The 72,089-nt window shown below is 43.2% G+C and overlaps 1 protein-coding gene across 1 annotated transcript; it reads left to right on the plus strand.

Annotated features, from left to right (window-relative positions):
* The first annotated feature begins 28,360 nt into the window (after positions 1-28,360).
* Positions 28,361-55,137, plus strand: TLR5 (toll like receptor 5). Its single transcript, XM_053606813.1, is given in 4 exon segments — positions 28,361-28,677; positions 39,538-39,605; positions 52,410-54,829; positions 54,832-55,137. Coding segments are annotated over 3 exon segments (2,637 nt in total). The 5' UTR covers positions 28,361-28,677; positions 39,538-39,546; the 3' UTR covers positions 54,990-55,137.
* The last annotated feature ends 16,952 nt before the right edge of the window (positions 55,138-72,089 follow it).

Consider the following 72,089-nt stretch of genomic DNA (forward strand, 5'->3'; position numbering starts at 1 on the left):
AGGGGAGAGGGTGGGTTGGAGGGAGGGTAATTGGTGGGGCCACACCTACGGTGCATCTTAGAATGGGTACAGGTGAAACTTACTAAATGCAGAATACAAATGTCTTCATACAATAACTAAGAAAATGCAATGAAGGCTATATTAAACAGTTTGATGAAAATATTTCAGATTGTATATGAAACCAGCACATTGTACCCCTTGATTGCACTAATGTACACAGCTATGATTTAATAAAGAAAAAATCTTTATGACAAATCCACCTGCCCTGCATGAGAACCCACAGCAAATGCAGGTTTCTCATAGTTATGCTGAGTTAGGACTCTGGGGGAATTGCTATGTTGGGGGAGCAGTGAGGATGAGACAGATGGGGCTCTGAAGAACAGACTGATCAGGTAAGCCTTCCTCTCTGAGCCTCAGTTTCTTCGCTCTTTGCCTTCTTGTCTGTAGAAACCCTTTTTACATGTGGCTATTTTGAAAACGAGACAACACCTCCTTTCGGAACTAGGGACCTCGGTTCTGCTGCCAGTATCCTTTGGCCAGCACTCTGCTCTGTTTTGTGTGTCTGATTTCTCTTCTCTTGTGGGGTTTCCTTGAGAGCATTCAGAATGTCCTCAGACTTGAGCATTTTCTCTCTCCCACTTCCTCCTCTCTTATTCCTTAAATCCCCAAAACACAGTGGTTGACAGAACTGGACGCTCAAGGGCCAAGCCAAGCCCAAGTCCCAGCTCTATTTGTTTGCTGTGTGACCTTGGATGAGTTATCTCACCTCTCCCAGATCGTTGGTAGTGGCTATGATGACAGTACCTGCCTCACAGGGTTGAGGGAATGCAGGTGTAAGCCTTGCCAGATGACCTGGGTGCTCCTGAAAGGTTGGCAGTGTCATTTTATAACTTTGGAAAGCAAACTTCCAATGTCAGAGCAAGACCTGCAACTGCAAAAGATCTCGAGTGTGCACCACAGGGACCTCTGTGCTAAAAGTCACCCCTAAATGTTGGGGGCCCGGGCTTTGGAGCTTGGGGGTTGTGCATTAGGGGTCCCAGTGAGCAAAGGAGCAGGGCTTTAGCCTCCTTTAGCTCCACTGTTTAGAGTGGACAGATGGGGCTCTAAAGAACAGACAGACCCATCAGGTAAGCCTCCCTCTCTGAGCTTCTGTTTCTTCACCCATAAGATGAGGATAATAATTTCCAGCTAAGAATATTTTAATGATGTTTAGGAACCATATATCTAAACATTTAGCAGCACTTGGCTCAGGATGGATGCTGAAAACTTTTTTTATTTCCTTTCTCTTTTTTTTCAGATTAATGTGAGTGTACACAATGTTGGCGTTTGTTAGGTAAGGTCCCTGTGGTAGTTGTGTCATCATCCAGGAGGTGTGCCATTACCCTTATATTGTGCCCATTATGTGAGAGCACACCCCTCAATCTGCCCCTCTTCTCCCTCGCTCCTCCCCCTCCCCCAACTTGAATTAAATTGAGTTTTTCTCTGTGTGGATGCTCAGAACTTTTAAAATCGTTTATGCTGTGATATCCACTTGTCCACTCTATGATCAGCATCACTTGTAGAGGGTGCCAGACCTCTGTGGGGAGGGGGCTGGGAGAGGTGCAGAAAAGAATGTGGTCTCTTTCCCCGAAACAGAACACAGCTGTTCTCCAGGTGCATTAGAATACCTGACCCTGGCTCTGGCACCTGTGGCTCAAGCGGCTAAGGCTCCAGCCACGCACACCTGAGCTGGCGGATTTGAATCCAGCCCGGGCTGCAACCAAAAATAGTTGGGCGTTGTGGCAGGTGCCTGTAGTCCCAGCTACTTGGGAGGCAGAGGCAGGAGAATCGCTGATCCCAGGAGTTGGAGGTTGCTGTGAGCTGTGACACCACGGCACTCTACCCAGGGTGACAGCTTGAGGCTCTGTATCAAAAAAAAAAAAAAAAAAGAATACATGATCCTGCTTACAAACAGGCCCAGCTACTGAGTCTGGACAGAGCTGTCACCTCTCTGAGGCATGGGCAAAAGGATGGTGGTAGTCCTTGCAGGCTGCCATAACCAACTACCACAGACTGCACAGAGCCTGAATGTAGTGTGCTTAACCACTGCATACCAGTCTTTCTGCCCTCTTTTCAACCTTTCCCCAAGTTGCAGTTTGGCTTTTCCTATGTGTTCTTCTGGTCTTCCCATCCACACCACAAGTCCCCAATACAGAGATGGTGTCTACATTGAGAAGAGGGGTACACTCCGCAACATACATACATTGCTTTTCAGACTTTTTTTTCACGTGCATATATCTTTATATACAGGTATGTATTTTTTGATTTGGTTTGTTTTTTTTAAATAAAATTGAGATCTTACTATATGAACTGTAACTTTTTTTATTTAATAATGTTTCATGACTTAATATTTATTTCCTCAACTCTTGATGTTTATTGAGTTACTAATTGGTTGATCTTTCAGAGCAAGGAAGGAGATAAAGTTTTAAAGACTTCAAAAGTGTCAGTGCCATGCTGTTTTAAGGTAGATGGTAATGCTGCTGTCATACCTGCGCAGCTCCTCCTATTGCAATTTAGGATGGTTATTCCCTCCACATACTGACACTAAAAAAGATCAACAACTTACATAAAGAAAACTCTTTGCCAAGTACATTTGGCTCTGTTTTTGGAGTAGTTACATTTGTTTAAGGACAGTTGTAAAGGGTGAAATGTGAAATGTTTGTATATATATCATATATAAGTACTATATATATCTTAAGTGTTCTTCAAGAACATGATCTTTAATGGCTACATGTATTCCAAGAAGCAAATGTACTAATTTATTTAGTCAATTCCCTCTTTTGAGGTAACTTGCCTCCCCCAATTCTTTCAGAATTATAAATAATTCTGCAATATTGAAACATTGTCATGGAATATGGATTTTACTTAAAAGTTTCTGGGGTAAAGCATTAAGTACTTTAACCAAAAAGTAATTTAAAACATTGGTATTACAGTATTTTAAAACAAGCTGATACTGAATTGAATGTAAAATTCAAGCTGACTTAAAATTAAAAATCTGAATTTTATAAATCACTTGGGAATGTATTTTAGATCTTCAAGATTAAAACTTCTTTCTCTTTTCTCATAAGGAGGATTTCAGTACATCTGGGTGATCCAATATCAATACTTCCTTTCTTATTTACTAAAAGAACTCAAATTTTGTTGAAGGGGCTCATCTGAAAAAAGAAATGATCTTTCCTAGCTCACCTTGAAAGCAGAGTAGACAAGTGTCTGTTCTGGCCAATGAGACCTGAGCAGAAGTCACTGGATGGGCCTCCACTTAGATCTCCCTACAGGGCTGAGTTAACTGATGAGTCTTCTTTCACCCTGACCTGTCTTCCTGCCTGTGAGTGAGCACAGGGCAACTATGAGGAAACCGCCAAAAACTAATCCACACTAGTCCTGACACATTTATTTATTTATTTATTTTTGTTGTTGTTGTTACCCTTGGTAGAGTCCTGTGGTTTCACAGCTCACAGCAACCTCCAGCTCTTGGGCTTAAGCAATCCTCTTGCCTCAGCCTCCCGAGTAGCTGGGACTACAGGCGCCTGCCATTACGCCCAGCTATTTTTTTGTTGCAGTTTGGCCGGGGCCAGATTCGAACCTGCCACCCTCAGTATATGGGGCCGGCGTGCTACCCACTGAGCCACAGGCGCCGTCCTCCTGCTCTTCTTACTCTGCTCCCTACTCATGCGTTCCCTAATTTCTCATTTGTAATTGCACCTGCTCTACAGTATTATTGGGCTGACCACACATAATGTGCACGCAGTGTCTGACGGAGAGCCTTGTGCACCACTTATGCTCAGAGTATTTAATTTTCACTTGGCTTCAAAGTCCTGAATGTTCATTTTATCCTTCTGTCACCCAGAGGAAAATGTTGGGGGGTGTTAAAGAAGGCTCCCTTATAACATGACTTTTCCTCCCAGTTCTGCGCCCCCTAAGAACAGCTCTGGTAGATGGAAGAAAGACGCCTAAGGGAACTGCAAAGATCGGAAGTGGTGGCTCACAGTGTCGCCATTTCAGGCAGTAAGTGAAGAGTGCGCTTAACTGAAGGTGGGGGAAATTAAGCGAGGTGATTCCAGACAGAAACAAATAGAACGAAGCACCACAGATTCTCTGCCCCGAAATTCGGGGTGTCCACGCTTCCCTGATGTCTCGTGGCTTTGCTATATTCTGAATCTGCCTGGGTTTCCCTTTATGCTGTTTATACGTCAGACTGTTCTGAGAAAATAATCCCTCTTTAACTCATTGATTCATAGAGTCAATTATTTAAGAGAGGATAATTTTTCAATCCCCTCTGTGGAAAGACACAAGTGAAAAAAATAGAGTTCAAATTCCAGCTCTACCACCAACTAACTGAGAGACTAGACTATTCACTCCATCTCTGGGGGCCCCAGGAAGATAGCAGAAACAATGTTCAACACTTCTTATACAGAGTTTTGTAGAGAATAATATGTACTTGTGGACATGCCATCTTGCCATATTTACTTCCTTAAAAATAAAGAGTTCCCTTTTCTCCACATCCACACCAACATCTCTGGTTTTGAGATTTTGTGATATAGGCTAGTCTCACTGGAGTTAGATGGTATCTCAAAGTAGTTTTGATTTGCATTTCTCTGATGATTAAAGATAATGAGCATTTTTTCATATGTCTGAAGGCACGCCTGTCTTCTTCACAGAAGATTCTCTTCAAATCCCTTGCTCAGCCTGCGGTGGGATCCCTTGTTCTTTTCTTGCTAATGCGTTTGAGTTCTCTGTGGATTCTGGTTAATAAACCTTTGTCGGAGACATAACCTGCAAATATCTTCTCCCATTCTGAGGGCTGTTTGCTTGCTTTACTTACTGTGTTCTTGGCTGTGCAGAAGCTTTTTAGTTTGATCAAGTCCCAGTAGTGTATTTTTGAAGCTGCTTCAATTGCCCTGGGGGGGTCCTCCTCATAAAATACTGGCCCAGACCGATTTCACATTGCTGGTGGGAATGCAAATTAATACATTCCTTTTGGAAAGATATATGGAGAACACTTAGAGATCTAAAAATAGAGCTGCCATTGAATCCTGCAATTCCTCTACTGGGCGTATACCCAGAAGACCAAAAATCACATCATAACAAAGGTACTTGTACCAGAATGTTTATTGCAGCCCAATTCATAATTGCTAAGTCATGGAAAAAGCCCAAGTGCCCATTGATCCACGAGTGGATTAACGAATTGTGTATATGTACACCATGGAATATTATGCAGCCTTAAAGAAAGATGGAGACCTTACCTCTTTGATGTTTACATGGATGGAGCTGGAACATATTCTTCTTAGTAAAGTATCTCAAGAATGGAAGAAAAAGTACCCAATGTACTCAGCCCTACTAGGAAACTAATTTAGGGCTTTCACATGAAAGCTATAACCCAGTTACAACCTAAGAATAGGGGGAAGGAGAAAGGGAGGGAAGGGAGGGGGGAAGGGGGTAGAAGGAAGGGGATTGGTGGGATTACACCTGCGGTGCATCTTACAAGGGTATATGTGAAACAGTAAATGTGGAATGTAAATGTCTTAGCACAATAACTAAGATAATGCCAGGAAGGCTATGTTAACCATTGTGATGAAAATATGTCAAACGGTCTGTGAAGCTAGTGAATGATGCCCCATGATCATATCTATGTACACAGCTATGATTTAATAAAAAAAATAAAAAATAAATAAAAAAAATAAAGACATTATAAATACCATATAGTCGAAGCTCCCTACCCAATCCCCACCCTTCTTCCCTTCCTGAAGGCAATCATAACCTGAATTTGCCAGATTTTATTCTCAAGCATACTTTTATACTCAGGTCTATATACTCCCTCATCCACAATTCTGAAATCCGAAAACCCTAACAAATAAGACCTTTGAATTTGAGACAAGCTCATTCACCAGTAAAATCTAAACTGACACCAAGTGATTTATGAACTTTACATGTCTCATTTTAAGTGACACTTCATATAGTTCACCGAAGAAACATTGATGTGTTTGAACTTTGGGTGGCCACCCATACCCTGACAGAAATGTTCTGTATTATACAGCCCCATAGGACTTTTCCAAAATCAACACCTTTGAATATTGAGACATGTCTGGTCCCCAAGGATTTACAGTGAGGGTTGTGGCTATATATTACCATATACATATCACATACACCACCAACACCATATATACTTGTACAGTATGATTCTATATAATTTTCAACTTTTATTTAAATGGTGTCCTACAATGTGATTCCTTTGGCAACTTATTTTTATGCCCTTAATATTTTCTTAAATATATTCATATTGATAAATATAGCTATGTAGCGTTCCACTGGATGAATGGATCGTGGATTATTTATTCCCTTTGCTTCTTGATGGACATCTAGATTGTTTCCAGTTTTTCATTTTTACAAACAGTGCTGAATGAATACTCATGTTTGTATAGATGAGGGGATCTTCTTAAAAGATAAAATGCTGGGCCTAGGGAATCCACATCTTCAAGTTCAATAGTGCTCAGTGACTCTCTAAAACAGTGTGAATCAATTTACTCTTTCACGATCAGCACTCGAGAGGTCTGGTTGCTCCATTTTCTTGAGAACACTTGGAATAATTATTATTTATTTGTTTTTTTGCCATGTTTGCCCATTGACGAGTAGGCTTTGGGGATGCCCAACCAAGAGGAGTATACTTTCTTGCCCAAGTTCTGAGCCAGTTGAGGAATAAAGACTTGACAGATGATAACCAAACGTTGCCCTCTACGAGCAATAAATTTGGATTAGTGTGAGAGCCAGGAAGGGATTGCTTGATCTTCCAATAGCCCACTCATGGGAAGATTGAATCTATAGCATAATCAAATGTTCCTGCCTGGACCTCTGCATTAGTCTGGTCCAAGTGGAGAGGGAAATAAAAAGAGACAAAACTCTTGCATTTAGGATCTTTTTCAATGTTCCAACCAGGAGAGAAATGTGGGCCAAAGGTCTCCCAACTCACTTCATCTCCACGGGGACAAGAAAGGGTAGGACAAGAAGTCATGAATATTTAGGGAAACTCTCCTTTCCTGAAGAAAACATTAGGAGTAGGGAAGAATCATTTTTCTTCTAGCCAGTATGAAATGGCATCTCATTGGTTGTAGTTACATTTCTCTGCTTATTAGTGAGGTTGAGCAAATTTTCATGAGTTATTGGCTATAGAAGTTTTCCCTCCTGGGAATTGCATATTCATATTCTTTGCCCATTTTTCTATTGCATTGTTTGTCTTTATCATACAGGTTTGTAGGGATTATTTATATATTCTGAATGCCAAACTTTTGTCAGCAATATACACTGCTAATATATTCTTCCAGTCTTTGAGTTGGGTGTTTATTAATTTATGGTGAAATAGAAATATAGGAAAATTGAAGTTTTTGTTTAAATGTATTCAAATCCCTTATTAATTCTTTCCTTTAAGTTTCATGGCTCTTGTATCTTGTTTCAGAAATTCTTAGCTACCTTATAAACTGGGGGGAGCAAGTTTTGGGTTGTGTATGTGCTAAGGTGCCTGGGCCATATCCCAAGCAGGAGACATGAAAGTCTGTAATCTTGAAGGCTGACCTAGGAAGGAGGGGGGACATGGAAGGGGAGGAAGAGAAAGCAGAGGACTGCCAGCCTCCACACCCCCACTAGTCCTGAACAGAACAACCTTCTAGAGTTGCACTGGGCTCAGGCCCCACAGCCGTCAAGGCTCCTGAGTGGCGACGCTTTGCCCCTGAGGTAATAGAACTCCTCTAACTACAGCAACCAACAGGCCAAGGACTGTCCTCAGGCAGTGAGGAGCTTCCCAAGACAGAAAGCCCAAGATTCAAGTGGAGCATGGGAAGCACTATCCACAGGAGAAGGTCTGGACATATAGGAGGCAACTCACATGCCAGTGTGGTCCTTTTTTCTTTTGGAGGAAAGAGTTTGTACTATTCTGTCTTAGTCTACTGTGTTTGCTATAACAAAATACTCTTAAACTGAGCAATTTATACACAAAATAAATATATGGCTCATGGTTCTGGAGGCTGGGATGTTCAAGATCAAGGTGCCAGCAGATTCTGTCTGGTGAGGGACCATCCCTCATAGACGATGCCCTCTTGCAGTGTTATGGTGTGGTAGAAGGGCAAAAGGATCCTCAATCTCCTTGAATAAGGACACTAATCCCATTCCGGAGAGCAGAGCCCTCCTGACCTCATCACCCCCTTAAGGTCTCACCTCTTACTGTTGCATTGGTAATTAGGTTTCAACATACGAATTTTGGGGGCCACAAACATTTAGACTATAGCAGTCCCATGACCTGCCTCTGAGGGGCTTGGGGAGAGGGGCAGCTGAAACTTGACAGGCCCTATGTCTATCCAGGTAAGAAGGGGCCCAAAGGAACACAAGTGGTCTTGTAAATCCAGAGCTGATGACCTGGGATGGCTGCAGGGACGAGCCGTCTCCTGGAATAGGATGTAATAACAAATAATGTGCTAAGCTTACATCCAGAGAGTGATTTTCTCCAAATCATCACTTCTGTTCACACATTCCCTGAGGTGCCTCTAATAAGATCATCTTTCTCTCTTACCTGCAGCTTCTGTGTCCTAAAGTCACCTGGCTCCCACAGCTTCTGGGCTGTCACTACCTCCCTCTTCTGCCACCAGCGTGAGCTCAGAAGCCCAGAGGACTTGAGCCCTGGAGCTGTGCTTTCTTTCCCCAGCATAGGTGAGCCACCCTCCAAGGACAGTTCTCTGGTGCTATACGTAGTCTCTGCTAACAGTGTCATCTTCTGCACCTAAATCATCACAGTGTATATGCTTTCTCCTCCCAGCCCTTCTTCCCTGCAAAACTCTTTCTAATTTACATCACGACACAAATGATCATTCCCTGCATTTAGCAGATCATCAGTTTCATTATTCCTAGGGATGCAGCGGTCTCACCTCTCATCTGTGGCCCCCTTCCCTGGCACTATGAACACAGTTTGATATAATAAAAGTGTATTTTGGTGATGTGCAATTGTATCTGTTATTTTCACATAGCAGTGCTCCAGGGAGCACTGCCTTTCCTTCCTCACCTTCTTCCTGTCATCTTCCTCCTGCAGTTTGTTGTGGCAGTGGATGGCTGTATTTACGTGCATGCACACGCATGTATATGCACGCATGCACACACACATAACTTCTACCTATTCATTTTCACATGCAAAATTACCAAAAATAAGTGAATGGCTATTTGGATGGACAGATGCATGAGTGACCAAATGAATGATGGGGTGAGTCTATGAATGAATGAGGACAGAAGAGAGGCCTGCTGACAGGAAGACTCTCAGGCCTGCTGACAGGAAGACTCTAGTGAATACCAAACACTAGAATATTTTATATACCCCAAATGTTCAGAATGTCAAAGAAACAGGCTGTGCGAGCTAGGAAACTGCTGTTTTAGTTCAGTAGCACCAGGTACCTGAAATTAAAAAAAAAGGGGGGGGGCAAGAACGGAAAACAATGGGAGCAGCATAAAGGTTGGAAAATGGAAGACAGAATTTAAAAACAAGGGGGAAAAAAGAGCAGTTTATAGCTAATTCCAAGACAAACAGTGGATTAACAGGTATTTGTGTAGATTTAGATTCATATAGGTAGGGAGTGTCAGGCCCTGAGTGAAACATCCAAGTGCACTTAATTCACTTAATGCTCAAGTAAACCTTGCAGGGAAGGCATGTTTTAATTTTTTATTTTTTTGAGTCAGTGTCTCACTCTGTCACCCTGAGTAGAGTGTTATGGCATCACAGTTCACAGCGACCTCAAACTCTTGGGCTCAAGTGATCTTCCTGTCTCAGCCTCCCAAGTACCTGGCTATAGGGACTATAGGCATGCCCTGCTAGTTTTTATATTTTTAGTAGAGACGGAGTCTTGCTCTTGCTCAGACTAGCCTCAAACTCCTAAGCTCAGGCAATGCACCTGTCTCGGTCTCCCAGAGTGCTAGGATTATAAGTATGAGCCACCACACCTGGATGGAAGGCATTTATTTTTATTTTTTGAGACAAAGTCTCATTCTATTGCCCAGGCTAGAGAACCATGGCATCAGCTAAGCTCACAGCAATCTCGAACTCTTGGGTTTCAGGGGTCCTCCTTTCTCAGCATCCTGAATAGCCGGGTCTACAGGCACCATCATAACACTAGTTAATTTTTTTAGTTTTAGTGGAGATGGGGTCTTGCTTTTGCTCAGGCTGGTCTTGAACTCCTGAGCTCAAGTGATCTTCCCATCTCAGCCTCCCAGAGTGCTAGGATTACAAGTGTGAGCCAGAGAGACTGGCCTCGTTTTTATTTAATGATACAGATAACTAAACCAAAGCTTTAAGAAGTCATGACTTGCCTGACCTCACAGCCACGTGCGTGAGGAGGGTATTTCAGGGCAGCTGGACTGGAACGTATGGAGCATAAGCCAGGTGGCAGCTGTAGTGGATACAGCATGGGGGTCATAACAGCAGCACAGTGGCAGCACAGGAACCCTCCTGTCTGAAGCTCAGTGACTCAGGTGCCACTTTCCCCTCCAGCTGACTCACAGGCACAGATCCCTCCAGAGGCCCCAGGAGCACTTGCAGAGAAGAGCCTAGTCCTTGCCTTCTGGGAGTTTCAGGTCCATTCAGGAGACTAAGCTGACACCAGGAAGCAGAAGGGCAAAGTGGACCTACAACAGCTGAAAGGTGTAGTCCAGATGACGTGTGTTACAGGAATTCGGAAGAGAGATTGGCCCATGAAGGACCAAACACTGGAGGAAACATTCCTGTAAGAGGGATGGGTACCTTAAAGATTGAGATTGGTGGAGGAAAGAGATTCCAGGGGAGAGTAACTAACAGAATGAAAGTGAGGATGAGCCTGTGTTCCTAATACAGTGATCATGTTATCTCAACTGGAGTGGACGGGTCTAGGTGTAGTGGGAATAAAATTGGTAAGAAATAGGGCTGGACTCCTGGAGCCTTTACCATCAGATGGAAGCAATGCAGGGTAATCCAGATGTCAGCTGCTGGCCTAAGAGTCCCAGCTTCCACTCGAATATTAACGGGGGATGGGGCACTCACTAAACACTCAATCCCCAGTTACTAGCTGTGAAGTTCATGGAACTGGACTGAGAAGTCCAGCACAGAAGATGCCTCAACATAGAAGGACCTTCATCTCCTCCCACAATGCTTAATTGAAGTCCAAAACAAAGTCTTTATCAACCAGAAAACTGGGCAGTCAGACTGTAGAGCAGCTCCCACAGGAGGAGGCAAAGAGATCTGTGGGCCTTCCTCCACTGCCACCCGTCATGCCCTTGTCCCACATTAACACCCCTCTCTTTATACATAATGCTTAGAGAGCTCTATTTCTAAAACCAGGTAGATAAGCAGTGACGAAAGCAGGAGAGAGGAACACAGTCAGAAGTACCCTGGTGTCAGTGAACTCTGAAGATTGTTCTGAGAGGGGCTAGAGAAGGGGTCATTCCAGTCAAGTGGAATGGAAGAGGTGGGAGCCACTGGCTGTGGGGATTGAACTGGGCTCTGCTCTGGCTTGAGATGTCTCTGGAAAGTGACTGGGCACATAGCTAAGTGAACAAAGAGAGTTGCCACAGTGAAGCACATGTGCCCTGTGGACATACACCAGGTCTGGGTGAATCCCTAATGCTTCGAGGAGGCGTGAACCAAAACCCAAGACTGGACCTCTGAAAACATCAGCCTAAAGACTTAGAAAACATCCCAATCTCCAGAATTAGCTTTCAACAGAAACCAAAGAGAAAACTGGAAACAGGACTTGGCATTCTCCTAAGCAAGGGTCCTCAAATTTTTTATTTTACTTTATTTTTTTTTAATTTTTTTCAATGCAACAGATACTTTAGTCTGCTTAAACTGAAACATAAGTCAAAATAATAATGACAATAGCTAATATTTGAGTCTTGTGCTTATACTTTACATGTATTACTTTATTTTTTTCATGTATTACTTTAATTCATTCTTTTTTCATTTTTATTTTTATTTTTTTATTTTTTCTTCTTTTTTTTATTGTTAAACCATAACTGTGTACATTAGTGCAATCGCCTGTACCCATTCTAAGATGCATCATAGATGTAGCCCCACCCATTACCTTCCCTCCCCCAAAACCTCCTCCCTCCCTTCCCCTTCCTTGGCCCTTTACCAATAGTCTTGTGCTATAGTTGGGTTATAGTCTTCATGTGAAAGCTATAATTTAGCTTCATAGTAGGGCTGAGTACATTGCATACCTTTTATTCCATTCCTGAGATACTTTGCTAAGAATATGTTCCAGCTCCATCCATGTAAACATGAAAGAGGTAAAGTCTCCATCTTTCTTTAAGGCTGCATAGTATTCCATGGTATACATGTACCACAATTTGCTAATCCATTCGTGGGTCGATGGGCACTTGGGCTTCTTCCATGACTTAGCAATTATGAATTGGGCTGCAATAAACATTCTGGTACAGATGTCTTTGTTATATTGTGACTTTTGGTCTTCTGGGTATAAACCTAGTAAAGGAATTATAGGATCAAATGGCAGGTCTATTTTTAGGTCTCTAAGTATTCTCCAAACATCCTTCCAGAAGGAACGTATTAGTGGGCATTCCCATCAGCAGTGTAGAAGTGTGCCCTTTCCTCCACATCCATGCCAACATCTCTGGATTTGGGATTTTGTTATGTGGGCTACTCTTACTGGGGTTAGGTGATATCTCAGAGTAGTTTTGATTTGCATTTCTCTGATGATTAAGGATTATCAGCTTTTTTTCATGTGTTTGTAGCTTTTGTGTCAGTCTTCTTTAGAGAAATTTCTCTTTAAGTCCCTTGCCCACCCTGAAATGGGGTCACGTGTTCTTTTCTTGCTAATAAATTTGAGTTCTCTGTGGATTCTGGTTATTAGACCTTTATCGGAGGTATAACCTGCAAATATTTTCTCCCATTCTGAAGGCTGTCTGCATGCTTTACTCACTATGTTCTTGGCTGTGCAGAAGCTTTTTAGTTTGATCAGGTCCCAGTAGTGTATTTTTGATACTGCTTCAATTGCCTGGGGAGTCCTCCTCATAAAATATTCACCCAGGCTGGTTCCTTCAAGAGTTTTCCCTGCACTTTCTTCAAGTATTTTTATAGTTTCATGTCTTAAGTTTAAATCTTTTATCCAGTGAGAGTCTATCTTAGTTAATGGTGAAAGGTGTGGGTCCAGTTTCAATCTTCTACAAGTTGCCAGCCAGTTCACCCAGCACCATTTGTTAAATAGGGAATCTTTTCCCCACTGAATGTTTTTAATTGGCTTGTCAAAGATCAAATAATGGTAAGTAGCTGGATCCATCTCTTGGTTCTCTATTCTGTTCCAGACATCTACTTCTCTGCTTTTGTGCCAATACCATGCTGTTTTGATCACTATGGATTTATAGTGCAGTCTCAGGTCTGGTAGCGTGATTCCTCCTGCTTTGTTTTTATTGCTGAGTAATGTTTTGGCTATTCGAGGTTTTTTCTGATTCCATATAAAACGAAGTATTATTTTTTCAAGATCTTTAAAGTATGACAATGGAGCTTTAATCGAATTGCATTAAAATTATATATTGCTTTGGGCAGTATGGACATTTTAACAATGTTGATTCTTCCCAGCCTTGAGCATGGTATGTTTTTCCATCTTTTAACATCTTCAGCTATTTCTTTTCTTAGAGTTTCATAGTTCTGTTTGTATAGATCTTTCACGTCCTTTGTTAGGTATACTCCAAAATATTTCATCTTCTTTGGCACTACTGTGAAAGGAATAGAGTCCTTGACTGTTTGTTCGGCTTGGTTATTGTTGGTATATATAAAGGCTACAGATTTATGGGTGTTGATTTTGTAGCCTGAGACATTGCTATATTCCTTGATCACTTCTAAAAGTTTTGTAGTAGAATCCCTAGTGTTTTCCAGATATACGATCATATCATCTACGAAGAGTGAAAGTTTGATCTTTTCTGACCCTATGTGGATACCTTTGATCACCCTTTATTCCCTAATTGCAATGGCTAAAACTTCCATTACAATGTTAAAGAGCAATGGAGACAATGGGCAACCTTGCCTGGTTGCTGATCTAAGTGGAAATGATTTCAATTTAACTCCATTCAATACGATATTGGCTGTGGGTTTGCTATAGATGGCCTCTATTCGTTTAAGAAATGTCCCTTCTATACCAATTTTCTTAAGTGTTCTGATCATGAAGGGATGCTGGATATTATCAAAAGCTTTTTCTGCATCAATCGAAAGAATCATATGGTCTTTATTTTTAAGTTTGTTTATGTGTTGAATTACATTTATAGATTTACATATATTGAACCAGCCTTGAGACCCTGGAATAAATCCCACTTGGTCATGGTGTATAATTTTTTTGATGTGTTGTTGGATTCTGTTTGTTAGGATCTTATTGAGTATTTTAGCATCAATATTCATTAGTGATATTGGTCTATAATTTTCTTTTCTTGTTGGGTCTTTCCCTGGTTTGGGGATCAAGGTGATGTTTGCTTCATAGAATGTGCTGGGTAATATTCCTTCTTTTTCTATATTTTGGAAGAGGTTTAGTAGTATAGATACTAGTTCTTCTTTAAATGTTTGGTAGAATTCTGACGTAAAGCCATCTGGTCCTGGGCTTTTCTTTTTAGGCAGATTTTGTACAGTTGATGCTATTTCAGAACTTGATATAGGTCTGTTCAACATTTCCACTTTGTTCTGGCTAAGTCTTGGTAGGTGGCGTGCTTCTAGGTATTGGTCGATTTCTTTCAGATTTTCATATTTGTGAGAGTAGAGTTTCTTGTAGTATTTGTTAAGGGTTTTTTGAATTTCTGAGGGGTCTGTTGTTATTTCATCATTACCATTTCTGATTGATGAAATTAGAGATTTTACTCTTTTTTTCCTGGTTAGGTTGGCCAAAGGTTTATCTATTCTATTGATCTTTTCAAAAAACCAGCTTTTGAATTTATTGATCTGCTGTATAATTCTTTTGTTTTCAATTTCATTTAATTCTGCTCTGATTTTGGTTATTTCTTTTCTTCTACTGGGTTTGGGGTTGGAATATTCTTCCTTTTCCAGTTGCTTGAGATGTTCCATTAAGTTATTGACTTTCTTTCCGTTTTCTTGAGGAAGACTTGCAGTGCTATAAATTTCCTTTGCAGTATCCCAGAGGTTCTGGTAATTCGTGTCTTGATTGTTGTTTTATTCCAAAAATATGGTGATTTCCTTCTTAATCTCGTCTATAACCCATGTATCCTTCAGCATAAGGTTGTTTAGCTTCCATGTTTGTGTATGGGTATGCAGGTTCCTGTTGTCATTGAGTTCAACTTTTATTCCATGATGGTCTGCAAAGATGCAAGGAATAATTTCTATTTTTTTAAATTTGCTGAGGTTAGATTTGTGGCCTAGGACATGGTCAATTTTGGAGTATGTTTCGTGGGCTGATGAGAAGAATGTGCATTGTTTTGTTGGGATGAAATGTTTCTGTAGATGTCTGTTAAGTCCAGATGTTGAATGGTTTAGTTTAAATCTGAAATTTCTTTGCTTAGCTTCTTTTTGGTGGATCTATCCAGGACTGCTAAAAGGGTGTTAAAATCTCTAACTACTATGGAAGTGGAGGAAATCAAGTTGCTCATGTCTGTTAGAGTTTCTCTTATAAATTGAGGTGCGTTGTGGTTGGGTGCATAAATATTAATAATTGAGATCTCATCATATTGAGTATTACCTTTAACAAATATGAAGTGTCCATCCTTATCCTTAATTATTTTGTTTGACTTAAAGCCTATTGTGTCTGTGAACAGGATTGCAATGCCTGCTTTTTTCTGCTTTCCATTTGCCTGGAATATAGACAACCATCCCCTCACCTTGAGTCTATATCTGTCTTTTAATGTAAGATGCGATTCTTGGATGCAGTAGATATCTGGCTTGAGTTTTTGTATTCAGTCTGTCAACCTATGCCTCTTTAGAGGACAATTTAAACCATTCACATTAATTGAGAGTATTGATAAGCCTTTCGAGGGACCGGTGGACATTTTTAATCCTTTTGTGACTGTGGAAGTTGGAATTTGATCAAAAAATTTTTGGGTGGGTTTACTTTTGTGGTGGAGAATTATGCTGGTCTTTATGGAGGATAGGTCTAAGAATGCCCTGGAGAGCTGGTTTAGTTGTGGCAAATGTCTTCAACATGTGAATGTCATTGAAGTATTTAATTTCTCTGTCATAAATGAAGCTCAGTTTAGCTGGGTACAGGATCCTAGGTTGAAAGTTATTGTGTTTTAGGAGATTAAAAGTCAATGACTATCCTCTTCTAGCTTGAAAGGTTTCAGCAGAGAGATCTGCAGTTATTCTGATATTCTTACCCTTGTAGGTAATGGTTTTCTTTCTTCTGGCAGCTTTCAGAATTTTCTCCTTCATATTAACTTTAGTGAAATTGATTATGATGTGTCTGGGGGATGTCTTATTTGGGTTGAGTTGTGCTAGAGTTCTGAAACTGTCTGCTATCTGAATTTTGGAATCTCTTGGCATGTCCGGAAAGTTCTCCTTCATAATCTCATGGAGAAGAGACTCTGTTCCTTGTGAAGCCACTTTGTCACTTTTGGGGATCCCTATAAGACGAATATTGGTTTTCTTCAAATTGTCCAAGAGCTCTCTGAGAGAGTGGTCTGTTTTTGCTCTCCATTTCTCTTCTTCTTTGAGGGTTTGGAAGCATTTGAAAGCTTTGTCTTCAATGTCAGAAATCCTTTCTTCTGCTTGCTCCATTCTGTTACGAGGGATTCTACTGTGTTTCTCAGATCTTTGAGGGATACAACATCTTGTCTCAATGTGTCAAAATCTTAGGTCATTTGGTCTTTGAATCCATTGAATTCTTGAGATAACTTTTGGAATTCTAATTCGATCTTATTTGCTATCCAGATCCTGAATTCAATTTATGACATCTCAGCTATTTGTTTGTGCATGGGGTCTTGTGCTGTTTCTGCCCCATTGATCCTTGGGGGAGTTGATCTACTCTGATTATTCATATTGCCAGAGTTTTTCTGTTGATTTCGCCTCATGATTGTTTTTCACCATTGCCTCTGGCCGTTGCCTCAGAGTTGGGGAGGTGTCTCTCCAAGATTAGACCCCAGCAGGATCACTCTATTGTTGCTGGATCTTTGTAGGGAGTGACCCTGTGTAGTTCCTCTGGGGCTGCTCTATCTAGGGAGTTCTGGTTGTGGAAGCAGCTCCAGTTTGTAACACACCTGGATCCAGCAACAGGGCTGGGGGTGGTGCGTACGGTTCTGGGAATGCCAGGCACCCAGTGACTTTGGCACAGAGAGCCCAAGGCTCCAGCAGTCTCTGGCCAGGAGAAGAGCTCTGCGCAGAGGCAGGGAGGGTTCCAGAGGGCACGCAGCTACCAGAGTCCCTGTCCAGATGAACGGGCTAGTGTGGAAGCTGGGAGGACACAGGAGGGAGGACGCAGGGTTGCGTGGCTCCCGCAGTTCCTGGTCAGGGAATGCGGAGGCCCAGTGGGTGTGGGTCACAGGTCGGGGGTTGCTGCACAGCACTTACGGAGGTCTGGGTGGCACCAAGCCCAGGAGTTTGAGGTTGCTATGAGCTGTGACGTCACAGCACTCTACCCAGGGCAACAGCCCAAGGCTCCAGTGTGCCAAAACAGTCTCACTCTGCCCCTAAGGATTAAGGCTGTGAGGCAGCTCAGTCCTTGCCTTTAGGCTGCTCAGTCAGTAGGTTACTTTGACCAGCCCAATCCTTACTCTGAGACCCTGAGGGCGGAGCTTGCCGGGGCAGTTCTTTCACAATGGCTTCCTGCGCTCAGCTCAGTGGCTCAGTCTGGGGCCCCAGACAATACCCAAAGTTCTCCACACTCCTGCTCAAGCTCTCCCCAAGGCAGTTCAACTGAGTGCCAAGTCCAAGAACACCGAAACAGTTCACAGGTAAGGCCTTTCCGGTTTGTAGTCTCACTGCTGCTTGTACTTATGGTTGCCGGCGTGATTAGGTCGATTGAACACATGCAACCTCTTGCCAGTTTTCCACTGTTTTTGTCCTCCTCTTGGGGTCCAGAAGTCCCTTGCTGGCTCCCTGTATCCTCAAAGTGATGATTATAGGCAGATCCCACCAGCCAGAGATGCCTGGAGTCTTGTCTCCCCAGACTCGCTCCTCAAATTTTTTAAACAGGGGGCATTCACTAGTCCTCAGACCATTGGAGGGCCAGACTACAGTTTAAAAAAAAAAAACAAACTATGAACAAATTTCTATGCACACTGCACATATTTTATTTTGAATAAAAAAACAAAACAGAAACAAATACAATCACTTCACCTCATGTGGCCCGCGGGCCACAGTTTGAAGACCCCTATAAGGATACAGAAAGATAGGGCTTTCATACAGCAAAACAAAAGAGAAAATGATCTGTGATGAAAAGACAGCAGAAAAAAAAGAAAAAAAAAAAGAAAAGACAGCAGATACTGTTATACAAAGAGGAAGGAAGATAAAGAAATATTCCAGGAAAATGAAACATGCAATAGCAGATTCAAAATTTACGTTGGTGCCAAGTATCACCCTACTGATCACCCACCTGATAATCTCAAGGGGGGAGAGGGGGAGAGCTTTATAATGCAGAGCCGAAATTTTTACTGCCTTAACCACATGATCAAACTTAGCAGCATTAATAACATGGCATGGGACAATATAAATGGTACATTATTGCCATAAAGCATTCTTGCTAAAAATGTTCAAGCAGAATCTAATCACACCTTCAAACTTAGCTTTCATTTTATAGCAAACACAGGGATGGAGACACAAGCTAAATATACCAAAAGGAAACAGACTAATACAGAATGTGGGAGTGTCTAAAATTACTATGATGAACAATGGGTGACAGTGGCAGGGGCAGAAAACTGTTCTGGATTAAGAGACTAAAGAGGCAAAAACAACAAAAAGCAATATATTAACCCTGAGTGTATACTAACTTGGGGGAAAATTATATTTGGAGGGCAAATGAGGAAGCCTGAATATGATCTGAGTTTAAATATCAAGTAATTATTCACTTTCTTTGGTGTTACATAGTATTGACGTTAAGCAGTAGAGTGTTCTCATTTAAGAGATCATACCGAAGTACTTAAGGGAGACATGTTGTAATATTTGCAACTTATTTCCAAATAATTTGGCATTTTAAATACACATATATACGCAAATAAATAAAATATGGAAAAATAGCTAATAATTATTGGGTCCATGTGATGATCTTTTATATTATTCTCTCAAATTATTTGCTTGATAATTTTCATAGTGAAAAGTTGGGGGAACATCATATTGTGCCAGTAAAGAGCAGAACTAACTATGTTCTGCCAAATCAGTGACATGGAAGATAAACTCGAAAAGTACTTCATAAAGTAGAAGAAAAGAACAACAGCATGAAAATGAAGAGAAAGAAGATAACAGATATGTAGACAGATATCAAGAGAACTTGAGAGAGTATGAATGGGAAAGTAAGACAAAAATGAATCTTATTTTCCAAGTAGCAGAAATGAAAGAGAATGGTGATTCAGCATAGGAATTACAAGTGTTCCTAAACAAAGCATTAGAACAAAGAGAAGAAATAATCAAAGACATAGTTAAAGAACACACTATAGAATTGATAATAGACCTGTGTAAGAAGAATAAAGTCCTGGTCTGGATTTCAGGCAAAGTCACTGTTTCTAGAAACCTTTTGAAAATAGCCATTAATTATAAGGAAATGTAAGAAAGTGTCATAACCATCCATGCAAGGGAAATTTGCATTATAACCAAAGGAACAGTTTTTACGTTGCAGACTTCCCACAGTGCTAAATATGTTTTTTAAAATCACATTCAGAGCATTTCATATGAAGTAAGTAAGGATTCAATAATTTTATTCCCAGCCAAATAGTTTGCAGTATGTGGAGGCAGCATAAGATATTCTTATATATGGGCGTGGAAAACAAAAATTACATATGTTCCATTCAACCAAGAGATAAATTTAAAACACAAGCATGGTGAAATCACATCTAAAGGTAATCATGGATCCTATCTTGCTGAATTTAGATTCGAGTTATAGTAATTCAGTTCAATTATGTGTCTACCTGGGGCAAAGCTTGCCCATGCAGTTGCCTCACTACTTTTTCGGCTGATGTATCTTTTGTAGCACTAAGAGGTTTGGCTTCCAGTCGAGTCATATGCAAAATCCTATAATTGTGATGGTATCTCTCGCTATGCTCCATAGGCAACCCAAAGCAGAACTGCCACTGCTCTGCTCAGGTAGTTACAAATGACAGCAAGCGATTAACATAAACACTAAACACGGAGACTATCTAGAAGAATTAGTAAACTGAGCTTTCTTTCTGCTTCCCATGGAAAAAAATGATTTTACATATGTCTGCATAAGAATAAGGAACTGACTAGTGATTATTTATAGTACATCTTGGGTGGTATTTGTTTTTTATTTAAAAAAAGTAATAAAATACCTAGAAGCAATTATGATGTCATTGGCCTTTAAACATATAATTTTCCATCTAAGAAATGTGTGTATTCTTACATTAACTTTTCTTTAAAAAGAACATATGTGGTATGATCTTGACTATGTAATTTATATATATATGTGTGTGTGTACAAATGCATATATGTTACATAGGAGAGCTTGAGAAAGTGTGGTTGAGAAAATAAGACAAAATCAAACCTTATTTTCCAGCCATCAGATATCTTCTCTAGGGAAATATTTGCCTCTGATATAGAAGCTTACCTTGATGAGCCTTAGGATGTATGGGGACATTAAAGCTGGCAGATGCTATTATTAACATTATCCCCACTTTACAGGTGAGGAAAAGAGAGGTTAAGTAACTCATCCAAAGTCTGAACGGTAGTAAGTAGCGGAACTTAGGGATAAAACCAAGCAATTCTTGCACCAGAATTTGTGTTCATAGCCATCCCTGTGCTATTCACTACACACCACTGCTCAGGAAGGACAGCCAGGGACAGAGAGTGAGGGCAATCTGTATAAGTTCCCAATGGGTACCATGTGATGTGAATTCTCTTTCCCATCTTCCAACAAAACCTGTTTTTTTTAATTGTTTGGGATTCATTGAGGGTACAAAGAATTAGGTTGTACTGATTGCATTTGTTAGGTAAAGTTCCTCTCCTGAGACATGTACCATACACTGTGACCCCCCTCCCCTCTCCCTCTTCCCCTCTACCCAACCCCTCCTTCTCTTCCCGCCCCCTGCCACTTGTATTAGCTCATCTACTGCCTTCATATTAGAATTGAGTACATGGATTCTTGCTTCTCCATCCTTGTGATGCTTTACTCAGAAGAATGTGTTCTACCTCAATCCAGGTTAATACAAAAGATGGAAAATCTAAATCTTTTTTACTAAACAGTATTCCATGGTATAATATCCCATAGCTTGTTGATCCATTCCTAGGTTGGTGCCCAATTTAGGTTGTTACAACAGAATCTTTTATAAAATATTCAGGTGTCCTTAACATGGTATAATGTTTGACTTATTTTGTGGGATATAATGAAATGACAACTCTGTGTGTGTGTATGTGAGAGAAAGAATAAACAGAATGTAAGAATGTAGACAAATCTGTGTGAATCTTTTCTTCTTCATATTTTCTTTCTTTTTTTTTTTTTTTTTTGTTGGGGATTCAATGAGGGTACAATAAGCCAGGTTACACTGATTGCAATTGTTAGGTAAAGTCCCTCTTGCAATTATGTCTTGCCCCCATAAAGTGTGACACACACCAAGGCCCCAACCCCCTTCCTCCATCCCTCTTTCTGCTTCCCCCCCATAACCTTAATTGTCATTAATTGTCCTCATATCAAAATTGAGTACTCTTCTTCATATTTTTGTTTTCTATAATATTGTATAGTTGAATCAATACATTTATAGTCAGAAAATTATTGTTTCTTAGCTAGCCATGGTGGTGCATGCTTTTGGTCTCTGCTACCTGGGAGGCTGAGGCAGGGAGATCACTTCTGCCCAGGAGTTTGAGGCTAGTCTGAAAAAAAGAACAAGAACCCCCCTTAAAAAAAAGGGAGCAAACAATTGTTTCTCAAAAATCAATATATACAGTTTCGTACTTGCCATCTAGTGGTTCTTAGAAAACAGAAAGAAAGAAACTCATAAAAATAGCAGTGGTTATAACTAAATGGATGGACTAAAGCTGATTTCTTTTTCTTTCTTTCTTTGCTAAATTTTTCAATCTTTATACAATGACCAGATGTCAATTAAAATGGTTTTTAGAATCATTATAAATTCAAGAAGAATAATTTTAGAGGAGGTGAGCGATGGGACATTATCAGAGAGAACTGATGTGAAGACAATGGATTTCAGGACAGTTTGATAGTAGAGTTGACCAGAACAAGGCCAGAGATTGATGACTAAGATGCAGAAAGTCCCACCCATTCAGCCTTGTCAGCTTCTCAACCACAGGCCATACATAACAAACAAGGAATTTAGATTGGGTGCACAGGATATTCGGTAAACGAGTGAACCAATGAATACATGGCTGATTTCAGAGAGCAATAAGGAATATGAAGGCAAATAAATAAGAAATAAGACACTGATCAAAAAAAAAGGGTGGTGGTGGTGGTGAAAAGTTCTGCTTTAGGTAAATTGGTCAGGGAAGGACTCTAAGAGGAGTTAAGGTTTGAGCTGAGGTCTGAATAATGAGGAGCTGCCCTGGGGAAGGCATTCCTGGTGGAAGGTGCTGCAGGGGAAAAGGAACAGAAAGGACATGAGCCTGGCCAAAGCACAGCAGGAGCAGGAGGGAAGACCTCTCCTGAAGAAGGTGTGTCCAGCACAGAGCCTTTTTTTTTTGTTAATTTCCGTACATCAGGAAGTTTGGCTTTGCTGAGTATTGAAATCAAGATAGTACTGTTTGTTTGTCTCTGCATGCTTACCTAATTAGACAGCAAGAAAACACTGGAATGTGCAGTTATTGAACCTAGATATGTTTATTTCACCCTTAACTTTATGGAAAGGAATGCAGAAGGCAGATCCAAATCTTCAGTCAGCTCTCTGAAGCTTCCATGATTCCCAGCTCAGGTTTCAGAAAGGACCACAATGACAGAGCTTGATGATGGTAGATTCAGCATTTTTGTCTTTCAAGAATCTGCCCAATAGTTTCTTCCTGTAGGAGGCTTTTCCTGCCCTTCCGCAGGTGGGCTTTGTAACAACATGTATCACCTACTGATGGTTCTTGCTGCAACTAACTTTATTGCACTTGCTTGTGTGCAAGTCCATCTCATTCTTGTAAACAGAGGCCCTACACCTTGGCAATAAGGGCTTCTACTATGCAATTGACTGTGATGGTTAATTTTAGGTGCCAACTTGACTGGCTTAAGGGATAGCCAGATAGCTGGTAAAGTATTATTTCTGTATATGTATGAGAAGATGTTTCCAAATGAGACTGAATTTGAATCAGTAGATTGAGTAAGGAAGATCTGTCCTCACCCAGTGTGGCCAGGCACCATCCAATACGTTGAAGGCTCAGATAGGCAGAGAAAGGATGAATTCTTACTCTCTTTCCTGGAGCTTAGACACAAGCCTCCAAGCCCCTGAAACTGAAGTCTTCTAAGCCCAATGTAGCTCATCTAATAAGAGAGGCTCCCTCCAACATGCTACCAGAACGTGACTGCACTCCCATGACATGGTTTTCCATTCTTTGCTTTTGCCCTGCAGGGAGCCATGTTTTAACCTTACCACTGCTCCTAGAAGCAATCAGCAGCAATAGCATAGTGTTGGTTAAAAAAAATGTGCAAAGTGTGGGTCTCCCCAGGCCCTCCTCATGATTTTCAGAGCCATGTTCCCTGACACTAGTGCAGCAACAAATCTATAGAAGATGGAGATAGAGCAAAAAATAATTCATATGCATGGCATCAACAGAAGAGGAAGAAAAAGGAGTATATCTCACTTTCTTATTATTGCAGTTGCCAGACAGCACAAGGAAACACAACTAGAAGAAAACTGCCTGTCCCCTCTGCCTCTTGCTGGACGGTAGCCTTTGGCCAAGTGGGAAGTCTGAGGATGCACAACCCATCAGTGCTGTGTTGACAGCCCTGCCGCTCTGCCCCAAACTGCAGTTTCAGATATGTGGCTCACAGAGGGGTAGACCTATGTCACCCAGCTGCTGGGCATGCACTAACAAGGTAGAGGACATTCCTCCTTGACAGAGACTTAAGAGAAAGGGAGGAAGGGAAGGTGAAACAAGAGCATCCAAGCAGCAATAGCCAGACTCTACCTAGAGTCAAAGGGATGTCCCTGGCCCCGCAGGGAGAGAGGTATATATCTATCAGTTGCCTAGAAATAAAAAGGTTTGCTTTGGCAAAAAGAAAAAGAAAATGGAAAAAGGGAAAAGAGAAGGTGAAGAAGGAAGCAATTAAGACTCAACAAGGTACACTTTCAAAATGACAGAAAGCTAAAGTTTAATCCCCTCAGAGGAGTATAAGCAAAGCAGCTATTTTCTTTCCTAACCTAGGGTACTGGCCAAGGGGTTCTTCTGAAGTTCAGTCATAAAACTAGGATTACATAGGTTTTATTCTATCCCTGAATTCTCAGGGATTGATTTGATGCTCTCAAATAATTGTCAGTCCTGAAGAGCTATAAATCAACTATGCCAAGAGGCTATTAGAAACATTTAGTCCTCAGATCCTAGAGGCCATGTGTAGACAAGGCCATCCCAGCTGCCCTCTCTTGGGCTCCTTTTTAATGGAATGTAGCCAACTGGCCCTGGGGAAGGGACAACTACAATCCCCCACAGGGTCTCCCAGGGCTTTCAAATTACCTGACACAACAAAGGAGTGAAGTTCTTGCATGGATGTGACAAATTACAGGTGTGTAGGCAGAATTTTGAACCCACCACCTCAAGTATATAGGGCCAGCGCCCTACTCCTTTGAGCCATAGGCACTGCCCTGTAGACAGAATTTTGAGATGGCCCCAAGCTTCCCATCTTTGGAACCACCACCACCCTACTCTATTCCTTCTACACACTGCTGTTAGGATTATACTTCCAGTGTATAAATGTCAAGGTGTGGTGTTTCAGTCTGTTTGTTAATATCACCCAGTGGATCCCCACGCCCTATAGGAAGCCTGAGCAACATCTGAGCTCCTCAGCAGAGGGCACCTGCATGAACCAGTAATCCGGCATCCACCTACCTACTATTCACCCTCCTGGATCTTCACACGACATATGCTCCATTTACCTAACCACTGGCAGTTCCCCAAATGAGCCACATTCCTCCCTCCTCTGCCCAGAATGCCCTCCCGTTGCCTTGTCTAGATGACAACATCATCATTATCTTTTTACTACAGCAACTACATCACTGAGTCCCAGGCAGAGGGGCTTCCATGCAGAGTTAGATTTATTTATATGTTCTTGAAGCATTTATCAAGTTACATTTGATAAATACATAATAATCATTCATTTACATGTCTATTTCTCCCTCACACACACACTGGGCTATGAGTTCCTTAATACTGAAAGCCAGATCTTATTTAGACTTGCATTCCTGGCAAGACATACAAGGTCTATAGCAGAAGTTTAGTATATGGTTGTTGAATAGATGATTATTTTTAAGAAGTACCTAATAAACCTTGGTATTTGTATTTCCCTAAGTCTTGTTTTGGTTATTACTTTTTTAATAGAAATAATCACTAATGCTTATGTTTACAAGTTTATTGAGGTCTAATTTTGTCCTTTAAAATGAAAACCTCTAATATTGTTCATTTATTGGCATTGCAATTTTGGTTCCTCAATATCTGCAGTCATCAACAAATATTTATTGGGAGACACTTGACAGATACTAGATTTGAAGTGAACAACTTAGAAATGATTCTTCCCCTCATAAGGCTTACAGTCTATTAAATCTATTAAGGAAGAAGGAAAGACTGACCTTGAGCCATTAAACACATCCATATAAAAATCACAAACTGAAGTAAGAGCTGTGAGGGAAAAGAACAGAGAGACTGACATGATGGACCTAATTTATTAGCAGGATTAGGGAAATTCTCTTCAAAAGAGTGACATTCAAGGATGAAAGAGACTAAAGGATGGATAGGGGTGAGCCAGGTGAAGTTACAGGGAAAAAGCAAGGGCGAAGACCCTATGGGAGTGAAGACAGCTAGTAAGGCTGGAGCCTGGGGGCAGAGGAGATAAGCCTAGAGAAGCTGTCAGGGAACAGACCACAGGGCTTTGATCTAGAATCTAAATTTTATTCTCAGTGAATAAGGTAATCACTGAAGGCTTAATACCATGTATAAGAGAACAACAGGAACCTCTGGGAGGGCAGAGCACCCTGTGGATGCGTGTGCCACTCTGGATTTCAGGGGGGAAAAAAACAAGTGACAACCCTCTGGCCCAAGTCAGCAAAAGCTTTGGTAATCAGGCCCCTCTCCTGTACACACTGGAGAAAGATGATGGATGCTCACTTCAAGAGCCACACATGAGAAGACTATAACTGTCCTGGCTGTGCACATAGAAGTTGTCATCTCCCTCAATGACTACACTTGTTGAAAGACATGCCAAACAGACAATATCGAAGGATCCTTCCAAGTCTGATTAGACAGATACTGGCATTAAAAGCCAGGTGCCACCCTAGGAAGAGGGGCTTTGGAAGTACCTGGGAGGCCATAACACCACCTGGAATGCTCCTCCCTCCCCTACAGAGTCACAGCACACCTATGACAGGCCACAGCCATGCTGGCCTTGCAGAGCCCACCTATGATGCAGAGAAAACTGCCATTTGTCAAGTTCTCCTTCACCTCGCCCTCGGTCCCACTGACAAAAAAAGTAAACACTGGGCTTGCCCCAGCAAGACGTTATTTAGGTCAGGCACGGGCCTATGTGGCTCCTAGCTGTCACTCTCCCTAGTGTAGTGGGCCCCCACAGACCTACCCCTACCCCCTGCCTAGTGCCAGAGTGTGGGCACCCCCTCACTCTCCATTACCCCCCACAATGGGAGGAGGCTTCATTCCTCTTCTAAATGCAGCCCTTGGAGAACTACTTGAAGCAATTTGTCACTCAGGCTTCAAGCTGCCAGCCAAGGCAGGGAGCTGACAAGACTCTGTAATGAGATCCTTGCGCTGTAATTAAGTGCCAAGCTTTGTTTTACACCTATGCTCCCGCCTTGCCAATAGAACCCTATCGCCAACCTCCTGCAGGCAGTGAGTCGGGAGTGTCAGCGGCTCTTTGATACACCCCCAAGTGGCAGGTTGTGGGGGAGGGGAATCTCCTCTACCTGGAGTCTGTGCCCCCCAAACTGTGCCATTTTTGTTCTTGAACTGAGTTTCACCCTAGAAGGCCCCTCCACTTTTCTGATAAAGTCATCTCTCTATAACCCTTTTGTTGCATGAGCTTGGGGGAGTTTTTTCTTTTGACAAGTTCCTTTTCCTGAAAGGGCTACAAACCCCCAGCAGTGGACGGGGTGGGGAAAAAGGAAAGAGAAGTTGGGGCAGAAGGAACATTGGCTAACAGTACAGGAAGGGTTCATCTTCTCTTGGGTTCTCCAGACAAACTCAGAGCTTCCTTCCTCAATCCACCCCAGCTCCCAAACATTTGCAATAGATTCTGCTGACCAAAATCTGTCATTAAGATCATCAGAATTTAGCTTGAACTGTGGCATAATGAAGGGAGCATGGAAGAGAGCTCTTTTTTTGCTTGGTTGTGGCTTTGGACATTTCGGAGCTTCGTCCTGGGATTCCTCCTCAGTATGATGAGAAGCGGACTGGTGGGAAGGGGCGGTGCTGGCCTGGATGATCTCGACGGACATTTTGGGAGTCAGCACAGGCCGCAGCATGACCTGCCCCGCTCCCTGCCCCTGGCCCTGTCTCCCCTCAACCCTTGGAGAAAGCCCTTCCCTTGGAGTCAGGGCGCCCCTCACCCCTCAAATCTCCGATTCCTCTATATTCTTTCCGGAGAAACGGACACCTCGCCGGTCCCCGCAGCCATAGGGAACAAGAGGTTACCTTACTTACCTGGCAGAGCAAATAGGATTCGTCCACTGGGGCAGGGGTGTGACGGGGCAGGGGCGTGTCCTAGAAGATGGGCAGGCCCGGTGGGCGGGCCCTGGCAGGTGGGCGGGGCGATAAGGACCTTCCGGAGCCCAGGGACAAGGAAGACCAAGTGCCGGCGGCGGGTGACTTCCCGGAGGTGAGCGCGGTGCAGCCTCAGGGGCTCTGCCGGCCGGAGGCCCTGAGTTGCCAGCCCGACAGGAAATGCAGCTGCCTGCAACGGTCGAGCGCCTCTCCGTCCTGGAGGTCCTGAGTTAGTTACAACTCTTAGTCCCCTGTCAGATGTTCTATTCTCGGACCACGCTCTCTGGCGGCGCCGGTGAGAGGTTTGGGGGGGGCAGGTAGTCCGTTGGCCCAGGGGTGGGGATGTGTGTCCTGTGGACACCCTGTGCCCGGCAGGCATGACGCGACAACAAAGTCACTTGATTGGAACAGAGCGGTTCGCTCTTACCAGGCTTTCGTATCTGCCCCTTCCTCTCCACCCGGTGGAAGGGGCAGGTAACTTGTCCAAGTCCGCTGTCTTACAGTCTTTCCTGGAAAAGGGAGATAGATGGCCACCTCCAGCAGGGCAATGAAAATTCCAGAAAGTCACTGAGCTGCTCAACAAAAGGCCTTGAACACCCTGCCCCGAGGTGCAGCCTGGCAAAGACTCCGTGGTAAATAAATACCGCTGGCTTTTGTGTCGGTGGCGGGGGGTTGGGGGGGGGAAGAGGGGGCGTAGATCTGCTTTTGAAGATCATCTCCTAGTGGCTACTCTCCTGTAAAACTACAATTGGAAAGCCATTTCCTAAAGGGTGAGAGTGGATCAGGGACCACATTGTGGTTTGCTTGATTGTGTTGCGGGTGATTCCCAGGAAGACTGCTGAGGCCATGTTGGGTGGGAATCGATGGCGGTGGCTTTCCCCCAGTGTAGGCTGAGTGGTGTAGTTACCTAGTGTTTGGAACACAACCATCCACCCTGTGAACTTCAGACAAGCAGCTTAACCCCAGAGTCCTTCAGATATGGTTGCTGAGCAATGACTTCATGAGGGGATGCCCTGTTTGGCTGGCAGGTGCACCTGCAGTGCTGTCCTCTTGCTGAGCGCTTGGGAGAGGACATTGACCATTACCTACCAATGCATCTGCCATGTAAGAGCAGTCAGGCCTTCACCAGAAGTGTGCAGTCTAATCTCTGCACTTACTCAGTCCATATGAACTCTGAAAAGATTGTCCAAGATCTCTTGTACTCCTTGACTCATATTGTTCTTGAAGGCAGAAAACAATTCCCAGTGTGCCACGCACAGCCAGTAAGAAGGGAAGCCCTGGTGCAGGGGCCTGGGAGAAGTTCTATGGGGCTAGATGCTAAACCTTCATTGCTGGATTGTGGGGTGGTTCCAAGGGGTCCCAGAGGAGGGACCTGGGCTAAATAAATACAAATAAATTGTACCAATAAATACAAAAATAATTTATATTTTTTAACAACCAGGATGACCATGCCCATGCATATGGGAATAATTATCAATCAGCGTGATTGGTTCCCCCATCCAAAATGATGGCATAGAATCACTGCCTTGGACATTTACAGCTCTGAGCAAAGCAAGAAGCTTTTAGATTTCATTGTCTGGATGTAAAACCAACTCTACCAGGTTTTTAGTTTTGTTTTCAAGGAGGGAAGACCTCTCCTGAAGAAGGTGTGTCCAGCACAGAGCCTTTTTTGTTGATTTCAGTATATCAGGAAGTTTGGCTTTGCTGAGTGTTGAAATCAAGATAGTACTATTTGTTTGTCTCTGCATGGTTACCTACTTGGACAGCAAGAAAACACTGGAATGTCCAGTTATTGAACGCAGATGTGATTATTTCACCCTTAACTTTTCGGAAAGGAATGCAGAAGGAAGATCCAAATCTTCAGTCAGACTCCTGATGTGTGACTCACAACCTACAATGTCCTCCACTCTGTGAGGCAAACCCAACTTTGAGGCATAGTCCCTGCTGTTCAGGAGCTTCAAGAGCTAGGCAGGAAGACAAAATAAGCACCTGTAAAACAAATAGCGAGCAATTAGGTACAAAATTATGTGATATCATCTGCTTGCTCGAAGAAGATAGAGAGGGTTTTCAGAGCTAGCTGGTCATAAGCGTGATTTAGAAGTGACATTCAAGCACTGAGACAGAGGGAAGGAAGCCTGAGCATCATATGAAGCACAGAACAAGCAAAGTCACTTGCTGTCCACAAGAAGCAGCCCAAATTACCTGCTCACTTTTGGGCTGTCTGCCTTCATACAGCCTGCCATACTGACCTCCTTATAGGGCTCTGACCATATAGTTTTCCATGGTGCCGTGATGCCTCCTTCTCTTTATGCTTGCTCTTTTGTGCTCAAAATGCTCTGCTTGGGAATCCTCTTCTTTTTTTAAGAAGCATCTCAGATGGCGCTCTCCAGGGAACACTTCCCTAGCTGGCTCCTACCCCAGTCTTAGAGGAGCGCTGAAGAGTTCCTTCTTTGTCCTCCACTGTTCCTTGCAGAAACCTCTGCTGAAGCTTTAACGCCTGCACTGTCCACAGAAATTGAGGGGTCTTTGCTCTGCTCACTGAGGCAAGGCTGTGTCTCACTTTTCTAGGGATCCCCTGAGCCAAATTTGGTGTCTAGCACATAGGAGGCATTTAGGGAACAATGTAATGCCCCACCTATTTGGAGAAGAAGGTGTGAGTTATATGTTATTGGGAATCTAAGATTGTATAAATTAGCTGGAACCAATGCCCAGAGACCTTGAAGAGTTTGAATGTAACACAGTGGTACCCTGTTTCCCCAAAAATAAGTCTTATTTTAAGGTGTGCTCCCAAAGAGGCGCTAGGTCTTCTTTTCAGGGGACATCTTATCTTTCCTGTAAGTAGGTCTTATTTTTGGAGGATGTCTTATTTTCGGGGAAACGGGGTAGTTGCTCAAAACCCTTAGCAACCCTTCCTGTCCTCACCATGCAATCCTTGATCTGACCCCAGAGTATCCTCTCTTCTTCCACCTTGAATCACATTTTAATCTTCTGAGCCACCCCAGCCCCAGGTTGCTCCGCCAGGCTCTCTCGTCCCCTTTGGCCATACTGTTTGGCAGCCTCTGCTAGGAATGCCATCTTCCATCCCTAGCTGACTGCTGGTCATCAGGACTCCGCATCTATATCCTTTGTGTGCAGGGCCCCTTAGGCTATGTTTGCATGTTGTCTGTGTGCCATAGTTCCCCATGCCCATCTTCTAACAGCATCTCTGGCACCTGCTTATGGCTGCTGGTTACTTGGCCATGTCCTGGCTATGCTACTACCTCCCTAAAGGCAGTGATTGGATTTATGACCTAAAATCGTTCCTGGGATATAGTGCCCAATACGCATGTATTAGATGTAAGGCTGAATCAGTGTGGTGAGAGTGTAAAATCTATAGACATTTAGAAGGGAAAAAATAGGATTTGGTTGATTAGTTATTTAAAAAGAATAAAGGACAAAGTTCCTTACAACCTGCAAGGCAGGTGAAGGCCATGTCCTGGAGGGGTAGGATATCTGTCCTGGGAGAAGTCTACTTATATGTCCCCAAGTGCTGTGCAAAAATGTTTTTGTTTCCTAAAGGATTTCCAGAATGCAAAATATAAGTCACTTTGGGGCATACTGAGTCTGATGCTATACTAGGATGTCCAGATAGGATGTCTTCTCGTTAACTGAAACGCATCGTTTGAGTACAGATGAGGTCAGGTCTAGAGGGAGATCTTGGGAATGTGGTGTGGGACAGTAACAGTGAGTGTTATCACTGAGCAAAGACGCCAAAAGGAGAGAACAAGGTCTCGGAGGAAACCTAGAAGCCAGACGGGTGGGAGAAGGAAAAGGAGTTGATGGGAAATAGAATGACAGAAAGACAGGATGAAGATTAAGGAAACCAACAGAGGAAGTATTTCAGGAAGAAATAGGCCACCAGAGCTGCTAACAAAAGAAAAAGGAAAAAAAAAAAAAGAAAAAAGGCCGAAAACTGCCAGACAGCCAGACCTCAGGGGTGAAAGAAAGGCTAGTTAATGGGCAATGGAGGAGATGTTAGGTGGAGTCTTTTACACTTTTAGTCTGAGGAATGTGACCATGAATGAAAGGAAAGATTAGCTTTCAGAAAGAAAGGTAGAGTAATCTGATCAAGAGAAGACACTGTTTTGTAAGAGAGTTGACCACATTTGAACATAGAAGAGACTTCTAGAAGTCTAGAAGTCTCATGTGCTAAAAGAATATGGATAAGGGCCCCTGTTCCCATGGATTGTATTTCACTTAAACCTCCTTCCTCTCCCTTTCCCCTCCCCTGTAAGTGTCCCAGAGAATATTCTTTCTGGGGAAGAATATTCTTTCTTTCAAAGTCATGGTATTGCTAAATCCAGTGTCAGGATGTTGCAATGTTGACATGATTTATTTTCACCTTCTTGACTGATAGTAAACCTTTCTCAAATACTTCCAAGTGACTTTCCGTCATAACAGTGCTGGCTAGACGTATTCTTCTTTACTATGCACAGATTACTAATATTAATAATAGTAGTGAACACATAAATAGCTTTTAATCTGAGCCAGGCACTGTTATGAGTACCACGTAGGGATAAATAGTAAACCAGGATCACACTCAACTTGTCTGGCTTCAGGGGCCATGCACTTAAATCACTATTCCTAATTCAAGATAAGCACATTTTTACTTTACTGTAGACTGACGGTTATGTTCCTCACACTACTGTGAGATCCATAGTCCCAATGCTATTAACAACTTGGCTTGTCCACGGTCACCCCGTTATCTCTCTGGACCCAGTTTCACTGGGTTGTACCAGCTTCATAAGGTAGTTAACAGATAACTTAATAGTCAACAAATAATCTGCCACATACAAAGACCCCAAAATATAAGCTTGTTGCGTGAACCCAGACGCGAACGAGCAGCAGCTTTGCTGTAGGTGTAAACTCGCTCCTGTAATTATTAAGTCAAGAAACAGACTATACACCGTGGGATGGCATATAGCAAAGTTCTTTATTCCAAGTTTAAGTTTTATACTCTTCCAGTCACGTGCACACCTAATCCATTATCTATTAACTGAATTTTAACTTGAAAGGAAATATTTATCATATCAATGTAACCACTTGTGTAGTAAATCTCTTCCTCTAAACAGTGACTAGTTTTCCGAGCAGGACACAAAGAAGAAAGCAGCCATAGGGGAACAGAGTTAATAGAAGAATATCTTCAAGCATTCACTCAGTTTACTCAGTATGAAGTAACGACTGTGACCTTCCTTCAGGGCAGAGCACCTATAGACCTCTGACAATATGTTGTTAACATACGTCAACCCTCTGGCCCGTATCTCTGAGGAAGGGTGGCATGCCCTTGGATCTCAGGCTTCACGGGGTGTACTGCTTCAGAGAAAAGGCCTAAGGAATTTTTACAATTCCAGAAAAACCTAACTGTGAGTAACCCAGGGGCGTCCAAGCGTCTTAAGCCTCTGGAAGAAAAGCATGTCATTTTAAACTCACACTGAATTTACTTTGTGTGCTTGATGTAGGATAAGTTTATTTCTAAATATTATCCTACATAAGCTATAATATGTTTCTCATCTCATTTGCTCTTCATAACCACTCAATTTTGTAGACAGGGGAACTGTCAAGATTTGAACTCAAAAGACCATAGGAAATGCAAAATCTAAAGCCACTTTCAGCCCTAAGTTTCTATGATCTGAGATTTCTCCTCATCTTGGTCAGGGATATAACCAGGTCTAGATATCTTCAAGGCCACACTTTATTTCCTTTCCCAACATGTAAAACTAAAGGGTAGTAAGTATGAATGTGTAGCTTGCCAGATGTGAAGAAATACTGTGTCTTCTTTATTTCCTAGATATCAATATTAGTTTGGAGTCTTCATCATACCCACTGGCAACAATAGAACTATTCCCCTTGTCCCCACCAGGTTGTGTCATAATTTCGGATCTTTTATTCAATTGCCAAGACCTCGTGGGCACGCATTGGGGTGTCTCCTGCTTCCTCATGTGTTCCACACAGATTACCACTGAGCATGCTCTTGTCCCTGCCTCCCTGGTGGTCCCTGCAGATCTAGTGAGTCTCTGTTGCTTCTAGACCACATGGCTAACTCTGGGTCCTGCCTGAGTCTTGTCTTCCTGGGACCTATAGACCTTTCTTCGTGTTGGCTCTCTGCTTCTATCCACCAACCCCCATCTCTGTAACTCTGGGGCGGAACCCTCATGTGACCTCAACATAAAGCCCTGTTTGTGAAATCAGAGCTAGAAAAACTGGCAAGCTACTTCTGATATAGTCCTGCCACATACCTGCCCTGGGGCAATGACTAGGAAAACTGCCAAGAAGGTGGAGGTGGGATGGGGGAAGGTTGTACTACAAGGAGAGGGAAAAAAGTTCTAATCTCAAAATACTGTCTAGCCACAAATTCTTAAGGGGGAAAAAAAGTTGGCATTTAAAGCCAGGATATATGTGGAGTCTTTTTTTTTTTTTTGTAGATTAATAACATTATTTTCCACTATATGTTTTCAAGATCCTGTGTAACAGGCTTGCAAATTTGCCAAAATAGAGAATGAATGTTCTACTCAAGGGAGGATTGGCTCTGGTCTGTGAATGCTGTCATGATGATACTCAGCAAGTTTTCTCAGATAATGTTAGAGTTAGAAAGGTGTACACACATATGCAAATGCTTCCAGTTCAGAGTCACCATGATACGTAGCCAGGAACTTGTCTAGGATGCCCAAAGGTGGCAGAAGGAGGACAAGATCCAGTGCTTTTGCCATGATCTCACGTATCTTGGAAGCGACCGCCACCCGCAAGTTAGAACCAAGTCACTCCCTGACTCCTACCCTGACTTAGAACACAACACAGCAGCCTGCCCAGGCAGATTCCATATATGAAGAAGAACCTTCTTGTGGGCCAGGATGCTGGGCACCTGGGTTCCCAGCCCCTGCCTGTCCCTGGTTGTAGTTCCTCAGGCACCACCACCAGTGAAATCATCTTTCCTCCTCTGCACCTGGAGTCTCTTCCTGTCCTGACTCCCTCCCTTTTCCTTCTTAACTTCTTTAAATCTCACCCTGCACCAAAGGGGTGTCTCCATCAGCTACAGAGCAGACTTGATTTTATCAACGTAAGAAGCTTGCTCCTGATGCCTTTCCTAACTCAGCAGACTACAGATCCCTCCTAGAACAGTTCTTAGCTATTTTATACTCTCTCTACACATTTCCATTCTCTGAATGTAACTGATCACAACTTAATAGGATTTCTATTCCCTGTTCACCCCAACTGCTTCCAATTGATATCACAACCTAAGTGATTTTTGCTGTGCTTAGCAGAGTGTGGGTGTCACTGGGATGCTATGTTGGACTTCCCAGCTCTCATCTGCTCTAACTCTCTGACCCTTGCAGTTGCCTATCATGACACCAGGGATAGCTGGAGAGCATTCAGGGAGGCTGTCCAACCATCAGGTGTTAATTTTCTAGTTGAGAACATTGGCGTTGTTTGAACCTAGAGACAAATAGGGATATTCAATTCCTGAGTGAGCTACCTTTTCCCAGGGATTTTAAATGTCATGCTAGTTGTTAGTTTTTAATAAGCACTCAGGTGAAATTATGTCTTTCAGTCAGATGATATGAAACTGTGTACTAAAGAGTTCGTAATGAGCAGGAAAAAGGGAAGCCATTCTGTACTTAAAACATTTTGGGTTTTCAACATACAGTTAGACTATCAGTGCCTTCCTCCATTGCTGCTGGGTTGCTGTTGTTGTTGTTGTTTGTTTGTTTTGTTGTTGTTTCGTGGTGCTGGGGCCCACCACCTGAAGATGTTAAAGAACACAGAGGGAACTTTCAGGAAATTTCCCATGAGTGCTGAAAGGAGAATACCAAATCATCCCTGTGCCTTGTGAAATTCAGTTTCCTTCACTCACTGTTCCTCTCAGCACTTTCTAAAAGGAATGCGTTTCTGGTGAGGTGTAGTTGCATAAATGACAGCTGTCCACGTAAGCGATCCTGATGCCTTTCCTAACCCAGCAGACTACAGGTCCCTCCTACCCTGTTTTCCCGAATATAAGACATCCTCTGAAAATAAGACCTACTTACAGGAAAGATAAGGCATCCCCTGAAAATAAGACCTAGCGCATCTTTGGGAGCACACCTTAAAATAAGACATTGTCTTATTTTAGGGGAAACAGTAGAACAGTTCTTAGCTGTTTTATACTCTCTCTACACATTTCCATTCTCCGAATGTAACTGATCACAACTTAATAGGATTTCTATTCCCTGTTATGCATGGGTAGCTGGATTCTCTGGTTTGCGATTATGCATGGGTACCTGGATTCTCTAGTTTGGGTGCTGGAGAGTTCTCAGAAGCGGGAAGCCGGCTGCTGATGCTGCTGGGGAAGGTCAAACTATTATTGTTGCTGTTTTACAAACGATTAGATTGATGCTCAGAGAGGTTCAGCATTTGCCCAAGCTCACACATCTATTAAATTGTGGCACTAGGATTTGAGCACAACTACAAACGTAGTTGGCATTTTAATCTCTAAGCCCACTTGGTTGCGCAAACAATAGGAACCTCCCCGCGGAGCTCAGCTCAGCACTGCAGGCCGCCCCCACACCCCGCGCGGGTCAGCCTCGCCCCTCGGTCTCCGCCCCTTACGTGCCCCCTGCTGGTCTCCAGGAAAAGGGCCTCTTCTGGAACTGTAGAAATTGCTGCCAAGCTCACCTGCTTCTTGCTTGGAAGAAATCTATGTGACCTGCCGAGCTCCCCCTCCCCCAAAGCCCCAAATGAATCTTCTTTGAGGTATTATCTTGTACTTCATTCTTCATGGCTGAGAAGAATTGAGGGTGAATGTATTAATATAGCCCCTTTCTCAGAACTGATCATGGTCCTGGTCATACCTCATCCCAGGAGAATGAGGCAAATAACAGATTCCTAAGTCCTCACCACTCAAAGGACCGTCAGTGGGGGCAGCGCCTGTGGCTCAAAGGAGAAGGGTGCCAGCCCCATATGCCAGAGGTGGCGGGTTCAAACCCAGACCTGGCCAGAAACTGAAAAAAAAAAACAAAAAAACGGACGGTCAGTGGACCAGTAGCTTCAGCATCAGCTAGGAGTCCGTTTAAAATGCAGCCCAGACGCTCAGGTCCCACCCTAGACCATACGAACCAGAATCAACAAAGTCTGCAGGTGATTCGCCTGTTTTGCAGTGTGTTCAATTTTGGTTTTGTTTGAAGATCACAATGACAACTAAATTTGGAACTAGATTTATACCCTAACACCACAATTTAATAAATGTGAGACCTTAGGCAAGTGCTTAACCTCAACATCAGTTTAATTATTTATAAAATAATAAAAAGCACTATAAGTCAACTCTCGAACTTTCAGGACACCTTGCATTCTAAATCTGAAACCAAATAATTGTGCATGGTCTCCTAACACATCCATATTTACCTAGTCATACTGCTTAGCAATGTCAAACTCTGATGATGAACGTAGCTCTCTTTTTCCTTAGAAATCCACAAGATACATTGGTCAGCAAGTTCTCTGCTCCCTGGAGAGTAGAGACAGTGGAATTGTCCTCATCCTTGTTTCAAGTCCTTGAAAACCAAATGACCATGGCAATATCATGAAATATTTCTGGGAGAAAACTACCTCTCTACCCCTAGTGATTTTTTCTTAAGTGATTTTTTTCCTCCTTTCTGGAGTTACAAGGAAGAAAGATGTCCATCTGACTGAATGGCTTCGATATTTGCCTTCTGAACAAGAGTCTGGGCCAAAGATTTCTCAAGATCTGTTCAGCCTGATGTTCTATATAACTTGATTTACAAAAATGTCTTGATTTTTAAAAATCTCATTTAATAGAGACACATATAAAGTTTTCAATCTTCTACAAAGGGTGGTGCCTGTGGCTCAAGGAGTAGGGTGCTGGCCCCATATACTGTGGGTGGTGGGTTCAAGCCCAGCCCCAGCCAAAACCGCAAACAAAACAAAACAAAAACTTCAATCTTCTACAAAGAACAGTGCTGAATGGCATAGTAAAACACCTACATAAGGTTTTCTGTTTCTTGCTTTTAATTAGCTTTCCTATTTTGCCTTATGAAAAGAAAAAGCCCTTTCTTCGGATTAAAAAAACAATACTGACTGCTATCACTGCGATGAGAGTTCAGTAATCTCAGGAACCAAACTGTTCAAATGTCTAGAGATCCTCTGCTCCTAGAATAAGAACCTATTTGACAGTCCCTTGTGTTAGTTATTAAGGGGTAAGTGCTCCTGATGAATATATATCTTCAAAATATTAGCAGTAAAAAACATTTCTGGGATGCTTAAGTTGTGCTAAGTACTGCAGGGGATCCTACATGAGTAAAATTGAGTCCCTGCCCTGGAGATCTACAATCTATTGAGGAAGGCATAGTGTAATAAAAATCCTATGATGGAGATGTAGCCAGAATATCAATGGAGGGATATAAAGTATGTGTGTAGAAATGTGAGGACTGTTTCATGGAAGAGGTGACCTCTGAGGAGCCTTGAAGTGGAACGTGATGAGCACATTAGATGTGCACAAGAATTCCACACCCAGGGACCATCCCAAGGAGAGAAATTGGATGGAGGCCAAGATCTGAGAATGGCAAGTTACATCAAGAGCATGGGGCAGTGATGGGGAAGCCAGCAAGGTAGATCCAGCAAGGAAGGCAGAGTGGCTTGAGATTCTCTATAAAATGAGAGGGTTCAAGTGCTAAGGGCCTTGATTTAAGTCAGCCATTTGATCATAAGAAGCCAGCAAAGACTTCTGCTCAGAGCTGTGTCCTGGAAAGCCCCCTTGGGTAGCAGAGTCAGAGACACATGTGTTGGGAGACCAGTAAGGTAATCACTTTGGTCCAGGGAGGGGCCTTGAAGCTAAGCAATGGCAGCAGAATTAGAAGGAGGGGAATTAGTGCTGGAGACATCCTGAAATGAAATTCACAGACTTGACCACCAACTGTGCTGATACCCTGCTTGAGGCTTCTTTTATGTGTGAAATTAAGAAAACCATTACGACCTCACCTATCTAGTTAGATTTTAAGGGTCTTCACACTAAAGATGGAAATAAGGATCCATGACCAGAGATGAACATGACTTCGTGTTTGCCCAAGTTAGAAGGAGCTGAGAGAGGCTACAGCCCTAAATTCTCTGAATATGGGGGGAATGCTACAAATATGCAAAAGGTTCAAGGTATGTTTGGATAAGGAGGAGGGGAGGAAAAAGCTCACTCTCAGAAGCAGAGGTTATAATAGTAACAGATTGCCACTCCCTGGTAGCAAGAAAAAGAAGGTCCATGTAGAAAGAAGACAGCAAGTGTCATGGGGCTGTTCTGAATGGGCCCCAGACTTCCATTCAGGCCAGAACACCCAAGGGACCCAGAGAACCAGCAAACAAGCCCTCTGCATTCTGCAACCATCTCTGCAGGGTAGTGAAGAGGGAGGGAGGCCCCAAGCAGGATGTGAGCAAATTCATTCATTCAGCAGGTATTTGCCAACATACTATCATAATTCTAGGTGCTGGCAATGCAGAGAACCGAAGAGAGCCTCGGGAATGAAAATCTGATTTACAAAAAGGGACACAGGTGGGTTTTTAATCTACAAACTAGTGATCTTGACAGCAATTGCGGACGTATTTCTAGAAGAGATTTAGTAAATAGTCTACATCTCAGAAGAAAGGCAAGCAGAGGGACCTCTGTGTGTCAAGTAATGTTCCAAACAGGAAGTTGTAGCAGACCTGGAGGGCCCTACACCACAGCCTACATCCTACACAGCAAATCATAGCAGCCTCTGCTCATTTCCGCCTTGGCAGGATTACTTACCAGTGTCTGCCAGTTCTAGGAGTTAGGAAAGGCAGTTCACTGTTTCTGGTGGTATCCCCACCCCCACCCAATGCTAACGGAGCAAAGACTGCACCTAAAAGGGAAACTTCTCACTAGGCTAGACTTATAGACATGCCTTGTCTTACGGAGTCATAAACACTTAGAGATGCAGACAGACGGTAATGAGATCACCAAACATCCGTAAATATATAACCATTCTCTGGAGCTTGCACCAGTGCGCAGAAAACAAAAGCGCTGACTCCCTCAGCCCTCTTTAGAGAACAGTAGTCTGTGTCAGACTTTTAAGCCTCCGTGTTAGTTTTTGATGCTCAGTAAAGATGCTAATGACTGAGGCTGCCCCGGCGTGGGATGGGTATGAGGACCAGCGCGGATGAGGCGCTCGCTTTGCATTTCGCTTGCCTGAGTGGGTTGCCGGCTCCTGGCCCTGGGGCGCCCTTTGCACTCACGTTTGCACAATGGAGGAGAGCAACACCACCAGCACTACTTTAGCGGGAGTGCGAGCTGCCTGGGGCCCAGCCACACCTGCTCGCCCCAGAGCCCGCCTCCTGGTGGTGCTGCAGGGAGCTGTCCCCAAGTCCGCGCAGAGCCCTCCCGGAGCGCACGCGGGGCGGCAGAGGGCCGCAGCGTCCGGGTCAAGGGCCGGCCCTTCTCTCCTAGAAGTGGGAAGCAAAGTGGGATGGGGGTGGGGAAAGTGTGAAGGTGTGAGCGAAAACGGAAAGGGGAGAGGCTGGAGTAGCCACGATGAGGACCAGAGTGACTGGGCCCAACACACACGGTGGCGTGTGGTTTCAGCTGGCAGCCCAGCCGTCGGGTGCAGGCGTTATGGAAGCGGGCAGCTGGGGCAGGTAAGGGGGCCTGCTGTTGGAGGTGTGGAATGGGGGTTGGAAGAGAAGACCCAGGGGTCTAGAGTGGTGGGAGGTGTGTGGAGGCTGGTACACTGAACGGTGGAAAACGCTCAGGGTACTACGCGCTGGCAGAGGGTATTGCTGCGGAAGTAAGGGCATGAGAGGGTAGGAGAGGGCTCCACATTTCAAAGGAGGAGCCAGCCCAGGAATAAATGGCAGTGAGGATAAGGTGGACCTTCCTATGCATGTTGGAGACAAGGCCCGAGAGGCTTGTCCCCCAGGGACCCAGGCTCAAGCCCTTTGTGATCAGCAGATGACGACTGAGAGGTGGGTTGGAGCAGAGCAGGCACTGAACAGCCTGTGTGATGGCACCCAGAGATACCATGCTGAGAGGCTGACTTACCATAGACGGATTTGTGTGGTCTTAAGTAAGTTACTTAACTTCTTTGGGCCTCAGTTTCCTATTAAAAGTACCTACAAAGGCCTTAGAGGATGGTGGAAAGGAGAGGGCTCCTAGATGTGTGGGGTGATAGGTGAGGGTAGCCACTGTATGTTGTCATAGTGATTAATGTATATTTCTGTCTCTCTCCAGAATCTAGCTAGTGGATTGCAGACCTGGGTGTACAGCAGAATCACCCAGAGAACTTGAGAAAAACATCAGAGCTTGTGATTCAGGAGGGCTGATGGGGCACCAAAATTTGCATTGCTCACTAAACCCAGGGGATTCTGCTGCTGCTGGTCCTAGGACCACACTCTGGACACCACTGTTTTGGAGTCTGTAGGGACCTACAGCCCCTGACGGGCAGGGGCTCAACATCTAGTATAGTATTGACACATAGCAGAAGCCCCAGCCTGGAAAGTATTACTCTAGGAAAAACAAAAATTTTAAATACAGTGAGAAAAGAGGTAAGGTTGAATGAAAAGGAGATCCCTCCTGCAGAGCCTCAAAGTCATGGTGGTGCTGTGGTTTATGCAGGAAGCTAGAATTGTGTGGGGGGAGCAAACTCTGAGATTAATGGTAGCGCAGCCCCCACCCCACCCCCATCTGTTTGACAGGAACTGTTGTCAGAGGTGGAATGCTGGGCTGGAAAGACTGTGGCCCTAGCAGTGTTTTGGATTTGACAATGCCCATTTGTTGGGCATTGTTCTAATGGTATGACTGATGATGTAGTATGTATCTAAAGAATGGATTTGTCCTGTGAGAGGTCACCTTGCCTACTGCCCTGGAGCCTTTATTCAAGGCTAAATATGCAACCTATACCCATATTTGGAATTAGTCCAGGATTTTTATTGCCGTGTGAACTTTGGAGAAACTCTCCCAGGCACCCACTTGGAAATGAATTAAATGTTTTCCTCAGAGAGCAAATATTCCAGCTTGGACCCCTGCTGGCCCCCCAGGAGAAGTATCTCTCAGCAGTTTGTCACCTGACCCCAGCCAGCCTGAGCCCACCTGGGAATCCTTGGCTCTGACAAGGAGACTATTATTGGTATTGTTTGTTAGGGATTAAGTATTAACACAAGAGCAGCCCTGGTCAGCCCGAGACATTCACAGGTCAACTGTGGTGCCCCAGAAGAGCCAACTCCATAACAAGGCTTCTGTGTTTACTGCAGAGACACCATGGCCCATAACTCTCCCAAGCTTAGGTGAGCAGCTCTGCTGTCCAGGCAATTACATCAAGAAAGGGTATCTGTCCAGCTAATGGTGGGATTAAAGCTTAATGAATTCAACTCAAATGAAAGGGATACTGACCCTTCTCCCTCTGGTCTCATTATCTAAATTAACTCTGCTTGGCAGGAGTACTGAGGCCAGGATTGATTGTGCTGTTCCTGTTTTTTCTGCCTCAAAGCCCTAGACACAAGTTAATTCAGCCTTAATAATAAAAACCCAATACTTAACAGCCTTTGAATTTTCTTACCAGCCCCCGTTCCCCTAAGAGAATCCTGGGGTTTCTGAGCTAGAAGGGATCCTTCAGACCAGTGTTTCTCAAAGCATGGCTCAAGACCAACTACATCAGAGTACCTGGTATGGCTATAAAATGTGCTTTCCAGGCCCCAGCAGGCCTATGGAACTGGAATATCCAGGAATGAGGTTTAGGTATCAGTAGTGGAGGTTTTGGTTGGTTTAATTTTTTGAATTGTGGTAAAATATATATATAATGTAACGTTTTCATTTAAATAATGTTTAAGTGTACCGTTCAGTGGCATTAAGTACATTCACCACAATCTGTCTTCACAACTCTTTCATCACTTTAACAGACACACTGTACCCATTAATGCTAATTCCCCACGGCGCCCTGCTTCCCCCATCCCCTGGTAACCACTACTCAACTTTCTGTTTCTATGGGCTTGTCTATTCTAGATAGCTCATATAAATGGAATCACACAATAGTTGGTCTTTTGTAACTGGCTTATTGCACTTAGTATAATGTCTTCAAAGTTCACCCATGCTGTAGTATGTGTCAGAATTTCATTCCTTTTTAAGGTTGAATGTGATTCCATATATTTTATATGTATATATGTAATAAATATTGTTTATTTATTCATTGATGATGCAGTTAGGTTGTCTCAACTTTTCGCCTACTGTGAATATGTTATGAACATGGTATACAAAAATGCTTTGAATTTCTGCTTTCAATTCTTTGGGGTGTATGCCCAGAAGTGGAATTTCTGGGTCAGGTAGTAGTTTTGTGTTTTACTTTTTGAGTTGGTAGTGTTTTTAAGCACCCTTGTGGCTCTAAAGCACAAGGTTGCCACCAGAAGATTATTAGCTAAACACTTTGCCAACAGAATCACCTGAAGAGATTTAACAACGCTGCATGCCCAAACCACACCACAAACCAACTAAATCAGCCTCTGCCAGATGGGACCCAGACAGCTGTATTTTTTAAAAGTCGCCTAGTGGGCTGAGCGCCTGTAGCCACATACACCGGAGCTGGCAGGTTCAAATCCAGCCCGGGCCCGCCAACAACAGTGATGACAACTACAACCAAAAAAAATAGCCGGGCACCGTGGCAGGCACCTATAGTCCCAGCTACTTGGGAGACTGAGGCAAGAGAATCACTTAAGCCCAAGAGTTGGAGGTTGCTGTGAGCTGTGATGCTATGGCACTCTACTGAGGGTGACAACTTGAGACTCTGTCTCAAAAAAAAAGTCCCTAAGTGATTCCAATGTGTGACCAAGTTTGAGAACCATTGATTTACAACAGCAATTTTCAAATTCAAGTATGCATAAAATCCACACACTTGCTAAGAATACAGATTCCTGAGAGGGCCCCAGCTCATTTAATGTATTTGTGAGAAGCTTGCACTTCACAGGTCTCAGTGGATCTCAGCATTCTCCAGGTCATTCCAATGTGTGGCCGGGGCTCAGGACTATGACTTTTGTTCAGTCTTTCAATGAAACAGAACCTTGAGCTACAAGAGGTGACATGATATGATCATGTCCCTGAGCCCTTTAGGGCCCAGGTCTACACTGACTCCCAAGCCAATCCCACAGGTTCTCCAAACTCTACCACACAAATACAAGGGGTAGAATCATACATAGGACCTGCATCTTTTTTACTTTTAATTTGAACTGTTAGATTTGTCTTGAAATGTGAATTTCCTCCTAACATGCATGATGTATTAGAAAATATTAATGTATTGGAAGACAGTACTGATATAACAGAAAACAATATTAACATATTAGGGAACGTGAATTTCACATTTGCTTGTGTGCTGTTTCTTACATGTGAAGGCAGGAAACTGCACCCAGCTGAGCCAAGCCCCCTAAGAACACACAAAATACACCTGTAATCTTAGTCAGCTACTTCTCTTCACCGTGTGTTTTGAGCCACATACATCCACACTGGTGTTACAGTTTGTGTCATTCCATAATAACTCAGAAGCTCTAATCCAGGGGTCCTAAAACTATGGCCCGTGGGCCATATGTGGCAGTGTGATTGTATTTGATTGTATTTGCTCCTGTTTTGTTTTTTTACTTCAAAATAAGATATGTGCAGTGTGCATAGGAATTTGTTAATAGTTTTGTTTTTTTTTTTTAACTATAGTCTGGCCCTCCAACGGTCTGAGGAACAGTGAACTGGCCCCCTTTTAAAAATTTTGAGGACCCCTGCAATCTTTCTGATGCCCACTTCCACAAATAAACCATAGGACTTTGTCAAAGTAAAGTGCATGCTTATTGTAGTATTTAGGTACTTCTTAACTATTTAACTCGACCAAAACTGTGCTACTCTTTTTATCACATTTCTTTCTTTATGTGCCCTGATGAGGATTTGGGGTGTGGTACCCTTGCCCAGTTTTCTCCATAAGCCTCTCTGGTTTTTATTGTGTGCATAGTGCAGTGACTTCAAGAGGGAATGTATACATCACCTGATAGAAGAATTGACCATGGAAGGTAATTATACATGTTCTTTTCTTTCTTTCTTTCTTTCTTTCTTTCTTTCTTTCTTTTCTTTCTTTCTCTCTCTCTTTCTCTCTCTTTCTTTCTTTCTTTTTCTTTCCTTCCTTCCTTCCTTCCTTCCTTCCTTCCTTCCTTCCTTCCTTCCTTCCTTCCTTCCTTCCTTCCTTCCTTCCTTCCTTCCTTCCTTCCTTCCTTTCTTTCTTTTCTTTTCCTTTCTTTCTTTCTTTCTTTTCTTTCTTTCTTTCACAGAGTCTCACTTTGTCACCATCAGTAGAGTGCCATGGCATCAAAGGTCATAGCAACCTCAAATTCTTGGGCTCTAGTGATTCTCTTGCCTCGGCCTCCTGAGTAGCTTGGACTACAGGCACCTGCTACACTCCCTGGCTGGTTTTAGAGATGGGGTCTTGCTCTTGCCCAGGCTGGTCTCGAACTCTTAAGCTTAAGCAATCGACCTACCTGGGCTTCCCAGGGTGCTAGGATTACAGGTGTGAGCCACTGGGGCTGGCCCTATATGTTTTTTTAATCACCCTTTTAATACTGATTGAGCCACGTGCTCCCCCCCTGAGAATTTTAGTCTCAGATCCCTCCCTTTTCTCACCATGCCTGCAGCCTCAGAGAATGAGCTTTTTTTTTTTTTTTTGAGGCAGAGTCTCACTATGTCACCCTCAATAGAGTGCTAGATGTCGCAGCTCACAGCAACCTCAAACTCTTGGGCTTAGGTGAGTCTCTTGCCTCAGCCTCCCAAATAGCTGGGACTTCAGGCACCTGCCACAACGCCGAGCTGTATTTTTGTTGTTGTTGTTGTTGTTGCAGTTGTCATTGTTGCTTAACTGGCCCTGGCCAGGTTCGAGGCCGACAGCCTCAGCATATGTAGCCAGGGCTGTAACCACTGAGCTATGGGCGCGACCAGCGAATGAGACTTTGGACAACCACTAGAAAGCACACAGACTGGGCTGTTCCCATGCCTTTGCCATCCACACCCTGAACCCTCGACCAAGTGGCCCACAGCTCACAGGCTTCTTCCTGATGCTGCTCCTCATGTTCACCCATCTAACTCTCTTCTAGCCTCAATCCATTTAGGGTTTCGGGTTTGGGGTCACCTCTCAGATTCCTCTATGTCCATGCCAGATACTGGCCAACTCCCACCTGTTCTGTCTCTGGCTAGATGGACCCCATACGTAGATGCTTATTTCTCTGAGGTTTGAGTGGGTCTGGAACAGTTTCACTGCCTGGTTCTCCTCTTTGGATAGGATTTGCCCGGTGCCAGTGCTCATTCAGTATCCCACTCATTTCAGTGTCTAGCTCCTGTTCCATGACACTTCACTTGCACAGTCCTTCCTCCTAGCACTGTCTGTCTGGGCTGCCCCTCCCCACCACTCAGATAGCTCACCTGGGTCCTCTGTTCACCTGTCCTGCCCTTTGACACACAGAGATCATTTCAGAGGTTTCTTAAAAAATCTAGTTTCTTCATGCCTTTCTGTACTTCCTAAGGAAACAGATCTGCATGGTGTCTTGGTAATACAACATAAGTCCCAACCCAACAATGTTCTTTAAAATCTATTTGTTCAGGTGGTGCTTGTGGCTCAGTCAGCAAGGGCACCAGCCACATACACCTAGGGTGGGGGGTTCAAACCCGGCCAGGGTCTACTAAGCAATGACAACTGCAACCAAAAAAAAATAGCTGGGCTTTGTGGCAGGTGCCTATAGTCCCAGCTACTTAGGAAGCTGAGGTAAGAGATTGCTTAAGCCCAGGAGTTGGAGATTGCTGTGAGCTGTGATGCCACAGCACTCTACCCAGGGCGACAGCTTGAGACTCTGTCCCCCCACCCCAAAAATCTATTTGTTCAGCTGGCTTTGCCTATCTTACTTACTTTCATTTTAGCTTCTCTGCAGACTTGAATATTCGTATCTTGAAACATATTTTTTTTTGGGGGGGGGCTGCCTTTCATTGAATGTTACCATGAAGTCAAGGTAAAGCCTCCTAGTTTGGTATATACATATGGGAGCCAGAAAAAAGACAGAATTGACACTAAAAACTTTAACTCTGTTATTCTGAGCTAATGTTCTCATTCCCCAGTGCGGGGATTTCACCTTCTGGTTACGTAAGGTGAGAATTCATCCTAACGTTTGGATAAAACAGCAGCTGCAAAACTGTCAGCAACTTTGGGCCAAGTTAGTTCTTTCTTACAAATATTTCACATTTCACTACCAGAACATGTTTATACCTTTCAGTCACTTAAAACTCTCATTTAGAAAATCAAAGTTTCTATTCCCTTTCCTTTTCTTCTAAAACAGAGGTCTGAAAACTGTGGTCTGTTTTTGGACTGTGAAGTCCAAAGTGTTTATTATCTGGCCCATTAGAGGAAACCATTTTCCAGTCCCTGTTCTAGTATGTAAAGTGTGTTTTATAATATGAACTAAGGATTCTTAATGTGACATTAAAATGAATAGGCTTCAGGAAGTAAGTGAATCCTCTGACGCTAGGTTCAAAGTTTGCTTTGTGATGCAAATGTGAATTTTGGGAGGGCAAGAAATCAAAGCCATCATCAGATTCTCAAAGGTGTCCAAGACCTCAAAATGTTTAAGAACTACTACAATATGTGTCTACCTCCAGGCAGTGTGACTGAGTACCGTAGCCCACCATGGCATCCTCAGGTGTGAACGTTGAGACTGACATGCTCAGTGCCTTGTAGGTCACTTCAGAGTGCACTTCAGACTATGAAATGTGAAAAAGGTTACATAAAACTTAATACCAATACAGTCCTTCCATGACCATTTATTTTTCGCCTTGAGTTGCAAGGCCTGATTTTCTCATATTCTTGTCTCCTCTGAACATCTTCAGAACCTCCACTTTAGCTACCACAGGCTTTCTTTCATCTGTGCCTCCTAGGATGATAACAACTTCTAGAATTATGGCCCTAGGATTTCATGCCAGGAAACTCGGAGCTGGACTTAGGGCCTGCAGTAACTGCCTTTCATCTCATCCCTGTGACATCCCTGCCTCTCTCTGTAGATGCAAGTCTGCCCTTTTTAGGTTTGCTCTATCATCACCATGTATATTTAATGCCATCAGACACTGTGGATGTAAATGATGATGTACAGTTGAAGGTGGCATGGAAGAGCAGCTCACCCCCCATGGCACCTGTGAGGGCCTGTCCCAGAGGGCTGGTGTTTGCCTTCAGGGGTTTCTTCTGAACTGTAATGTAATGCCCTCAAGTTTGCTCATTAGTTTCTGTTTTCTTTCAATAGTTCTTAGTTTTATCTATTAAGATCACTTTGAACTTTTATCCCATTTTCCAAAATGCAGCCTCCTGCCTGTGTGTGTCACCCATAAATACAAGATCATTAGTGTCAAGGCCATTTGATGCCAAATAGTCATGGCTACTTTGTTTGTATCACCAATCTGATTCCCCACAAAAGAAACAATCACAAACTATGTAGGTGGAAGGAATAAACAGGAGTCAGGTAATTCCTGGTTTTAATCATCAGAGTGCCTATAATAAATGTAGAAATAAAGAACTAGAAACTTTTCCTCCCTGGGCTGCAGACCCAAGCCCCTCTTTCATAACAAATATTTGAAATGATCCCTGTACTATTTTGAAATTAAATTCATAGATATAACTTAATCTACCTAACACATAACTTTAAAGAAATCAATATGATGCCCTAACTGGGATATAGAAAAAGAAATAAAAGAGAAAGTAATTTATAATGAATTGCTGTATTTTAATATAGAAATTTTTGCTTGTACAACTACACTAGATGACAAAATGAGTTAGTCAAGACATTCACACCTCCTTACAAAGAGTAAGTTTGGGCTCAGTGCCCATAGCACAGTGGTTACGGCGCCAGCCACATATACTGAGGCTGGTGGGTTCGAATCCAGCCCGGGCCTGCTAAACAACAATGACAACTGCAACAACCAAAAAATAGCCGGGCATTGTGGCAGGCGCCATAGTCCCAGCTCCTTGAGAGGCTGAGGCAAGAGAATTGCTTAAGCCCAAGAGTTTGAAGTTGCTGTGAGCTGTGACACCATGGCACTCTACCCAGGATGACATAGTGAGACTGTATCAAAAAAAAAGTAAGTTTGGATTTAAGAGAAAAAAGATAATATTCAACTTCTTAAACTTCATTAGTATACTTGACATTTTAAATGAGGGCCAAATAAATTTGCTCACCCATAGATGCAGTCACCACTAGAGTGGCATAGATGAGTATGGCGTGTTACATGTGATCCTGCACAGAGGCCTCGACCATCATGAAGTGATTTTCTGAAACAATAGCACTTTTATAAGGTCCCCTGCTAAACAAGGTACCATCTCGCCTAGATTGCCAAGGTGGTGGCATCCCTGGAAAATTCTGTGTATAGTATTATGACAGTGCAAAAGTTATGTTCTAAGGTAATTTTGAGCAAGTTTTTCAGCTTCAGGGACTTCTGGTAGCACATCCTACAGCTGTAGATGCTGGCTAATTCTGTGTGGTATGGGACTGTCATATACATTCCTGATTAGGAGAGTGCCCACTCCCATTGCATGACAACCAAAAAACCATACCAACAAATTAACAAAATGCTCCCTAGGGGAGTAACTGTCCCCATCAAGAGCCTCTGCTTTATATAGAAAATTTTATAGATAAAATGCAATGAGACAAATGTCCTCAAGTAGATCCAATGCCTTTTCCTTTCTGTTGATGGCAGTGTTGTTCATTCAACATACTCTTTCCTTCTCTTTTTTTTCCTCCCCCTTTCTTCCTTCCTTCTGCAAGTGCCAAGCATCTTTCTAAAGGCATGCTGCAATTGTGGAGAATATAGTGGAGTAGGGGTGGTAAACAATAAATAAGTAAACAATTAGACAGATCATTGAGGACTTATGATAATTGCTTTGATGGAAATGAAGTGGTTTTCTGGAGAGTTATAGGGCAGGGGAGCTATTTCAAATAGTGAGTGCAGGGGAGGGCTCTCTGAGGAAATGTCACAAGATTCAGCCAAGAGAAGAACAGAGAAGGTTCAGGTGGAGGGAGAGCAGCATGCGCTAAGGTCCTGAGGTGGGATGGAGTTTGGAATGGCAGATGTGACCCCGTTGGGCTGGAGCTCCCCCCCTAGGACCTGGGAGGTGCTGGCCACTCTTTGCCCTGAGTATTGGCCTCTACACATCTTTTCCTCACCTCCTTCAGGTCTCTGCATATGTCATTATGTTAGAGAGACCTTTCCTGACCACTCCATAAACGGAACTGCCACCCTGGCCTTGGCATCCTTGCCTCCTTTTTCCTGCTTTACACCCCCTTCCCCCCACCCCCATACCCCGCACTGCCTTATCTCCACCTGAAGGTACCTAGGTACCTATTTCTTCTTTTATTGTCAGTCACCTTGTCCCCCTACTGGAATGTAAGCTCCATAAAAGCGGGCCTGGTCTATTTTGTTCACAGCTGTATCCCTAGCTCCTAAAACAATGCTCAGCAAGTATTTGTTGAATAAGTTATTGAGGAGAAAGGGGGTCTAAGGTGATATTGAGAGATGGGCAAGAGCCAGAGCATGTAAGTCCTTATAGGATTTTATTCGAATTATAGCAGGAAAGAAGGGAAGGTTTCTGTGCAAAGAGGGGTGATAGCAACCAAATTATGTTTTTAAAATCACACTTTGGCTACTGTTTGGAGAATGAGAGCAAGACCAGAGAGAAGAGACGCCAGTGAGGAGTCTCTGGCATAACCCAGAAAAGAGCTGGTGGCAGCTGGGAACAGAGCAGTGGACAGGCTGAGGGGGTGGAACCAACAAGACATGCTGATGGATCAGATGTGGGAGAGACAGTTAAGAGGATACAGATGACTCGGCTGTTGTCATCCTGAACCTCTCGGTGGAAATGGTGGAGCCATTTACTGAGATGGCAGAGAAATTAAGAGTGATGATAAAAATTCTCACCAATGTTTTCCTAATGATTATTAAATTTTGATACTTTGAGTCAACTCAGGAATGGATGTCTCCTTCTGAGTTGCTGTACTTTGTGTGCCAGGGTCTCACAGTTTCTGTGGAAACCCCACCACAAATCAGCCCCATACAAAGCACAACCTCATCAGAGCTGGCTGACTCCAGCACCATGACCACTCTGGGCTTAACCTCCCCTGATGTTGGGACTCTTGTCAGTGAGGGGTCTCAAGGGAGTGATGCTCATTATAAACCATTGCCATTTTCCTATTTCTTTCGCCCTCCCCATTCTCCTGCTCCCCAGCCATGTAACTCTTTCCTTTTTTTTTTTTTTGTAGAGACTGAGTCTCACTTTATGGCCCTCGGTAGAGTGCCGTGGCCTCACACAGCTCACAGCAACCTCCAACTCCTGGGCTTAAGCGATTCTCTTGCCTCAGCCTCCCGAGTAGCTGGGACTACAGGCGCCTGCCACAACGCCCAGCTATTTTTTGGTTGCAGTTTGGCCGGGGCCAGGTTTGAACCCGCCACCCTCGGCATATGGGGCCGGCACCCTACCGACTGAGCCACAGGCGCTTTCCAACAGCAGATTTTTGTTACATTTAGAGCAAATTGTATACTTCGCAGAGGTGTTTTGCAGAGGGTGGGCTACTTACTCCCAGCACGGGGCATGATACTTGGAGCAGAAGCTGCTGCATCTGGGAAGCAAACACCCCAGATAGACAGCAGATTCCTTCCTCACTGGACTCCAGCACACAAAAGGCTTTTGGCTTATTTTTGTACTCACACAATCACACAAATGCCAGGCAAGCAGGAAGTGCTTAAACACTCTTATGAAAGAACCCTGATTCTTTGTGAGGATGGTGTATAGTCCCAACGTCTGCATGCTGAGATGTTCTGTGTGGAGTAAGGTCGGGTAAAGGGAGATGGGGGAGCAGCCGAAATAGGGTGGGGGTAAAGTCAGTAGGTTTACTTTCCATTCACAAAGTGGGCCCTCCGTGGGCTAGTAATGAGATGCCAGGCTGAAGTGAAGCAAAAATGTGTCTCTTCCTGCTGTTTTCCCCAATTCCCCTCAATACAAATTGAAACAATCTGAATGAATCAATGAGGAAGGAACAAAATCTGAAGGAACAAATGCAGAGTTATTATAAAGATTAAGTGAAATATTTCTAAAGGTCATAGAATAGTGCCTAGTATATAGATAATTCAGTATAAATGTCTGATAGAAAGAGAGTGAGAACAGCTTTGTTTGCAGTTGCCAAACTGCATTCATGGAGTCAGAAGAGCACAGAGCTCAAAGGGAACAGGCACACCACGGAGGAAACCCCCAGGTGCAATGCTTTGTGCTTGAATGCCTGTATTCTCATTCTCCTTTTTTCTCCATAGGACCATGGGAGACCACCTTGACCTTCTCTTAGGAGTGGTGCTCATGATCAGTCCTGTGTTTGGAATTTCCCCCTGCTCGTTTGATGGTCAGATGGCCATATATCATTTCTGCAACCTCACCCAGGTCCCGCAGGTCGTCAGCACCACTGAGAGGCTTCTGCTAAGCTTCAACTATATCAGGACACTAAATACCTCGTCATTCCCCTTCCTGGAAAAGCTGCAGCTTCTGGAGCTCGGAACCCAGTACACCCGCCTGACTATTGATAGAGAGGCCTTCAGAAACCTGCCCAATCTTAGAATCTTGGACCTGGGTGGAAGTCACATAGATTTCTTGCATCCAGATGCTTTTCAGGGACTATCCCATCTGTTTGAACTTAGACTGTTTTCCTGTGGTCTCTCTGACATTGTATTAAAAGACGGTTATTTCAGAAATTTAAAGTCTTTAACTCGCCTGGACCTATCCATAAATCAGATTAGTAGCCTTTACCTTCATCCTTCATTTCAGGAATTGAGTTTGTTAAAGTCCATAGATTTTTCCTTCAATGAAATACACACTCTATGTGAGAGGGAGCTCAAGCCCCTCCAAGGGAAAACACTTTCCTTTTTCAGCCTCGCAAATAATAAACTATATAGCATCAGCTCAGTGGACTGGGGGAAATGTATAAACCCATTCAGAAATGTGGTGCTGGAAACCCTAGATGTTTCCAGCAATGGCTGGACAGTGGACACTACAGGAAACTTTAGCAATGCCATTAGTGGAACCCAGATTTTCTCTTTGAGTCTTGCCCACCACACCATGGGTTCTGGGTTTGGTTTCAATAACATAAAAGATCCTGACCAGAACACATTTGCAGGCCTGGCCAGAAGCTCAGTGATACACCTGGATCTTTCCCATGGGTTTATCTTTTCTCTGAACTCCCTGCTCTTTGAGACACTCAAGGACTTAAAGGTTCTGAATCTTGCCCACAACAAGATAAACAAGATTACAGACAAGGCATTTTATGGACTTGACAATCTCCAAATGCTCAATATATCATATAACCTTCTGGGGGAACTTTATAATTCAAATTTCTATGGACTAACTAAGGTAGCCTATATTGATCTGCAAAAGAATCACATTGGGATAATTCAAGACCAAACATTCAGATTCCTGGGAAAATTAAATACTTTGGATCTCCGAGACAATGCTCTCAAAACCCTTAATTTTATTCCAAGCATATCTACCATCTTCTTGGGCAGCAATAAACTGGTGACTTTGCCCAAGATCAACCTTAGAGCCAACTTCATCAGCTTATCAGAAAACAGGCTGGAAAACATGGACGATCTCTACTTTCTTCTCCAGGTCCCTCATCTTCAGGTTCTTATCTTAAATCAAAATCGCTTATCTTCTTGTAACCACCGTCCTACCTCTTCAAAGAATCTCAGCATAGAACAACTTTTCCTTGGAGAAAATATGTTGCAACTTGCCTGGGAAACTGAACTTTGTTGGGATGTCTTTAAAGGGCTTTCCCATCTCCAAATTCTGTATTTGAATAATAACTACCTTAATTTCCTTCCACCAGGAATATTTAGTGATTTGATTGCCTTAAGGGGACTCAGTCTCAACTCTAACAGGCTGACAGTTCTTTCTTCTGTTGATTTGCCTGCTAATTTGGAGATCCTGGATGTATCCAGAAACCAACTCCTTGTTCCCAATCCTGATTTATTTGTATCACTTAGTGCCTTGGACATAACTCATAATAAGTTCATTTGTGTGTGTGAACTCAGCCCTTTCATCAATTGGCTTAATCAAACCAATATCACTATATTTGGATCTCCTGTGGACATAGCCTGCACATACCCTGACTCCCTCTCTAGGATTTCCCTCTCCTCAATTTCCACAGAAGGTTGTGATGAAGAGGAAATGTTAAAGTCCCTAGCATTTTCCCTTTTCATCTTATTCACTGTCACTCTGACTCTGTTTCTCATGGCCATCCTCACAGTTATAAAGCTCCGGGGCTTTTGTTTTGTCTGTTACAAGACGGCCCAGAGACTGGGATTCCAGGACCATCCCCAGGAAATAGAGGCTGACACCTACAAATATGACGCCTATTTGTGCTTCAGTAGCAAAGACTTCAAATGGGTGCAGAATGCTTTGCTTAAACACCTGGACACTCAGTACAGCGACAAAAACAGATTTAACCTCTGCTTTGAAGAAAGAGACTTTGTCCCAGGGGAAAACCACATCACCAATATCCAGGATGCTGTGTGGAGCAGCAGAAAGATTGTTTGTCTAGTGAGCAGACACTTCCTTAGAGATGGCTGGTGCCTTGAAGCCTTCAGTTATGCCCAGGGCAGGTGCTTGTCTGACCTCAATAGTGCCCTCATCATGGTGGTGGTTGGGTCCCTGTCCCAGTACCAGTTGATGAAACATCAATCCATCAGGGATTTGTACAGAAACAGCAATATTTGAGATGGCCTGAGGATCTCCAGGATGTTGGCTGGTTTCTTAATAAACTCTGTCAACAGATAGTAAAGAAAGGAGAAGAAAAGAAGAAAGACAATAATATTCAATTGCAAACTATAGCAACCATCTCCTAATCAAAAGAGCTGTTTTCAACTTATCTCAAGCTACAAATAAGTCTTCATTTTATATTTGCACCAAGTTACCATTTTGGACTCCTTTTTGGAGGTTTTTTTGTTTTTTGCTTCTATGAAAACAATATAAATCTCTTAATTTTCACATCAACACAATGTTTTGTCTCATTGACCCCCCAAATGGAAAATAATAGATCTAGAAAATTGCAACTGCCCCTGGAGGTTTCCACTGTCCATTGATTTACTTTCAGACCCAATAATACTGTTCTCTAGTGTTGTGTCAACTGTGTAATGTATCCTAATAGCAAGAAGGGCACTGTGGGAGAAGCTACAAATGGCTGGCACGCTTTGTCTAGCATTCAGTTCAACCTCAGGCTGGTCAATGATTCTGAGCTGTCTGTGTTCTGCAAAATGACATCAAGTAGAAAACAGACAGAAGAGGAATGTTTCTTTCTTCTTCCATGGAACAATGCCACTGTCAGGTGTAGGTCACGCTTCATCTTAGGGGACAAGAGGTAGCCCCAAAGAAGTTGGGATGAGAATAACTGTATGTTGTGTGCCTGTACTGCGCTTCATGTTCTTACCTTCAGCTCCTCCAGGTGGCACTCTGGTGGCCCAAGAGCATTATTTTCATGCTACCTTTATTTCAGCGTGGCCTTCAAGACCATCCATGACTGAGCAGCAACCTTTTCAGCTTTGTTTCATACCACACCTTATTTATCAACTTCTCAGGCTGTTGTGCAAAGCACATGGACTTTGCACACTGATCCTGGATTGAGTTTTGATTTGGCTGATTATTAGCCGTGTAAGTTCACCCACATTCAAACCTTGCTAGGCCTCACTTTTCTCATTAAAATGGCCAACGATGCTTCTCAAGGGCTTCTCAAATCTTTTTTTTTTTTTTTTAATTTTTTTATTAAATCATAAGTGTATACAATGATATGATTATGGGGCATCATACACTCACTTCATAAACCATTTGACACATTTTTATCCCAGTGGTTAACATAGCCTTTCCGGCATTATCTCAGTTACTGTGCCAAAACATTTATATTCTGCATTTACCAAGTTTCGCAAATACCCCTGTAATGTGCACCACAGGTGTGATCCCACCGATTCCCCTCCCTCTACCCACCCCCCCCTTTCCCACTTCCCCCTATTGTTAAGTTGTAGCTGGGTTATAACTTTCATGTGAGAGTCCCAAATTAGTTTCATAGTAGGGCTGTGTACATTGGGTATTTTTTCTTCCATTCTTGGGATACTTTACTAAGAAGAATATGTTCCAGCTCCATCCATGTAAACATGAAAGAGGCAAAGTCTCCATCTTTCTTTAAGGCTGCATAGTATTCCATGGTATACATATACCACAATTTATTAATCCATTCGTGGATCGATGGGCACTTCGGCTTTTTCCATGACTTAGCAATTATGAATTGGGCTGCAATAAACATCCTGGTACAAATATCTTTGTTATGTTGTGATTTTTGGTCTTCTGGGTATATGCCCAGCAGAGGAATTACAGGATTGAATGGCAGATCTATTTTTAGATCTCTGAGTGTTCTCCATATATCCCTCCAAAAGGAATGTATTAATTTGCATTCCCACCAGCAGTGCAGAAGTGTTCCCTTTTCTCCGCATCCACGCCAACATCTCTGGTCTTGAGATTTTGTGATATAGGCTAGTCTCATTGGAGTTAGATGATATCTCAAAGTAGTTTTGATTTGCATTTCTCTGATGATTAAAGATGATGAGCATTTTTTCATATGTCTGAAGGCCGTGCGCCTGTCTTCTTCAGAGAAGTTTCTCTTCAAATCCCTTGCCCAGCCTGCGATGGGATCCCTTGTTTTTTTCTTGCTGATGCGTTTGAGTTCTCTGTGGATTCTGGTTATTAAACCTTTGTCAGAGTTATACCCTGCAAATATCTTCTCCCATTCTGAGGGCTGTCTGCTTGCTCTGCTTACTGTGTTCTTAGCTGTGCAGAAGCTTTTTAGTTTGATCAAGTCCCAGTAGTGTATTTTTGAAGCTGCTTCAATTGCCTGGGGGGTTCTCCTCATGAAATACTCACCCAGACCAATTTCTTCAAGGGTTTTCCCTGCATTCTCCTCTAGTATTTTTATAGTTTCATGTCTTAAGTTTAAATCTTTAATCCAATGAGAGTCTATCTTAGTTAATGGTGAAAGGTGTGGGTCCAATTTCAGTCTTCTGCAGGTTGCCAGCCAGTTCACCCAGCACCATTTGTTAAATAGGGAATCTTTTCCCCACTGAATGTTTTTAATTGGCTTGTCAAAAATCAAATAGCGCTAAGTAGCTGGATTCATCTCTTGGTTCTCTATTCTGTTCCAGATATCTACTTCTCTGTTTTTGTGCCAATACCATGCTGTTTTGATCACTATCGATTTGTAGTAAAGTCTGAGGTCTGGTAGTGTGATTCCTCCTGTTTTGTTTTTATTTCTGAGTAATGTCTTGGCTATTCGAGGTTTTTTCTGATTCCATATAAAACGAAGTAATGTTTTTTCAAGATCTTTAAAATATGACAGTGGAGCTTTAATAGGGAGTGCGTTGAAATTATATATTGCTTTGGGTAGTATGGACATTTTGATAATGTTGATTCTTCCTAGCCATGAGCATGGTATGTTTTTCCATTTGTTAACATTTTCGGCTATTTCTTTTCTTAGAGTTTCATAGTTCTCTTTATAGAGATCTTTCACATCTTTTGTTAGGTAAATTCCCAAATATTTCATCTTCTTTGGCACTACTGTGAATGGGATAGAGTCCTTAACTGCTTTTTCAATTTGACTGTTGTTGGTGTATATAAAGGCTACCGATTTATGAATGTTGATTTTGTAACCTGAGACGCTGCTGTATTCCTTGATCACTTCTAGGAGTTTTGTAGTAGAGTCCCTAGTGTTTTCCAGATACACAATCATATCATCTGCGAAGAGCGAGAGTTTGATCTCTTCTGACCCTATACGGATACCCTTGATCGCCTTTTCTTCCCTAATTGCGGTGGCTAAAACTTCCATTACAATGTTGAAAAGCAATGGAGACAATGGGCAGCCTTGTCTGGTTCCTGATCTGAGTGGAAATGATTCCAATTTAACTCCATTCAATATGATATTGGCTGTGGGTTTGCTGTAGATAGCCTCTATCAGTTTAAGAAAAGTCCCTTCTAGACCAATTTTCTTGAGTGTTCTGATCATGAAGGGATGCTGGATATTATCAAAAGCTTTTTCTGCATCAATTGAGAGAATCATATGGTCTTTGTTTTTTAATTTGTTTATGTGCTGAATTACATTTATAGATTTACGTATATTGAACCAGCCTTGAGACCCTGGGATAAAACCAACTTGGTCATGATGTATAATTTGTTTGATGTGTTGCTGGATTCTGTTTGTTAGGATCTTGTTGAATATTTTTGCATCTATATTCATTAGTGATATTGGTCTATAATTTTCTTTTCTTGTTGGGTCTTTTCCTGGTTTGGGGATCAGGGTGATATTTGCTTCATAGAACGTGTTGGGTAGTCTTCCTTCTTTTTCTACATTTTGGAACAGGTTGAGTAATATAGGTACTAATTCCTCTTTAAAGGTTTGGTAGAATTCTGACGTGAAACCATCTGGTCCCGGGCTTTTCTTTTTAGGGAGGTTTTGTATAGTTGATGCTATTTCTGAACTTGATATGGGTCTGTTCAACATTTCCACTTGATTCTGGTTAAGTCTTGGAAGGTGGCGTGCTTCCAAGTATCGGTCTATTTCCTTCAGATTTTCATATTTCTGAGAATAAAGTTTCTTGTAATATTCATTAAGGATTTTTTGGATTTCTGATGAGTCTGTGGTTATTTTGTCTTTGTTGTTTCTGATTGATGATATTAGAGATTTTACTCTTTTTTTCCTGATTAGGTTGGCCAGAGGTTTATCTATTTTATTGACCTTTTCAAAAAACCAGCTTTTTGATTTATTGATCTGTTGTATTATTCTTTTGTTTTCAATTTCATTTAATTCTGCTCTAATTTTGGTTATTTCTTTTCTTCTACTGGGTTTGGGGTTGGAATGTTCTTCCTTTTCCAGTTGCGTGAGATGTCCCATTAAGTTGTTAACTTCCTCTCTTTCCGTTCTCTTGAGGAAGGCTTGCAGTGCTATAAATTTCCCTCTTAGAACTGCCTTTGCAGTGTCCCAGAGGTTCTGATAGCTTGTGTCTTCATTATCATTTTGTTCCAAAAAATTGGTGATTTCTTTCTTTTTTTTTTTTTTTTTTTTTTTTTTTTTTTTAATTTTTTTATTAAATCATAAGTGTATACAATGATATGATTATGGGGCATCATACACTCACTTCATAAACCATTTGACACATTTTTATCCCAGTGGTTAACATAGCCTTTCCGGCGTTATCTCAGTTACTGTGCCAAAACATTTATATTCTACATTTACCAAGTTTCGCAAATACCCCTGTAATATGCACCACAGGTGTGATCCCACCGATTCCCCTCCCTCTACCCACCCCCCCCTTTCCCACTTCCCCCTATTGTTAAGTTGTAGTTGGGTTATAGCTTTCATGTGAGAGTCCCAAATTAGTTTCATAGTAGGGCTGTGTACATTGGATATTTTTTCTTCCATTCTTGGGATACTTTACTAAGAAGAATATGTTCCAGCTCCATCCATGTAAACATGAAAGAGGTAAAGTCTCCATCTTTCTTTAAGGCTGCATAGTATTCCATGGTATACATATACCACAATTTATTAATCCATTCGTGGATCGATGGGCACTTCGGCTTTTTCCATGACTTAGCAATTATGAATTGGGCTGCAATAAACATTCTGGTACAAATATCTTTGTTATGTTGTGATTTTTGGTCTTCTGGGTATATGCCCAGCAGAGGAATTACAGGATTGAATGGCAGATCTATTTTTAGATCTCTGAGTGTTCTCCATATATCCCTCCAAAAGGAATGTATTAATTTGCATTCCCACCAGCAGTGCAGAAGTGTTCCCTTTTCTCCGCATCCACGCCAACATCTCTGGTCTTGAGATTTTGTGATATAGGCTAGTCTCATTGGAGTTAGATGATATCTCAAAGTAGTTTTGATTTGCATTTCTCTGATGATTAAAGATGATGAGCATTTTTTCATATGTCTGAAGGCCGTGCGCCTGTCTTCTTCAGAGAAGTTTCTCTTCAAATCCCTTGCCCAGCCTGCGATGGGATCCCTTGTTTTTTTCTTGCTGATGCGTTTGAGTTCTCTGTGGATTCTGGTTATTAAACCTTTGTCAGAGTTATACCCTGCAAATATCTTCTCCCATTCTGAGGGCTGTCTGCTTGCTCTGCTTACTGTGTTCTTAGCTGTGCAGAAGCTTTTTAGTTTGATCAAGTCCCAGTAGTGTATTTTTGAAGCTGCTTCAATTGCCCGGGGGGTTCTCCTCATGAAATACTCACCCAGACCAATTTCTTCAAGGGTTTTCCCTGCATTCTCCTCTAGTATTTTTATAGTTTCATGTCTTAAGTTTAAATCTTTAATCCAATGAGAGTCTATCTTAGTTAATGGTGAAAGGTGTGGGTCTAATTTCAGTCTTCTGCAGGTTGCCAGCCAGTTCACCCAGCACCATTTGTTAAATAGGGAATCTTTTCCCCACTGAATGTTTTTAATTGGCTTGTCAAAAATCAAATAGCGGTAAGTAGCTGGATTCATCTCTTGGTTCTCTATTCTATTCCAGATATCTACTTCTCTGTTTTTGTGCCAATACCATGCTGTTTTGATCACTATCGATTTGTAGTAAAGTCTGAGGTCTGGTAGTGTGATTCCTCCTGTTTTGTTTTTATTTCTGAGTAATGTCTTGGCTATTCGAGGTTTTTTCTGATTCCATATAAAACGAAGTAATGTTTTTTCAAGATCTTTAAAATATGACAGTGGAGCTTTAATAGGGAGTGCGTTGAAAGTATATATTGCTTTGGGTAGTATGGACATTTTGATAATGTTGATTCTTCCTAGCCATGAGCATGGTATGTTTTTCCATTTGTTAACATTTTCGGCTATTTCTTTTCTTAGAGTTTCATAGTTCTCTTTATAGAGATCTTTCACGTCTTTTGTTAGGTAAATTCCCAAATATTTCATCTTCTTTGGCACTACTGTGAATGGGATAGAGTCCTTAACTGCTTTTTCAATTTGACTGTTGTTGGTGTATATAAAGGCTACCGATTTATGAATGTTGATTTTGTAACCTGAGACGCTGCTGTATTCCTTGATCACTTCTAGGAGTTTTGTAGTAGAGTCCCTAGTGTTTTCCAGATACACAATCATATCATCTGCGAAGAGCGAGAGTTTGATCTCTTCTGACCCTATATGGATACCCTTGATCGCCTTTTCTTCCCTAATTGCGGTGGCTAAAACTTCCATTACAATGTTGAAAAGCAATGGAGACAATGGGCAGCCTTGTCTGGTTCCTGATCTGAGTGGAAATGATTCCAATTTAACTCCATTCAATATGATATTGGCTGTGGGTTTGCTGTAGATAGCCTCTATCAGTTTAAGAAAAGTCCCTTCTAGACCAATTTTCTTGAGTGTTCTGATCATGAAGGGATGCTGGATATTATCAAAAGCTTTTTCTGCATCAATTGAGAGAATCATATGGTCTTTGTTTTTTAATTTGTTTATGTGCTGAATTACATTTATAGATTTACGTATATTGAACCAGCCTTGAGACCCTGGGATAAAACCAACTTGGTCATGATGTATAATTTGTTTGATGTGTTGCTGGATTCTGTTTGTTAGGATCTTGTTGAATATTTTTGCATCTATATTCATTAGTGATATTGGTCTATAATTTTCTTTTCTTGTTGGGTCTTTTCCTGGTTTGGGGATCAGGGTGATATTTGCTTCATAGAACGTGTTGGGTAGTCTTCCTTCTTTTTCTACATTTTGGAACAGGTTGAGTAATATAGGTACTAATTCCTCTTTAAAGGTTTGGTAGAATTCTGACGTGAAACCATCTGGTCCCGGGCTTTTCTTTTTAGGGAGGTTTTGTATAGTTGATGCTATTTCTGAACTTGTTATGGGTCTGTTCAACATTTCCACTTGATTCTGGTTAAGTCTTGGAAGGTGGCGTGCTTCCAAGTACCGGTCTATTTCCTTCAGATTTTCATATTTCTGAGAATAAAGTTTCTTGTAATATTCATTAAGGATTTTTTGGATTTCTGATGAGTCTGTGGTTATTTTGTCTTTGTTGTTTCTGATTGATGATATTAGAGATTTTACTCTTTTTTTCCTGATTAGGTTGGCCAGAGGTTTATCTATTTTATTGACCTTTTCAAAAAACCAGCTTTTTGATTTATTGATCTGTTGTATTATTCTTTTGTTTTCAATTTCATTTAATTCTGCTCTAATTTTGGTTATTTCTTTTCTTCTACTGGGTTTGGGGTTGGAATGTTCTTCCTTTTCCAGTTGCGTGAGATGTCCCATTAAGTTGTTAACTTCCTCTCTTTCCGTTCTCTTGAGGAAGGCTTGCAGTGCTATAAATTTCCCTCTTAGAACTGCCTTTGCAGTGTCCCAGAGGTTCTGATAGCTTGTGTCTTCATTGTCATTTTGTTCCAAAAAATTGGTGATTTCTTTCTTAATCTCATCTCTGACCCAGCTATCATTCAGCATAAGGTTATTTAACTTCCATGTTTTTGTATGGGTATGCAGATTCCTGTTGTTACTCAATTCAAGTTTTATTCCATGATGGTCCGAGAAGATGCATGGAATAATTTCTATTCCTTTAAATTGACTGAGGTTAGACTTGTGACCTAAAATGTGATCAATTTTGGAGTAAGTTCCGTGGGCTGATGAGAAGTATGTGTATTCAGTTTTGTTGGGATGAAATGTTCTGTAGATGTCTGCTAAATCTAAATACTGGATGGTTAGGTTTAAATCTAAGATTTCTTTGCTCAGCTTCTTTCTGGAGGATCGATCCAACACTGCCAAGGGAGTGTTGAAATCTCCAACGATTATGGAGCTGGAGGAAATCAAGTTACTCATGTCTGTTAGAGTTTCTCTTATAAATTGAGGTGCATTCTGGTTGGGTGCATAGATATTAATAATTGAGATCTCGTCATATTGAGTATTACCCTTAACAAATATGAAGTGACCATTCTTGTCCTTCCTTACTTTTGATGGTTTAAAGCCTACTGTATCTGCAAATAAAATTGCAACACCTGCTTTTTTCTGATTACCATTTGCCTGAAATATGGATGACCATCCTTTCACCCTGAGTCTGTATTTGTCTTTTAAGTTGAGATGTGACTCTTGTATGCAACAAATATCTGGCTTAAGTTTTTGTATCCAGTCAGCTAACCTATGCCTCTTTAGAGGACAGTTTAAGCCATTGACATTGATGGAGAGTAAGGATAAGTCTGGTGGAATTTTGGGTATCGAGTTTTTCAAAGGTCCAGTGGACATTTTTAATCCTTTCGCCAGTGTGGAAGTTGGAGTTTGATCCGAAGTTTCTGAGTGAGTTTACTTTTGTGGTATAGGATTGGGTTGGTCATTGTGGAGGATAGGTCTGAGAACATCCTGAAGAGCTGGTTTACTTATGGCAAATTTTTTCAACATATGAATGTCATTGAAGTATTTAATTTCTCCATCATAGATGAAACTCAGTTTAGCTGGATACAAGATCCTGGGTTGAAAGTTTTTTTGCTTTAGGAGATTAAAAGTTGATGACCAGCCTCTTCTAGCTTGAAAAGTTTCAGCAGAGAGATCTGCAGTTATTCTAATATTCTTACCTTTGTACGTTATAGTTTTCTTTCGCCGGGCTGCTTTGAGAATCTTCTCTTTCATGTTAACTTTAGTGAAGCTAATTATGATATGTCTGGGAGATGGCTTTTTGGGGTTGAATCGTGCTGGGGTTCTGAAGCTGTCTGCTATCTGAATTTCAGATTCTCTAGGCATGTCTGGAAAATTTTCTTTCATAATTTCATGTAGAAGGGCCTCTGTGCCCTTGGCTGCCACGTCATCAGTCTCCGAAATTCCTATAACCCTTATGTTATTTTTTTTCGAATTATCTGAGAGCTCTCTGAGTGAGTGATCCGTTTTTGCTCTCCATTTCTCTTCCTCTTTGAGAGATTGGGAGCGTTCGAAGACTTTATCTTCAATGTCAGAAATCCTTTCTTCTGCTTGCTCCATTCTGTTACTGAGGGATTCTACTGTATTTTTCATATCTTTGAGGGCTGTAAGTTCTTGTTTCAGTGTGTCTAAGTCTTTGGTGGTTTTGTCTTTAAATTCGTTAAATTCTTGAGACAGTTTTTGAATTTCTCCTCGAATTCCTAATTCCATTTTATTAATCTTGTCTGCAAACCAAATTCTGAATTCGACTTCTGACATCTCAGCCAGTTGTTTATGAATGGGATCTTCAATCACATCTGCCGTATCTTTTCTTGGGGGGGTTGATCTATTCTGGTTATTCATGTTACCAGAGTTTTTCCGCTGATTCCGCCCCATGGTTTACTCCCTTTGGTTTTTCCCCTGGGGTTTTATCAAGGGCCCGTACAGTGTTGTGGCCTGAGAAACTGGGGCCCTGTCTGGTGTGGTGGAACAAAGTGGTTCTGTCTTGTTTTCAGCTGGTTTCTGTTCGATCCTATTGCAACTTCTACTCTGGCTTGAAGTCTCAGCTGTGTGGAAAAATCAGCAATTAAGTCACCCCACCTGCCCACCTCTGGCCCCAGTTGGAAAAGGAGAATCAAACCTTCCTACAATCGCACACCCAGGGCACCACCTGAAAAGTCCTCAGTCTATTAGCCCAGTTCAAAAGGTCCGAATCAACTGTCTCAATTGGCACTTGTCTCAGGTGGAAGGGTTCAAGAGGTCTCTGGGAACTGGATCACAGGGGCCTGATGACTCCTCTGAGACAGCTCACCCCAGTGCAGCGTGGAGTCAGGAGGAGCCACCCCGCAAACAGAGCAGTCTGGGAAGGTTGACGTCTCCTTCCCCACTTTGCCCCTCCGTCGGACCCAGTCACTGGTATCTCTGCAGATGGCTAACCCAGTTGCCTGCAGTGAACAGACACTCTAGGGGTTTGCACCTGCCTGAATCGCGAGGAAGTCTGCCAGGCCCCCGCAGACTGCCGCTATCTAGCAGGAGGAGATGGGGCCTGACATCTTTGAGTGTTTGATGCAGGTGATGGGAAGGAGGTGTTCACTCAGGCTTAGCCCCATCCCTTATGGATGCTGCTAACAGAACAGAACAGAACAGACAACTTTGTGAGGTTCTGTCTCTGTTCCTGTCGTCGCCTACAGGAGACGGGCTGTTTTGAGTTCAAACGTCTTTGCTGCTGGAGAATTGCGTCTGAACACCTCTCTGGGTCGGCCCCGCCCTGGAGGCTTCCGGGTTTGTGAGCCCTGTCACCGGTGGCCTCCTCTGGTTGCCCAGGGAGATGGGGGTGTGGCCTCAGAATATCCAGAAGTGAGCGTTCTGCCGTTAAAGAAAAAACGGCTGTTGATCTACCTCCAGGGAACTGGTGCTCTGGTGTGGGCACTCAGGCGACCCTTTTCTCCTCTGTCCCGCGCCCCAGAGTCAGCACTGAGCGGCCGCAGTTTGTGCTGGGTCCACACCCCTTAAGAGATCCCCCAAGAACCAGAACTCTTGGGGGATGGGCCCCCAGACCCGGATTGGGAGTGGGGCGGGGGGAAGCTAGAATTTCATTCAGTTTCACGCAATACTACGGTCAGGGGAGGGCTCCTGCACTGCACCGCAGGGAAGTGCCGCCAAGGCTTGATTTCCCCTCAGCAGAGTGCCCTCTCCTCGCTCACGTGTCCCAGAGTCAGCGCTGACCTGACGCAGCTCAGGCACTGTGCACTCCCCTCGAGAAATCACCCAAGGAGCCGAACTCCTGGGGGATAGGCCCTCAGACCCCGAGTGAGAGTAGGGGCTCTCAGCTCTCAGCGGGGAGGCCAGAGTCTTATTCAGTCTTGTGCCCGGGGAGGGCTCCTCCACTGCACCGCAGGGAAGTGCCGCCAAGGCTTGATTTCCCCTCAGCAGAGTGCCCTCTCCTCGCTCACGTATCCCAGAGTCAGCGCTGACCTGACGCAGCTCAGGCACTGTGCACTCCCCTCGAGAAATCACCCAAGGAGCCGAACTCCGGAGGGATAGGCCCTCAGACCCCGAGTGAGAGTAGGGGTTCTCAGCTCTCAGCGGGGAGGCCAGAGTCTGATTCAGTCTTGGGCCCCGTATGCCCGGGGAGGGTTGCTGTACTGCACCGCAGGGAAGTGCCGCCAAGGCTTGATTTCCCCTCAGCAGAGTGCCCTCTCCTCGCTCACGTATCCCAGAGTCAGCGCCGACCTGACGCAGCTCAGGCACTGTGCACTCCCCTCGAGAAATCACCCAAGGAGCCGAACTCCGGAGGGATAGGCCCTCAGACCCCGAGTGAGAGTAGGGGCTCTCAGCTCTCAGCGGGGAGGCCAGAGTCTGATTCAGTCTTGTGCCCGGGGAGGGCTCCTGCACTGCACTGCAGGGAAGTGCCGCCAAGGCTTGATTTCCCCTCAGCGGAGTGCCCTCTCCTCGCTCACGTATCCCAGAGTCAGCGCTGACCTGACGCAGCTCAGGCACTGTGCACTCCCCTCGAGAAATCACCCAAGGAGCCAAACTCCTGGGGGATAGGCCCTCAGACCCCGAGTGAGAGTAGGGGTTCTCAGCTCTCAGCGGGGAGGCCAGAGTCTGATTCAGTCTTGGGTCCCCTATGCCCGGGGAGGGTTGGTGCACTGCACCGCAGGGAAGTGCCGCGAGGCGTGACTCCCCCTCAGCCCGGTGCCCTCTCCTCACTCGGCGTGCCTCAGAGTCAATGCTGACCAGTCGCAACTCGGGGACTGTCCACTCCCCTTGAGAAATCACCCAAGGATCCGAAGTCCTGGGGGACAGGCCTCCAGACCTCAGTGGGCGGGAGGGGAGCGCCGGGGATTCAGGGTTGCCGGCAAAGGATTCCCAAAGTTTTATTCAGCCCTATGTCCGGCAGGAGAACGCCACGGCACCCCAGTAGGGGAGGTAGGTCCAGTTTTTAGAAGGTCTCTCCCGTGGAGTGTAGTGGGAGGGGCTTTAATTTCTGCCCGCTTGTTCAATTGTGGGGCTACAGAGCCGGTCTCATGGGGGAGGGGGACTCCCGTCCGCTTGGTGGTGGATTTTGTACCTTTTGTTTGCGTCCTTGTGATCACAACTTGCCTCAGCGGTGTTGATATGCGTTCTTCAGCCTTCTCTCTTGGTGAGGCTCAAGTCCACCAGGATACTTACTAAATTCCTGTCCCTTAACTCTCCTTCTGGACGGGAGCCTTTGTTGAAAGCTGGCTTCAGTCCGCCATCTTGTCTCCCCTCCGGGCTTCTCAAATCTTTTCCTTAGTTTTCCTAGGGGCCATTGGAAAGTACACAAGCTGAAGGGCCTTCTGGGACAGTCACAATTTCTTTGAAATTCTATTAAAATCTTAAAAGAAATCTACATGAATTTTGTACCCTATTCCCTTTTTTCATGTCTATTAATATAGAAATGGTTTTCTGCAAATGCACTGGGAAAATTTAAAACAAGGAAGGCATATCAAAAATACCCTGTAGCTTCACATAACAGCTTCCTCCGAATCTGACATACCCTCAGGTCAGCTCCTTCAGTTTGATGAGTATATGCAGGCCTGGGGAATCAGCACTCCAAAATGCCACTCTTCCCCTCGCTGGGCCCCCTAATCTCAAGACCTCCAAAACACACACACACACACACACACACACACACACACGCGCTATTTGCATCCCAGCTTCTAGGTTCTTTGGGTGACTTCTGATGGTAAGACTAACCTTGCCCCACATGTAGGGATGGTATTTTCTCATACACATCAGGCATACCCACTCCGCCTCTTCCCTCTGGAATGTTCTCCCATCTCTGCTCATCCACTCCACAGGTTCTTTAAAATCCATCCATTCATGAAGTCCCCTGGCATCCTTCTAATCCAAAGTCTTTCCTCCTTTATGAAACTCTTGGCATTATCTCTGTTCTTTCAAAAGTAGCACTTACTATTTTCTGCCTCCTTTGAAAGTTGTGAGCCTGCCTGGCGACCCACTCCTCTGGACTATAAGCTCCATAAGGAACGACCCTATCTTCTGTGTCCCACCCTTGCTGGTTTCAGGACTATATCTGCGCAGTGAATTTCCTTGACTAGCACAATCACCCTTATTTTGCTACCCCACAGGCTTTTGCTGTTGATATGTTACCTGGTGTGGGTCTAGTGAGTTTCTGTACATGTAAGGACTATTTAGACTATGAGGCCCTGCTGGAAGGACCTGGTCATGTTGGTCTAAGTATCCCAGGCCCAGTGTGATGCCTGACCCATAGTATGTGCTTAATAAATGCCTAGTGGTTGAATGAAGTGTACTGGGAAGCTCCTTAGTGTCAATGCCTGCTGGTGTTAGACTCTCCTGGAAGGGGAGGAAGAGGTAGGCAAGGCAGGGTCCTGTGATAGCAGGATATCCACAGAGATGCTGACAGTTGGCCTGAAGTGGGCAGGAGACAACAGGCTTCAAGACATCACTTGCACTCCATTTCCAACAGCTGGGTGTGACACAGGGATCATGGGTTATAGGCCAATGGAAGCTGAGACCAGCAGCCAGGAGTCAGGCTAGAATGGAGAGCTGGAGAGGTGGGGAGAGAAAATGAATCCACATGAATCTGCAGTGAGTAAGGTCCTCTTGAGCCTTGTGCTAAGAAATACATAACACAAGACAAAAGCGCTGATGCCAGTAATAGGTATTACCCTGGACCAGGAAAACTGTGACACACCTCTTCTGCCTCAGTTCAGGCTGCCCTGTCCCACCTGCTGCCCTGCCCTGGTTTTCCCCAAGCCGGGGGAGGGGGTGAGGACAGCCAGGATAAGGAGGATGTTCCCTCCTCAGAATCTCTCTTAAGAAGAGGACTTTCAGCCAGGCTCAGTGGCTCATGCCTATAATCCTAGCACTCTGGGATGAGGCCAGGGCAGGAGGATTGCTTGAGACTAGGAATTTGAGACCAGCCAGACAAAGAGTGAAAGTTCTCACTGCTGAAAAAAAGAAAAGAAAAGAAAAATCAGCTAGGAAGGTGGAGCAAGATGGCAGACTAGAAACACAACCCTAATAGCCCACTTCTGACAAGGCAGGGGGAAAACAAGCCCTAGTCATCTCCTGTGGGGGGAACCTACCTGGAGTCATCACTCAGGGGGCATACTGAGGCAGTGGTGGACTATAGGAGCCAGAGAATGTCAGGAGATGAACTCACCTGTACAGCAGGTGAGTATGCGGGAACAGGCGGAAACCAGCCAACTGACCAGTCCTCATATAAAGGACTGGAGTAGGCAGTCTGTCCTGCAGGTTTTTGATCTTGGGCTGGACTGTGCATTTGGAACTGCCCTGGGGGTCTTAGATGAGTGGGTAGACTTGGTGTCCAATGGTCTGGTTTGACTACCTGGTGGGGTGGATCTCCCACCGGGTTGGCTGCTAGCTCTGTTGCATTATAGGAAGGTCCTGACAGAGAAACTGTCTACAGGGTACTAGTACATGGACAGCTCTGACGCACCTGATGAGCTTGGAGATCCACTCATGGGATGAGCTGAGCAGCTCCCACACCCACAGGAATTGTTGTCAGGGGGCACTGCGAAATGTGCCTCCTAAGGATTCTGGCAGGAGCTTTACGACCTCAACCTCATGGGGACTGAATGTTGATGACAAATAGGCACTGAATGAGGGCAAGTAAGTCAGGAAGACAAGACCTGATCTCCCCCAATGACTAAAGCATGGTTTCCAGGCGGTGCCTGTGGCTTAGTGGGTAGGGCGCCAGACCCACGTACCAAGGGTGGTAGGTTCAAACCTGGCCCCGGCCAAACTGCAACAAAAAATAGCCGGGCCTTGTGGCGGGTGCCTGTGGTCCTGCCTACTCAGGAGGCTGAGGCAAGAGAATCACCTAAGTCCAAGAGCTGGAGTTTGCTTTGAGGTGTGACACCACAGCACTTTACCGAGGGTGGCAATGTGAGACTCTGTCTCTAAAAATTAAAAAAAAGACTATTTTCCAGCCTGCATTCTCCATTACCTAACACCCCTAGCTGCCTCCTGGTGTCCAGATTTTTTTTTTCTTCTTTTTTGCTCCTGGGGTTGTTGTTGGTGGTATCTTTTTGTTTGTTTGTTTGTTTATTTATTTTTGGTTGCTTGTATTATTACCATTTTATTTTTTTTATTTTTTAATTTTTTAATTGTTATTAAATCATAGCTATATACATTGATATGATCATGGGGCACCATACACTAGTTTCATAGACTGTTTGACACATTTTTATCACAATGGTTAACATAGCCTTCCTGGCATTTTCTTAATTATTGTGCTAAGACATTTACATTCCACATTTACTAAGTTTCACATATAACCTTGTAAGATGCACCTTGTAATTCCACCAATCCCCCTCCCTCTACCCACCTGCCCCCTCCCTCCCCTCCCTTTCCCCCTTCCCCCTATTCTTAGGTTGTAACTGGGTTATAGCTTTCATGTGAAAGCCATAAATTAGTTTCATAGTAGGGCTGAGTACATTGAGTACTTTTTCTTCCATTCTTGAGATACTTTACTAAGAAGGATATGTTCCAGCTCCATCCATGTAAACATGGATGAGGTAAAGTCTCCATCTTTCTTTAAGGCTGCATAATATTCCATGGTGTACACATACCACAGTTTGTTAATCCATTCGTGGATCGATGGGCACTTGGGCTTTTTCTATGACTTAGCAATTATGAATAAGGCTGCAATAAACATTCTGGTACAAATATCTTTGTTATGATGTGATTTTTGGTCTTCTGAGTATATGCCCAGCAGAGGAATTACAGGATTGAATGGCAGATCTATTTTTAGATCTCTAAGTGTTCTCCATATATCTTTCCAAAAGGAATATATTAATTTGCATTCCCACCAGCAGTGCAAAAGTGTTCCCTTTTCTCCACATCCACGCCAACATCTGTGGTCTTGAGATTTTGTGATATAGGCTAGTCTCACTGGAGTTAGATGATATCTCAAAGTAGTTTTGATTTGCATTTCTCTGATGATTAAAGATGGTGAGCATTTTTTCATTATGTCTGCAGGTTGTGCGCCTGTCTTCTTCAGAGAAGTTTCTCTTCAAATCCTTTGCCCAGCCTGACATGGGATCCCTTGTTCTTTTCTTGCTAATGCGTTTGAGTTTTCTGTGGGTTCTGGTTATTAAACCCTTGTCAGAGACACAACCTGCAAATATCTTTTTCCCATTTTGAGGGCTGTTTACTTGCATTACTTATTGTGTTCTTGGCTGTGCAGAAGCTTTTTAGTTTGATCAAGTCATAGTAGTGTATTTTTGAAGCTGCTTCAATTTCCCGGGGGGGTCCTCCTCAGAGGAGGACCAGACCAATTTCTTCAAGGGTTTTCCCTGCACTCTCCTCTAGTATTCTTATAGTTTCATGTCTTAAGTTTAAATCTTGAATCCAGTGAGAGTCTATCTTAGTTAATGGTGAAAGGTGTGGGTCCAGTTTCAGTCTTCTGCAGGTTACCAGCCAGTTCACCCCGCACCACTTGTTAAATAGGGAATCTTTTCCCCACTGAATGTTTTCAATTGGCTTGTCAAAGATTAAATAATGGTAAGTAGTTGGATTCATCTCTTGGTTCTCTATTCTGTTCCAGACATCTACTTCTCTGTTTTTGTGCCAATACCATGTTGTTGTGATCACTATCGATTTTGTAGTGAAGTCTGAGGTCTGGTAGCGTGATTCCTCCTGCTTTGTTTTTATTTCTGAGTAATGTTTTGGCTATTCGAGGTTTTTTTTTTATTCCATATAAAATGAAGTATTGTTTTTTCAAGATCTTTAAAGTATGACAGTGAAGCTTTAATAGGGATTGCATTAAAATTGTATATTGCTTTGGGTAGTATGGACATTTTAACAATGTTGATTCTTCCCAGCCAAGAGCATGGTATGTTTTTCCATTTGTTAACATTTTCAGCTATTTCTTTTCTCAGAGTTTCATAGTTTTCTTTATAGAGATCTTTCACGTCCTTCGTTAGATAAATTCCCAAATATTTCATCTTCTTTGGCACTAGTGTGAATGGGATGGAGTCCTTAACTGTTTTTTCAAC

The sequence above is a fragment of the Nycticebus coucang genome, chromosome 10 (genome assembly GCF_027406575.1).
Source record: "Nycticebus coucang isolate mNycCou1 chromosome 10, mNycCou1.pri, whole genome shotgun sequence".
Taxonomy (NCBI): domain Eukaryota; kingdom Metazoa; phylum Chordata; class Mammalia; order Primates; family Lorisidae; genus Nycticebus; species Nycticebus coucang.